Raw genomic sequence first — 72,089 nt, forward strand, 5'->3', positions numbered from 1 at the left:
CATGCACAAGAGGCGAACTTATTGCAAAAGAGGTTTAGATGCTTAAATCTAGAATGGAGTGATGTGTTTGATGGTTCTCGAAAGGAGTCTCTTGAAAAGGAGGTCCTCTGTGTGTTGAAGCCTAATAGTGCTAGTTTGACAATCCTTGAAATAGCGTCATATGGGGGTATAGAATTTCCTAATTGGGTTGGGGATCCATCGTTTCTTCAGTTGACTGTGGTTAATATACGTGGCTGTAAAAACTGTACATCTTTACCACCACTTGGTCAGTTACCATCACTCAAGAAGTTGTTTATTGTAGACATGGATGAGGTGAAAGCTATGGGTTCAGAGTTAGTAGGGACTGGTCTTCCATTCCCTTCACTTGAAGTTCTTAAATTAGAAAATATGAAGAGGTTGGAAGAATGGTCCGGGGTTGTTTCGTTTCCATGCCTTAAAGAGCTTGCTGTAAGAAATTGTCCTAATTTTCTTCAAGTGTCACCTGAAGCTCTACCTTCTTTGAATATGCTAGAAGTATCTGAATGTGATAGTGCTGTGTTGAGAAGCCTGGTTCAAGTAGCTTCAGGACTTGGGAGATTGCAAATAGAAAGTATTTCAGGGCTTGATGATGTGGTGTGGAGAGGTGTTATAGAGTATCTTGAAGCAGTCGAATATTTGATGATAAAAAACTGTAACGAAATAAGATACTTGTGGGAGTCGATGGCTAGTAAGGCTCTTATACGTTTAATGTATTTGGATGTACTGGAATGTCAAAATTTGGTGAGATTAGGAGAGAAAGAGGAAGGGGATAGTTGTGGGAGCAATGTCTTAACAACTCTTAGGACACTAAAGATCGAAAAATGTTTGAGTATGGAGCATTGTAGGTGTCCAAATAACATTGAGGAGTTGGACATCTCAGATTGTCCTTCCATTACATCTGTTTCATTTCTTACAACAGCTGGAGGGCAGAAGCTCAAGTTTCTTTCCATTAAACGTTGTGACAAACTGTTAGAAAAGGAGCTAATATTTGGAGGAGATAACACTAGGGTGCTTGTCAACAACACAAGCATGCCAATGCTTCAAAGTGTATATATATTCAGCTGGCCAAATCTGACAACGATCATTGAATTGAAGCAGTTGATTCACCTTACCTCCCTGGCGATAGAGAGTTGTCCAAATATGGAGTCATTTCCTGACCACGAGCTGCCTTGTCTCACCTCCTTAACAAACCTGGTAATATACAATTGCCCAGGTACAGATGCTTCCTTTCCTCGTGGGTTTTGGCCTCCCAATTTGCAAATCCTTTACATAGGGGGGTTGAAGAAGCCCATCTTAGAGTGGGGACCACAGAATTTCCCAACCTCACTTGTCGACCTGGGGTTAATTATTGGACTAGCAGAAGAAGATGATGTGAGTAGGTGTAGTCAGTTGTCTCATCTTCTTCCTTCATCTCTTACTACTCTTGGGATATATAACTTTAAGAAGTTGAAATCAGTTTCAGTGGGACTCCAACACCTCACCTCCCTCCGGCATCTCATTTTAGCGTATTGCCCGAAGATGAGGCATCTACCAGACATTCTGCTGCCTTCACTTTTGAGTTTAACCATCGATGAATGCCCAAAATTAGAAGGAAGGTGCACTAGAAGAGGCTCCTATTGGTCCCGCATCTCTCATATCCCCTGCATCAAAATAAACAAAGGACCTTCTTTTTTTTGAAATTGTCTGATTGATTATTGTAAGTATTATTTCAACACAAGTTCATTATTACTTCAATAAAGTGCAAAAATTAGTATGAGTGATTTTATCAAGAATGACCCCAGTATATTAAACCCATCACAGCATGTTTAAATACAAATGGGGTTAACTGGACGGGTTTTTTTTTTTTTTTTTTTTTTTTTATTAAACTGGTAGCTTTTGACACCTCTTCATACGATCTTTATTTCTGCAAAATTGTTGTGAGTAGAAGTTTTATTGTCTTTTTATGTTTACATTTGAAAATTTTAGTTTTCTGACAATATTTAATTTGGAGTGATGTCAACAGAATTCCAATGTCTTTTACTTGACTGGAGTTAAATTTATTTTGAATGTCAGTTTGTTAATCCAAACTGACCTGAAATTACTAAATAAATGATCATCATGGTCTGCAGTTTGATATATTCAAATACTAACAACGATTCTTTTTTCTTGTCTGGTCAGTGTTTCAAAGATTCACTCAAATTAAAGATGGGTTGATTATAACTAGACTAAACCGTTTTTTCTCGGAGCTGTAATTCATGAAGCAGGGCATAGAATAAAGCATGTCATGAGAGTCCAAGAAGGAAAACAGGTGACCCTTTTCTTGGTTGAGTTTTTCTTATTTAGTGATTCAAACTATCCCTATAGGTGCCTTAATAAACCCGCTGTTTAGTAGAGGTGACAACGTTGAACCATTTACCTACGAATGAGTCGCTGTATGTTATATTGAATCTCTAACGTGTTAAAGTAAAGAAACATGGGTTGAAAGTCACCCAGAGCGTATTTCTAAGGCACAAAACCTCATAAATAATTTTATACAAAACCATGGTTGTTTATTAGTGAAATAGTAAAGTTTTTTAATCATATCTGACACTAATTATTTAATAAACTTTAAAAATATTGGACAAGCTGTTTTCGGTCAACCTAACTTTATCAACCCGTACCAAAAGGTCGCTTGTTTTAGCTCCCTTAACCAACGCGCCCTTTTTCCACAATACGTGTGTTAATTCACAAGCAAAATGTAAGTTTTAAACATTTCTGGCCTTTCTCTTAATATATCCTTTAGCAATAATATAACAATTCATTTTCATGGTTTATTGTTTATATATTATTAATTCTTTTTGTAGGTTCTTAAAGTTAAGCTCTACTTTGGAACCTGGCCGCCCTGCCACCACTGATAAACTGGCTATACTTGGAGATGGTGTCTGCGTTCTGCATCAGCATAAATATGAATCGCAGGATTTCAAAGAAATGAGTGAGAAACTTTCCAGAAGAAATTAAAACAAAGGTTAGTGCATGTATACACATAATTAATAATAAATGAACTTGCTTAATGTTTTTTTTTTTTAAATATATTTCTAGTGAAATCCTAAAAGAATCTTCTCATTGCTTGCCAAAACCGACAGGCAGAGAAGAACGAGCTTCGTGAATAGAACTTGTTTTAAAGGTGGAAAAAAGCAAAAATGGAGCAGCAGATCAAGTGCATGACCAATGATCTTCCACCATGTGGATCTATGACACCACATCCGGCTGCATTTCAGGCTGGAGCAAACAAGATGCCTGTTTTTCTAGAAAATGGTTACATTCCAATGTGGCAGTATTTACCACAATCTACGTGTGATACGTCTCATGATCATGAGCTCAGGCCACCTGCTGCTTAATAACCTAACCAATGAGAAAATTGTTAGCGCATTGTAGTTTGTAAATAGCTTGAATGGGTTGGATAAGTGGTGAGTTTTAACAGGTCAGTTGACCCAGTCTTCGTCTCGGTTTGACCTGGTAGTGGAAGCGAATGTTGCAAGTTTGTTGCTGATTTTAGGGAGATGTTAACTGAGTTTTTGCATGTGATTATTTCAAATCTTTTCTTATGTTAACATTCTAAAACTTAATTCCGTACAATATTTGTTTTAAATTTAGAATTCAGTTATCTTTTTACCGGAAAGACATAGGATTTTAATCTGTAAAAAAAACTGACTTGAAGTTATCAATTAAATCATCATGGTTTGCAGTTTGATGATATACTCAAATATTAACAACACAATTATTTCTCGTCTAGTCAATCTTTCCACTGATTCACAGGACTATACTTAGACCGCTGGGTGTGGGCGTGACTTTTGGCGTTGATGGCCCTTCAACGCCGGGTGTTCCACCCCGGGTTGGCATTTTGGTGGGCGTTGCCGGCTTGGCGTGGCAATACTGCTTGGCGTGGGGCGCTGGCCTGGGGTGACATGTCTGGCAATGGTTGGCTGGTTGTTGATGACAGTTTGGCTAGCCCCTTCCACAACGCCAGCCTGGGCACGCCGCTTCCACACCCCACTTTTTTGGGTGTGGACTGGTGGAGCCCACATCTGCCACGTGTCGAGCAATGCCCCCAAGCCAAGCCCCTCCACACCCCATAGTCTTAGGATTTGGAAGCCTGAAAGTTGTACTTGTGGACATGTATAATTAATTATCAAACTCATTCTATACTATGTGTATACAGCAAGTAAGATTCTGGGGGCAAGTCCATCACTTGTGAGCCTCTTATTCATCCAGATTCCGAAAGCAAAGTAATGCTGTCTAGCAAATGTGCTTTTATATAACAACTATATATTGTAATATTATCAGTTGGTACTGCATCTTAGGTCGATCTGGTTCGGTGGATACATAAAACTGGTCAATAGTGATCTAGATCGATGGCTGCTAACCATATCAGATGAGAGTTCCGTGACCCGTTTGTTTTGTCTCCATATCAGTCGGTACATATATTACATTATAGAAACAGATGTGGTGATGATTTTATACTGCACTCTGGTGGATATATGATATGTGATATATGAACAAATTAGTGCAGATAATTTACACACTAAATACATAAATAGAGGAAATCAACCAAATTGAGCACATATCAGAACAAACTATTGAAGTAGTGTAGAAAGTATTTTATAAATATAGCTTACCCAGAACACAAATAGAGGAAATCAACCAAATTGGCTAGTCAGATGTTCTTTAGATTTCATATATATAGTTTAAAGTCAAAATTCTTCTAATTGGTTGCGCCTTGACGAAGAACCGATCAATCTTCACGTCTTTAAGAATATCTACGTCATGTACCTCCAACCTAAAGTTTGTAGAACTTGGTTGTACACTCGTACCACTAAACCAAATGCTATCCAAAGGGCTTGTAGCTTAGTGGTACTAAGGAGTGGAGTAAGATTTCCCTCCCCAAGTGGTGAGTGTTCTGGTTCCGGAATTGACAATGATGTGGATTTAGGAACATGTTTAGTGGTGTGTGAGTTACCATTCTAAAAGAGCTAAACAAAATGCTAATAGGTCAACATACCTTGTTGACCAGATATTAATATTAATAAGCATGAGTATGATCAATATATATACTTTTCTTTAACAAATAATAATAAGATTGCAGATTTCTCAAGTATGGTACAATTTAAAGCTTCAAATGATGTAAATGAGAAACGCCGTCAAGGCCCTTAGAGAAGGAATATTGAACGTAGTCATGAACTGTGGTTTCCCTGTACCTCGGTGGGTTCTCATCGGAAAGCAATTCCTTGATAGGTCCGTACACCTTCGTGGATGCCGCTAGGGAGCTGCTAAAGAAACATGCCACTGACACCCTTGGTCCTTTCTCATTCGCCACCACTCTGTGCTCCACACTTTTCAATTTGTCATTCGATATCATCTGAAACTTAACAATATTAGATTCTTGTTTTTAATAGTTTTGATCAATAGGCTTATAAATGAACACGAACAAAGAATGTTCATGTTCGTTTGTTTAACTTTAACCAAACATATGTGCTTGCACGAACATTTAAACGAACGGGGTTTACTTGTTCATGTTAGTTCCTTAAGAAAACAAATGCGGTCGTGTTTATTTAGCTTCTTTCATTAATAGTATAAACGAATGGTTCACGAATGTAAACAAACAAACATAACTGAACATAGATAAATGAACATAACTAAGCTAACACCAATTAAAACTAACTATGAATAACGTTCGTTGTGTTAAAATTATAAAACTAGACTAAATTATAATTGGTGATATTTTAGTTTCATAAAACTAAACTAAATGGTAACCGGCGGAACAAATTTAAACGATAAACCAAAGAAGCGGATTTAAATGAACGAACGTCCATTAACATAATGAACGAACTGAACATGTGTTTGTGTTTGTCATTAAATTAATTAAATGAATAAGAAAGTTTGGTTCATGATCGTTCGTTTGTTAGATAAACCAAGTTCTGCTGAACCGTTCACTAAACGTCCAGTTCGTTTACAAGCCTGATTTCCATAATCAAAATAACATGTAGAACTAGACTTGCTTGTAACAGATCCCCAATATTGATCGCAAGCGCACCAGGAGTTGGCGGAACACCAACCCATTGATTTTGATGAAGTATTTGCAGCCCGCCGATATCATCTTGTAGAAGCACCGTCAAGAAACCATCATCCGTGTGTTTGGTTGCACCCATGGTTAGCTCTGGTTGTGGACAATCAGGGTAATAATTGCCTATGAATGTGAGTGCCTTGTCACACTCCATATCCCCCAAGTGATTTGGTTTCAAACCTAAAGCCTCCGAGATCAACCGAAACAGTAAGCCGCCAAGTTTCAACACATGATTCGAGTACTCGATTTGTATGTCTCTACAAACATCCGGCAATTCTTCCACCTTTGGAGGTGATGGAGCCATAAATGAAAAATATGTGTCTCTCCAGTTCGCGGCTGGCGAAGTACACAGATCGAAATTGCTATTATACACCATGGTCCTCGAAGCATCTCTGGAGTAAAACCTTTTTTTATTCTCCACATCTTGTTCATGGAATCTACGGACGCCTTGAAGTGTCTCGTGCATCACACTCAACGGAATTCCATGATTCACTACTTGAAAAAGCCCGATATTCTCCAAGGCAACACGGATCTTTTCCATCACAGATGCTCTATCGGTGGATCCGAGGTCTATGAGTGGAAGCTCGATAGAGGTGGAAGCTTTTTGAATGGTTTCGGGTTGTTTGATGAAGATGCGAGGGACGTGTCGGATACCCGCTTCGACGAGGCCTTGAACGTCGGTTTTTGTTTGGTCGAAAGCTTTGAGTTCGGTTGCTCGGTCGTATGGTGAGATGGTTGAAGTTGTGGTGGTCATGTTTGTTATGATGATCGTATGCAAAGACTCATTCTAACAAGAAAATCCGCTTACGAACTGAACATGTGATCGTATGCAAAGACTCATTCTAACAATAAAAAAGACTTTAATACCAAGAAAATATTTCAACACACCCAAATCCTTGATTTGAAAATTATCACTTAGAACCTTTTTAGTTCTAACAATATCAACCTCAGAATTACCAATAACAACGATATCATCCACATATACCAAGAGAACAACAAACACATATTTATTAGAAAGTATATACATAGAATGATCACATAGACTCTCCATAAAACCCATTTTAAGCAAAACTTCATTCAGATTTTCATTCCACTTCCTAGGTGCTTGTTTTAACCCATATAACGATTTAACTAATTTACACACTCTAGTCTCATTTTCAGGAAAATATCCAGGTGGTAACTTCATATACACATCCTCTTAGATGGACCCATAAAGGAATGCATTATTAACATCTAAGTGGTATATTTGCCAATTATTTTTCACAGCCAAACTTAAAACACACCTAACAGTGACCATTTTAACATCGGGAGAAAAAGTCTCTCCAAAATCAAGTCCTTCACGTTGACTAAACCCTTTGGCAACTAACCTAGCTTTAAATCTCTCAACCTCACCGTTAGACTTGTATTTAATCTTGTATATCCATTTACAACCTTTGGCTTTCCTATCTTTTGGCAAGTTAACCAAGGTCCAAGTACCATTTTTATACAACGCTTCCATATCCTTATTCATGGCATCAACCCATCTGGGATCTTTAACATCATCATTAAAACACGTTGGTTCAACAGTCTTATTTAAATTTGACACAAAACATATATTATCAAAAGACAGATTTGAATAATTCACAGATTTCTCTATACCATACTTGACTCTACCTTCAACAACAAATTCTTCAAATCGTTTAGGCATAGAAGTATTCCTAGAAGATCGTCTAACATGTTGTGTGCCCTCAGATAGGTTAGCGTCTACATTTGATCCTGAAGTGTCCTCTACCCTACCACTGTTGCCTTGACTACTACTGCTCACCTGTTCTAATTGTTGATCAGGACCAACATCAGAATCAAGGGCTGATGTAGAGGGTGACGGTGGTTGCTGATCATCACTAACATGACCATGAGCACCACTTGTACCTTCTTCATCATTGGGCATGTTAGGAACTTCAGATGTAATGTTATCTAAAAAATTAATATGATTCAGATTTATTTCACGAACATCTTCTTGGTTATTAAATGACTTAAGTTTAAAAGGGTACACATTTTCATAAAACTTTACATCTCTAGGAAAAAAATACTTTTTTACTATCCAAACTCCACAATTTATACCCTTTTTTAACATCAGAATAACCAAGAAGAACACATTTGTCCGCATGATATGCAAACTTATCAGATTCATTTAAAATCGTACTAAAACATAAATACCCAAAGTTCCTTAAATGTGACAAAGAGGGTCTAAATCCAAACATCAATTCATAAGGACTTCTACCATTCAACACATAAGAGGGCAACCTGTTAATTAAATATATTGCAGTTAGAATGCAATCAGACCAAAATCTTAAAGGCACACCATCAAACATCAAAGCCCTAGCTGTGTTTAAAAGATGTCTATGTTTCCTCTCCACCACACCATTTTGTTGTGGTGTATAGGAACACGAAGTTTGATGTAAAATTCCTTTTGACTTACAAATCATATTTATATTATTATTCATAAATTCAGTCCTATTGTCACTTCTAAACACTTTAATTTTCCTTTTAAATTGAGTTAATCATAAAAATCCTTTAGATGTTCAAATACTTCTGTTTTATTTGACAAAAATATCACCATACAGACCTTGAAAAGTCATCAACATTTGTCAAAAAATACTTAAACCCTTCATAACTTGTGACCTTATATGGACCCCACAAGTCCAAATGTACTAAATTACCAACAAATTTGGTTTTATGTTCACTTAAAGGAAATGGGACCCTAATTTGCTTAGCTCTATGACATATTTCACACGGTTCATGATCACTAGTATTTAGACTAAGATGTTGGTTTAACACAGCTAAGACTTGATCTGAAGGGTGTCCTAGCCTACTATGCCAAGTAAAGGTTTTCACAGAACTATTAAAACAAGTATTAACAGAATTACCATTATTTCCTACAACATACAATCCACTATCCTGTCTAGCATTCACCAGGATTTTCCTTGACTTGGAATCCTATAATACACAACTATCCTCATTAAATACAACAGAAACATGATTATCTCTAGCCAACTTGTACACAGACAGCAAATTAACACAATAGTCAGGAACATAAAAGACATCTTGCAAGATTATATCCTCTGTTAATTTTAGATACCAATCTTTAAGACTTTAACATTTGTTCCATTAGGGTGACCCACAGTTGTACCAAACTCAGACATATCAACACCATTTATCAGATTTTTATCAGTTTTAACCATGTGTTGACTAGCACCTGAGTTTATCGAAGTTCTCTATTTAATACTAGTTCCGACAAAGCACACCTTTGTATGAATATTAATATAAAATCTATTGTAAAGAAACAAATACGTCTTCTTTTACTTATTTTTACCTATATAAAATACAAAGAATACATGCCCGTTTAGAACTCGGGAGACTAAAAACAAAAATTAATATTATCTTATTGTTTCTTTGTGTTATTCACGTCTTGATCGATATCATCAAACACAGTCCTAACAAGTTGGTCTAGTGGTTAGTCACTTGGTTTATCTCCTTGAGGCTTCAAGTTCAACTCCCACTAGCATCACTTTGAAGGACGTTAGTGGTAACAATGAAGTTTAAAACTAGGCCTCTCTGGAGGTCGCCAGTTCGAAACCGAGCCGAACCGGGTTTTGCTGCAATGGGCCTTCGGGCGGTGGATTTTCCCCGGAACTGGTGGCTTGGTAGCTCGGGTATGTATCCAACTCTGACCGTTATGGAGGAGGGGATGCATTTGCTCGATTGAGGGCATCATAGGATGCTTATCCCGTGATTTAGTTGGTCGTTCAAAAAAATATCAAACACAAACTGGAAATTGTTTTTAACAAAGAATTTTGATGATCGGTTTTGATTTTAATAGGAACTGTCATGAAATACCCTTTAAGAAAAAAATTATTATAAATTATATAACTGATTATTAAGAGTTTTCTTGGTTTTATAAAAAATGAGAGTTTTTCATATCCATTCCCTTTTATTGTAAACAAACAAATACATCTCAGTTACTCCTTTGTACTACTAGAAAACACACCCGTTTAGAAATCGGGAGACGGGTAGCATTAGTTGTAACTTATTGTCTTGATTTCAAGCTTAGGCAGAGGCGGAACCAGTAGGATACCCCTGAAGGTAATAGAAGAGGATAAAATGAAATGAAGTTTCAGAGAAAATGAAAATTTTCGGTTACATAAAGTTGCAGGTTATAGAGCATACTTTCTTGAAGAAGGAAGAAGATGAACTCATAATAATTAATATTTAATATAATATTATGAGTATTGGGATACTAAATGAAAAGTCAAAAGTCACTTTTCAAAATATCCAATTAATGTTCAACCTTTTATTCAATCCAATATATTTTTTTTGAAAGGAAAACTTCATTCACGCACAAAGCCACAAGCGGTCCTCAAAGCAAGGACCCCCGGGCAAAAAACGACATTACATCACGTCCATAGGATATTTACACCAAACATTCCAATCAATACCTTTCAAACTAGACCTATGACGAATCCACAAAAACGTCGTAGATTTGACAATTTCCACCACCTCGGTCGGTTTACGAGAGTGGCCCTTGAAAATTCTAGCATTACGTTCATTCCATATCGACCACATTGTGGTGTAGATAATGCCTCTAAGAATGTATTTCTCCTTCTTCGTCTTCATTTGAGTACCCGTCATCTTCAAAAGATCTTTCACTTCAAAAGCATAGATGGGACTTAAACGACACCAAGATCCCACTCGCGCCCAAATTTCATCCGAGAACACACAACCTGTGAACAAATGCGTCGTAGTTTCCAAATCCTCATTACATATGGCACACGATCTATCATTAAAAGCAACCCCACGTTTAAGAAGCTCCGACCGTGTTGGGAGCCGATTAATGTCTGCCCTCCACACCAAAATTTTGCACTTCAATGGCGTCCAACACTTCCATTTCATACTTTTGAAGTGAAAGATCGGCACCTGTGTCCTATTTTCAGCAATCATCTTCTTTGCCTTATGCACGGTATACACTCCACTTTTATCTCCCTTTCCAACACCAGCGATCATGTCCCAAGCTCGGTTGATAATCATGGATGTCCGATAATAATTGAAACAACTCATTAACCTCCTCATATATTGAAGGGCTTCTTTTCCATTCCCAGTTCAGATTTTTCGACCCATTTACAAGCTGAATCCGATCGTCGACCATGGCCCATTTCTTCTTTTCCAAATTAAACAACATTGGGTAAGTTAAGCGTAAAGGTTCTTCATGTAGCCAAGTATCTCCCTAGAAGTGAATCGAAGACCCTTCGCCAACTGTACCTACAAAAAAACTACTTAGAGTTTTACCATCACACAACTTCTTTTCCCCTATTTTGACAATTTGTTTCCAGCATCCACTAGCCGATAAAGAACATGGAAGCATGGACCACGGCTGATTTGAACCATGAAAGCCCATCACTACCCTTTTCCACAAACAATTATTCTCTTTTAATTTTTAAATCGCCACGCCCATTTAAGAAGAAGAGCGTCGTTAATATCTTGAAGTTTATTCACACCTAATCCACCCTCATCCTTCGGTCTTGTTATCACATCCCAAGCCACCCAAGGTATCTTTTTTTCTTCGTTAGAACCCGCCCATAAAAAACGTCTCATAATAGCTTCGATACTATCAATAACCGCAACCGGGGCTTTATAGAGAGAAAAATAATAAATCGGTAAGTTTTCAAGAACCGATTTTATAAGAATCAATCGACCCCCTATAGATAAAGTTTTCGCTTTCCATGACACACGTCGAGCCTTAACAACATCAATCACCGTGTTCCAATTATTTATACACATTTTAGCTCCCACTTTAATCCCTAGATAAACAAACGGAAAAGCACCTCGTCTACACCCCAACACCTCCATCATGTTATCAACTTCATTGTCTTGGGTACCAACTCCATACAAGTTAGACTTGTGAAGGTTAATCCTGAGACCCGAGCATAAGTAAAAAACACGAAGAATCCGGGCGGTGCTCTGAAGATTCTCGCGAGACCACTCTCCTAAAATCAGAGTGTCGTCCGCGTAGAAAAGGTGGGTAATGTCGGCTTCATCATCCGTAAAATTAATGCCCTTCAACTCACCAATCGCCTTAGCTTTTTTCAACATCCAAGATAAAGCTTCCATGACAATCAAGAATAAAAAAGGCGAAAGTGGATCTCCTTGATGGAGACCTTTTTCAATTTTAAATTCAAACGTCGGAGAGCCATTCACTAAAACTGCGGCCCGCGAGGATATAAGAATACCTTTAATCCAGTTGCACCACGTCGATGGAAAACCCATTTGCTCCATAATAGATATCAAAAAATTCCAATTGACATTGTCATATGCCTTCTCGAAATCTATTTTTAAGAGAAATGCCTTTCTATTCCATTTTTTCAACCACTCCATTAATTCACTAACCACGAGAGGACTATCAAGATTAAAACGATCTGACAAGAAAGCCGATTGAGACTCGGATATCACGTTCCGTAACACCTTCTTAAGACAGTTAGCAAGGATTTTAGAAATAACCTTACTAATCATCCCAATAAGTGTAATGGGCCAATAATCTTTGAGAGCCAAAGGCGTTTTAACCTTCGGGATCAAAGTAATAAAAGATGAGCCACAACCTGTATTAATAATACCTGTCGCATGGAACTCCACCAAAATTTCGAAAAAAATCATCCTCTAAAAGATTCCAATACCGTTTAACAAAACGGTAGTTGAAACCATCAGGTCCCGGGGCCTTATTCGAACCACAATCAAAAACCGCATCTTCTATCTCTTGTTTAGAAAAAGCCGCGGTTAAAAAATCACAATCCCGATCCATAATACTGTTAATACCCGAGCATAATAAAGCCGGCCGAAAACAACATTCCTCTTTAAAGTGAGCTCTAAAAAATCGTAACACCTCCTTCTTAACCAAAGTCGGTTTAGAAACCCACTCCCCGTTCACTTGGAGGCCCGGAATAGCGTTCCTAGCCTTTCTACCATTCACCGTACTATGGAAGAAACCTGTATTTTCATCCCCAAGAGCCGCCCATTTCACCCGAGATTTTTGACGAATGTCACGAGATCTAAACAGCTCAATCTCTTCAAGACTCTTTTTGCACTCGGACCACACCCATAATTCAGACTCCTCTAAATCTTTCTGTTCCATCAGCCTCTCGATCCCATCTCTTTCTTTACGAAGTCTTTTTTCCTCTTCCGCTTCATTGCATTTACACGCTTTATACCACACTTTTAATCTGTTACGCAACATCTTTAGTTTATTATTAAGATTGAGATCCGAAGGACCCTCCATATTATTTCCAGTTAAAATCGAAGTAATAATCTCAACGCAGCCCGGTCTATCAAGCCAAGAATCAAAACAACGAAACGGCTTTGGTCCAAAATTGGTATCAACGAGTGACAGAATTAGGGGCGAGTGATCAGATAATTCTCTATTTAGAGCGCGAACACAAGCATTTGGCCATTTATTAAAAACATTGCAACAAACGAGCATCCGATCAATTCTACTCATATCTTACACTTGCCTCCTCTATTCGTCATATAAGTATACTTCATACCTTTCAAATTATATTCTCGAAGGCTCGCCTCATCAATAAAATTGTTAAAACCCTTAGCACAAACTGTGTCGAACTTTGAATTTTTTCTTTCTCCCATATTTCGAACTGCATTGAAATCGCCAAAAACCAACCACCAACCTTGACCCGATTGCATAAGTTGCACAATTTTTGCCCATAGATTTCTCTTATCTTGATTGTGTTGAGGAGCATAAACATTAATAATATTAAGACGAATAGAACCATCCGTCAGCAAACCCGAAACATGAAGATAATTATCATCTTTCGCTACCATGTCTTTCACATATGTCTTGGGATCCCACATACAAGCTAAACCACCCGAGTGACCATTAGAATTAACAAACTCATAGTCAAACCCCATACCTCCCCAAAAATTAGCCAACATCCCCGATTGTACATTAGTCGACATAGTTTCTTGCATACCGATAAATGACACACCGAATTCATTTTTTAGTCTTTTAATCCAAGACGCCTTCCCACTAACCCCAATCCCCAGAATATTGATTGATAAACAATTCATACCTTAACAGTTTGTAAACCTTCTTGAACAATCGATTGTCGTATAAGGTTATCGCAATTGGGAAGGACGGCTCCAAGCTTCTCCCCCATGTCTTTCGTAGCTTCAATCTCTAATGAATGATCACAAGGAACATCTTTATCATTCACTAAAGAATCATCAACAGCACTTGTGGACTTTGGATGAACATTCAAATCAAAAACCTCCTGGTTCTCCTCGGTCTCATTAATCTCTTCGCCACTGGCATGCGAATCTTCTTCATCCTCCAATCCCAAGAGACCGTTAAGTTCGAAAGGGTTCGTTTGGGGCGTTTAACAATCTTCAAACTTTCCTGGCTACTAGAGTATGAATTACTTGGGCGCTCCACTTCACTTCCTTTTTTGAACTTTTGCCTCTTGGTAACTTTGTTCTCAACCGACTGGATACTAACACTACCTTCAATAACTTGTTCAAACTGAAATGACACAGCAGGCACAAAGTGTTCAGTGTTTTTAGCCTCGATGGAAACATTTTTGTCATTCAGATCCTCAGTATCACAATGATTATTTTCCACATTAACATTCTCATCATCATTTTCCGAATCATTGTCACTCGAATTGCAATCCTCCTCGGACATCGACCCATCAGATACATACCCCGAGCCATCTTGTTTGTTTTCACAATTATGTGGTGAATTGATTTCCACAAAATCCGGGATCCATTCGCCTAATTCCTCCATAACCCACACGCGAAATTTCCTATCCTTCCAGTTCAAAACAATCTCCTCCGACACCCTTTTCCCATCGCCCAACAAAATTCCAACATATTCATAGGATAAATCAAGGTCCGATTCAGATCTATCAGCATGATGAACCACCTTACAGAATAAACTTCCAACCTCATCAATGACTTCATTCGTTAATAAATGTAACGGAATTCCTTGAACTTTAAGCCATGCTAACCTCTCAAACCCAAAAGCTTGTCCTTCCCATATACTAACAATAGAAAATTTGTCGACCATCAAAACAGCAACATCTCGAAACACAACAGCGTTCTCCGGAATATCGAAAGTTAGCATTACATCTAAACCTCCCAAATATTGAATTTTTTCTAGAAACGGGCAAATCTCACTAACTGTAACCTTAATGTTCTTCAAAGCGTTAACATCAACCATTCTTGCAATTACAGCTCTCCCATGCACCCCATAAAACGCGTTGACATTACTATCAATATTGATCAATTTACCAACAAGCATATCTTTAAAAGAACGTTCACCTGTACCAAACAATGATGCACCACCATTCCTCTTATCTTCAAAGGCCTGGCGATTGTTAGTAATATTAGGAACCTGTTTCTTTTTTACGGGATCTTTATTACTTATCTCTCCGTCTTCCAGAACAAACCGAGCGACACTAAAACACAGTTTATAATCCCCCATGCGAATGTTACGAAGGTTCTTCAATAGATCGTCCTTGTCTTTAACATCAAGCATCGAAATAAAACCAAATCTGTTACCTCCTTTATCCCTCTTTCTTGCAATATAAAGATCGAAAATATGTCCGTGCACACGAACTTCAGCAGCCAAATCAGATCCACTACATCTTTCCGGGAGATTGGTGACGAAGAATTTGAATCCATTTATGTGAACTTCAGCAGTCAAATCCATTTATTCAATCCAATATAAGTTTCATTACTGTAAACTGGTGCTGACTTTAAGACATGATTTATATTAATATACAGTAGTTGATTATGTTAACTAAGAAGCATTGAATCCATTTATGTATTCTTAGGTCTAAATCAACAGTTTACTTGTGTCATTATTTAGCAATGTTGCTTTAACTTTTAACTTTTTTTTCAATATTTCAGTTGCAGCAACAATACAGAGGCCGACACCCCATCTTACACAAATTCAAGGTCAGTGTTTCATGGTTTCTACTGATTTTTTATACGGTAACTGAAAACTTTCTGTTGTGGTGTTTGAAAGTTGAATCTATCAATCGTGTCAGGTTGGCAGGTTGAATTCAACATGAACCGAACCCATATTTTTATTTGTGTCAAAAACATCAACCCTTAACCCACACATACTTAAAATCGTGTAATCTGAACACGACCCGTTTAAACCGTTTATGTAGACGTGTCAAATGGGTTGGCGGCTAATCATCAAGTTATAAACGTGTTAATCGGTTTGGTGGGTTGTAACAATGGGTTAAAAAGGTTAGCGGGTCTACCTGTTTAATTAATCGAGTTAAATAGGTTAACCCGAACACGATCTATCTAATTTGGCAACCTATCGTTTCTCCATCAGTAACAACAACCAATTGCCAGTAAACAAGCGGTACATTTCATGGAAGTTTTGAAAAGGTTTTATTTCTTTCTGTGTCTTTCTTTATAGCAATGAAAAGGTGGACATAAAGGCAGTGATAATTTGCACTAGATTCACGTCAAACAGGCTTCTTTCCTGGAAACAATTTGTGAGTTTTGTTTGGCAGCACTTGGGACTTGAGTAAATAATACTTTAGCATTATAAAAACTAATCCAGATTAACTAAAAAAATATAGTGATTATCAAGTTTAATGACTTCAGGTATGGGATAGCATCCACTGAGATGCAGTCATGGGAACTATCTTCCTTAGTCCACAAGGTCAACCACCTACTAGAGTTTCTCAGGAAACAAACAATCCGAAGAATGTCACCGACTTATAGGTATACTATCAACATTTTATGAAAATATCCTATAAAAATAGAGATGACAATGTTCCTGTTTGATTAATGCAGCAGTGAAGAAGGAGATGGATTTCAGAAAAAAAACATGAATGTTGATTTGTTGTCTAATCTTGGTTAGGAGGTTCTACTAGGTCCAATAGATTGAAAGGTTCCCAAAGTTTAGTTTTAGTGCATAAAGCTTCTTGAAGAATTTTAAAATTTAGATTAGTATTGATATAATATAAATTTGAGTAAACTGCAATTTTACCCCCTGGGGTTTAGGCCAATTGGCACTCTGACCCCCCCCCTAAGGAAGTAATTGCAATTTTACCCCCAATGTTTGGTGTTATGTCGCAAGTTTACCCCCCGGCGTCAAAGTCCTAGTTATCTTTAAACGGTCAAAGGGCAAAAATGTAATTTTACATGAGGATCTTTCTAACCCCTGTACTTCTCTTCCTACTTCATCCTTACCCCCTAAGCTTCACTCCCCCCACTCCACTCCTTCTTCTTCATCCTCACACCTACCGGCGATTAACAACAGGAAACCCACCCCCACCTCCGGCGACCACAGTGCTTCCACCTCCACTCCTTCTTCTTCTTCATCATGAGCGAATCAGAGAACACCATGCTTCCACCTCCACCTCCGGCGACCACAACGGCGACCACACCTCTGGCGCACCTGTCCACAGGCGATGCCCCTGTCAACCAGCGATCCTCCCTTTTCTCTCACTTGTCAGGTATAATCGAACAAGTATAGTAATGTAAGGTTGAACAAGTAAAAAACAGGGGTTATTGAACATCAATCTTTCTGTGTTTGCAGTGGACATGAGGATTCGTGTTTCACTCCGATCGATTGTGGTTTCCTTGGTTGTGAAAATGCGGGGCTGCCCTTTGCTGCACTTCCAGTTTCCCCCTCAGCAGGAAATGATTGTGTAATTGATGTTTAATATATTAGGATCTTTTGGTTTAATATATTAGGCTCTTTTGATGTTTAATATATTAGGATCTTTTGGTTTAATACTGATCTAATTGTATATATATTAGGATCTTTTGATGTTTATAATGTGCCTAGTTATGACCAATGTTTACAGCTACTGTCTTCTTTTGTGCTAATGTGTAAACTGATAGTGGTGATAGTGCAGCAGGTATAGGTGGTTACATGATCATACATGATCAAAATGTGCAGTTGATGACAGTTACATGATCATACATGATCAAAATGTGCAGTTGTGAAGTTTGATGTTTGATTAGGATTACATTTTGTCCATTTGATCAAAATGTGCAGCATGTTAGTTGTTGAATATGTGCAGTTGATGACAGTGGTTAGATGTCCATTTGATCAAAATGTGCAGCAGGTTAGGATCAAAATGTGCAGTTGATGACAGTGGTTAGTCCATTTGATGATCATACACAGGTTAGATCTCCATTTGATGACATTGGTTAGTCCATATATGATCATACAGATGCTAGGGCATAAGTCCTGTTAGTCAGATTGATTAGCAGATCTGTAATTTCTGCATAGTGTCATTTTTGTAATAAGTTTGGTAATCAGTTGTTAGGGCAGTTGTTTGCTGTTATTAGCTGCTGCTAATCAGTATATAAGGAGAGATTTGGCAGTTGTTTGCTGTCAACAACCTGTTTAAACTGATTTTGTTTCATAACCTTTTTCAACTATTTCAACTGATTTTGTTTAAGCATTAACCTGATGTCAGATTTTGTTATACTGATTAGGGGTGTTTAAACTGATTTTGATCATGCGTACGTGTTAAATCAGATTTTGTTAATTACAAAGTCTGAATGTGAGTGTGCTTAATCAGATTTCTTGTTGATGATCATACAGTTACATGATTATACAGTTGATGATCATACAGGTTAGGATCAAAATGTACAGTTGATGACAGTTACATGATCATACAAGTGTTGAACAGGTTTCTGATTTTGGCGGGAAGGGTTTTGGAAGTTGCAGGGGGTAATGTTGTTTCTTAACACAAAGTACAGGGGATAATAACAAAGGACAAATTAGTAATTTACCAGTGGGGGGTAATTGTGCGACATAACAGGAATGTTGGGGGGTAAAATTGAAGGGTAATATAGTCATATGAAGTTATAGTTAACAGATCTGTTAACAACTTTGACGCTGGGGGGTAAACTTGCGACATAACACCAAACGTTGGGGGTGAAATTGCAATTATTTCCTTAGGGGGGGTCAGAGTCCCAATTGGCCTAAACCCCAGGGGGTAAAATTGCAGTTTACTCAGTAATTTATAACATGACTATTTTACTCTTATTTATTCAAACTTTAAAAGTACTTATTTATCTGCAATTTTTACACAGCTTCACTGCAGTTTTTTGCTGTGCTTTTAACTGCCATTTTCTGGCAGTTTTTAACCGCAGTGTTGAGAGGTTAAATTTTGAGCAACAATAGTCAAACATGCCAAAAGAAAGTAGCTAAAATTTCTAGTGAAGTACAAAGAGTGCCTGAAAGTTTCATAGCTTTACAGTACAACAAATGGCAAAACCTTGACCCATTACAGTAGTAACAAAAATAACTGTTTCGATTATCTCCTCGTCCTTTTTCTCTTACAGCGATTGATGTTTGTTTGATACTAACTTGATCTTCCTTTTTTCGCTTATAGCGGTTGACATTGATGTTTGATACCAACTAGAATTTTGAGATGTTGGAGGATATCTGTCCTTTTGGGGCTTATCATGTGGTATAATTTTATTTTTTCTTGATCTTCCAGCTAAACATTGTTGGCCTCCAGAACTCGACACAGCGGAATCATCACAAGAATTGGTGTTCATGATGTCGATAAACAGTTTGAGAATGGATTGAAAGTTGGACAAACGATGATGTGATAAATGTGGACAATTACTAACAGTTATAATTGTCTTGGTACCGAGAGAATTCCCGGCAAAAGACTTAAATACATTGGGAGGAGAAACGGTTGGAGGGACGGTTGAGTTTGGCGGGAATAACCACCATTCGAAACCGACACAATCCATAAGACACACCTCCTCGAATTTACATACATACATATAAGTTTATATATCCTATAAATCGTTACATATAAATACGAAATTATGTTTATAATATTCTAACACTCTCCCCTAAACATAATCGAGTCTACGAGAATGTTGCAGAACACTTTCATTAGCCGCATCCACAGCTGCCTTTGCCCTGTTGAAATCGAAGATTCTCCTGGCTTGTCTTCGTCTCTTGATCTCGTTCCAGCCATCATTTGTGAAAAATGCATAGTGCTTCTTTGGACTTCCTGCACCATCTCGACAGTCATCTTCTTCTATGTCATTCTTGATGTCTTCTCCTTCACTGCGGCTGCTCCGCATATCCATCTTGGATTCCAGCACTTCCTTATCATCTGAATTATCCCTTTCACTGACTCCTGACTGAACGATCTTAAACTTATAGTAGTAGACAAGGACGTCCAGATACATCACATATATGAGACGCATTAAATCACCATCACTGTATTCGAATCCCATATCTTTGGCCACCTTAGGCCACAGATTATTCTCAGTCACACTTCTGTGTCCTCCTTCCTTTTCTATTTCTAGATACAGATCCAGCAAAAACACCTTCCGATTATTCGACGCATAGGCCGGTAATGGTCTGGTGGTTATTCCCAGTTTCTTTATCATAAACCATTCTACCATTTCTTCAAATTTTGTTTGAAGAATATACTTATACTTTCCGATATACTCTTCATCGTCCATCATGTCGAGTAAAGCCTTGCAATCTAAGAAATCTTTAAATTTCAAAGTTTGAAGTATCATCACGTTCCAATCCGGTTCGTTTGATGATATTTCAAGTTTTTCGAAATAACTGTTTAAATAATCGTTCTTGAAAGCCATAAACTCTTCTTCTTTATTCATCACTTTCAACTTTCTGTTTCTCTAAAATCCCCATTTCTTCTTCCTTAGTTAACCCAGCTTTTGCATCTATACCATTTATTAGAGGAACACTAAATGTAGGATAAAGTTTACACTTATCCCCAGAGAATTTAACAGTAAACCCTTGTGTGATTAGTTGATCATAACTTAAGACATTCCTATCTATGTCTTACGAGTAAAACACACTTTGAATCCGAATTCTTTCGATTCCTGAAATTACTTCCGTAACACCGATACCCCTTATGAAGTAAAACTGATTTTCACCCGTGTTTGACTCTACCCCTTTCATACTCTTAATACGTTTGAACATGTTTAAATTTCCAGAGAAATGATTTTTTAGAGATTTACTGACATACCAAATTTCTGACCATAAGCCACCATCTGTTCCGGTCACTATGAATTCTGGTTCCCAACTACTTCTGTGTTCTTCATTCTTCACATCACGTTGTTGTACCCCGGTGTTGATTGCAAGACGTATTAATTGAGTTTCTTCGTCACTTTCTTTCCTCTTACAGTTTGAAACTTGATGGCCCGGATTATTGCAGTAGTAACATCGTTTTACTAGCCACCTTCTTCCCCTTTTTTCGTCTGCACAATGTTGACACGGAATAGTTGTAGATGTTGCCCTAAGATTGGAGTAACCTGTCGCTCTGATACCACTATGTTGGCCTCCAGAACTCGACACAGCGGAATCATCACAAGAATTGGTGTTCATGATGTCGATAAACAGTTTGAGAATGGATTGAAAGTTGGACAAACGATGATGTGATAAATGTGGACAATTACTAACAGTTATAATTGTCTTGGTACCGAGAGAATTTCCGGCAAAAGACTTAAATACATTGGGAGGAGAAACGGTTGGAGGGACGGTTGAGTTTGGCGGGAATAACCACCATTCGAAACCGACACAATCCATAAGACACACCTCCTCGAATTTACATACATACATATAAGTTTATATATCCTATAAATCGTTACATATAAATACGAAATTATGTTTATAATATTCTAACAAACATTTGATGCTATCTATATGCAGTTATGCACCCATTGATCTCTTACATTTATCAGGGCAATACTAGGCTTCAAAATACAATTCTTGGACAATACTAGCATGCAAAAGAATTCCTCCTAAAACTTGAGACTTGATGTATGATTATAAGTTTCTAACAACATCAATATATAAGGCAAGTGCTCGAGTTGTAGTGATTGAATCATGATCTCCAATGTTGGTGTTATGGAACGATTTTCAGTAATGTTTACGCTAGGGGGGCAAGGGCACATAAGGGAAGTACCTTTGCCTCAACCAATCAAATCCCGCCATGTCAAAAATCATAAAAACTACCCTTAAGCCACAAAACACTCCCTTACCCTTGCCATAAACTATTTTTATTCAATTTTGTTAAACATCAAATAATTAAACATAAAACTTAAACATTACTTAATTAAACATAAAACTTACACATTACATAAAAATTAAACAAACATCCTAATAGTTTGCCACGCCAAAACGTGTTCAAAGTACGGCCGTACATATGTTTGTAGTTGACGAGGACCACTTGAATGACGTCATGAGGTCGTTGTCAGGATTTTCCGCGTTGTTGAACATCGAATGAAATCTTGCACTTTTGGCACAGATAATCGTGAAATGTGAATTAAGTTCATCCACGGGTCAGCTGGCCTCTCACCCTGCATGAATGCAAAATTGTTGAAAAACCCGGTTCCAAAACGAAGCCCTTGCATTAGGAGGTGATCGGTCATTAGGGGTTGCGAGCCAAGATGTAGCCAACACAATCTCTTCTTCTTTGGTCCAGGATATCCTTGTCATTTGAGATGAATTTTTTGTAGAGAAATATAAATAGACAAAGTTATTTGATTTTTTGAATGTGATTTAACAAAAAAAACAACTGTCAAAACAAGTGCAAAAGGTCATATTGACCTCGAAAAGCGAATCATTAACACGGGTTATTCTACCCGTTTATTCAACCCGCCCACCTAACCCGTAAGGGTGGCAGCGGTGTTCTAGCGCTGGTTCAAACCTGAGGAGGGCACCCGCATGGGTGCCCCGTCCCTCCTTACTGTTTATTATAAGATTAACATAATGAACAAACAATTAGTTCAAACAACAGTTACTACTACTTTATTTTGTCAGCCTAGTAAACATGACAATCAAATTTGTCGTAGGGTAATCAAATTTAGGTAGTGTTAATGTGAATATTTTAACTTCCGACAAATGATCTACAAACAAATGCACTAATTACTAATCTTTTTATTATACGAAAAAACTATATACGTTTTTTTTTATTGGATATATAAAAGCTTATTTATGTGGCCTTTATAAACAAACTCTTATCTAATATACAAGATCATAAATTATAATTAAACAAGTTTTTAGAATCCCATGCGTTGCAACGGGACTGTCAAACAAACGAAAATAAACGTAAAATTTTTTATTGTATCATGGAAAACAATAACTAAATCGAAACAATGAAATAGTTTTAAGGTAACAAAATTGGATAGAACCTAAGAAAATAATAAGTAATATTAAAAGAAACAAATTTTGCTACGTAATGAAATTAATCGATGGTATTAAATACAGTACTAATTTATTGTTATTATTAATAAATATCGCATTTGATTTATTATATGTCTAAACTCTCAAAATACCATTACCACATTCAATATTTTTTACTTACTATAATAAGACATTCTAACTTGCATACATATAATCCACAATAAAGTTACAATTCAATTAGAGTTTTTAAAGAAAAAAGAAACCAACAATTAATAAATATTATATTTGATTTATTAGCTAAAGGGTGTGGGGGTTATGGTTGGGATATGATTTGCCACCTAGAAACATGAATGGAAAGTTACACCATCCCCTTACTTGATCCACCATGGTTTGTATGGATTAAGACCATGGGGTATGGTAGGGCTTGGGTTGGGGCTTGGGTTGGGCATTTGGTGACACGTGGATCTTGAATATTCCCAACCCAAAGCCAAGTTTTCAAGGGGTATGGTTGGAGCTTGGGTTGGGCGTGCTGGGCGGGTGGCATAGCCACATCAACAATATTTAAAAAAAAATACATAAACATAAAAAAATAACTACATAAAAAATAAACATACATATTTTTAACAAAAAAATACATAAACATACATAATAATTATCAAAATAAAAAACAGTCATTCTTCGTCGTCTTCGTCGGTTTCGAACCCAGGAATCGTTGAAACATGTTCCACCAAATCAGCTCGAAGGTCTTCTGATGTATATCCCTTGACTTTATTAAAAATTCATTTGCCGCTTTATCTTCGTCTGTTAGGTTACCTGGTTGGGGGTCATCGTCATCGTAGTAGGTAACGACCGCTCTACCTTCATCCTCCAAAATCATGTTGTGAAGAATGATACATGTGTACATCACGTGTCCAATCTGATCATTGTCTCATAGTCGACAAGGCATTGCCAATATTCGCCACCTTTTCTTCAAAACACCGAATGCTCGCTCGACGTCTTTACGTGCAGCCATCTGGACCCTGTTAAACTTTAATCTCTTTGGATCTAAGGTACCGTGTCTTGTGAACGATTTTACGAAAACCCCCCACTCTGGGTAAATCCCATCAACTAGGTAGTACCCGTACATGTACTCAATCCCGTTTACAAAGAAAGTTTCTTTGGTTCCTATACCATTTACCCGATCATTGAAAAGAGGCGAGTGGTTTATGATGGTAATATCATTATGTGAACCTGGCATACCGAAGAACGCATGCCATATCCAAAGATCTTGGGACGCAACCGCTTCAAGCATGATGGCTGGCACCCCGTGAAATCCACTAGTGTGAGCGCCTTGCCATTGGGTAGGACAAAGTTCCCAGGGCCATTTCATACAATCTAAACTACCTAGCATCCCGGGTAGCCCATGATAATCAGCGTGATGGTCCAATATTTGTTGCATGTCACTGAAGGAGGGCTTTCTCAAATATCTTTTCGTATAAAGTTCTATAATACACGAACAAAAGTTGTGAAGAGTTTCTCTAGCTACACGTGCAGACATTTTTAAATAGTCATCCATAATGTCCGAACTATTGTCGTACGCTAACTGCCTAAGTGCGGCCGTGACCTTTTGCCACGTACTAAATCCTAATTGCCCGGTTACATCGGGTTTTTGTTGGAAATAATCATATTTCTCCTCAAGATCTCTAGATATTCTTAAAAATAAGTTTCTACTCATACGAAAACGACGCCTAAACATTTTTTCATCATACTTAGGTTCCGCTGAGAAGTAATCGCTTACCAACAAATCGTTAGCGGTGTGCCGTTCATGAGCGATGTACCTCCTCCTCCGTTTAGGTTGTTGAGTCTCTTCCTCATCGTCTTCGTCTTCCACGATAGCTTTCACCACCGCCGCGATCATTTGTAGAAATATTTCCGCACCATCGTCAGATGATGATGACGATTCACTATAACTTGAAGAACTCATGGTAATATTGTGTTTTTTGTGTTTGATATTGTGTGAGAAAAATGTTAAATGTTGTAAGTATATATAAAGGAAAAAAGATTTTTTTTTTAAACTAGCTCCCGACGGCTAGCCCAACGGCTAGCCAACGGCTACTTTGAATGGGCCACTCAGCAACCGTCATGTCACCTTGCTCCCCCGCCCCACGCCCGGCTTGAAACCCAAGCCCCAAGGGCCACGCCCCAAACCCAAGCCCACCCGGGGTGGTGCCTTGGGCGTTTTCCCCCAACCCACGCCCTAACCCCCTCCCCATACCCCACGGCCTAAACCATAGCAACCATGGTCCTCCTTTCCATTTTTCAAAAAATCATTTTTTTTTCTTTAGACAAAGATAAATTAAAATAAATAAGGGGCTAGTGTTTTGGGTCATGACCACACCCTTAGGGTAGCGGTTTTGGATGGTGGATTAGAGGTGGACTATATGGCACTGACGTAGAGAGTAATGATGGTAATGAGGGTCATGACCACATCCTATAGCCTTATATGTCACAACTCTCAAACTACCATTACCACATTCAATATTTAGTTACTATAATAAGAAATTCTTAACATATAATCCATAATAAAGTCTTGGATTAGAAAGGAAAAAACCAAAACAATACAACCTGCAAATGTGCATTTGGATTTGGATGGTTGGCCTAATATCCTAGCATTCTAAAGAGAAAAATAAAAGTATTTGATGTGTTATTGATGAATGGGAGTGGATGACATGCATGATGCACCAATAAAAACCTATTAAAATTGAATAGTATAATTGTGAGTAGAGTAAATTTTACAAATTAATATAGAGGGAAATAAGAGTATAAATGTTTAGATACCATATGAATCTACACTTATTCTATCCATAATGTGATTTGGAGTGTAGCTGAAATGTGTGTATGTGTTTAAATAACTCTTATAACAACTAATTTGTTGTTTCTCACATTTCTTTGTGGTTATCGAAGTCAACTTGTCCGCGTTACTCTCTCATGAATTGTTAGTCTAAACTAACACCATATGAATATTTTATTTCATTTCTATATTCTTTTTGTAAGGCTAAAGCTCATTTATGTATTCTATAGATTAAAAAACCAAATATGTATATATGGTTTCATTCAAATACAGTGACTATGAAATACCCATATAAATTATGAAAAAAAAGGTTAAATGTTTCTGCTTTCAGAAAAGAAAAAAAAGGACAAATTATTACAGTATAAAGGAAGTTAATATAAATAAAAAGTAAATATATTGTATAAAATAGTTTTAATATATACACTAATTAACTTAACATACAAAGGTACACATATGTCATTATCTCGAGGGAGCTTAGGCCGGGCGTTGACTTATTTATTCTAAAACATAAAACAATTATGCTGAATATTAAATAAAAGTCTACTGTTTATTTTTGGCTGAAATAAGGCGCCAAAAGGGTGACACAAACTACCATCCTATTCCAAGCCAGTGAGCCACCCACAAGGCACTGCTTTTACTCTAACAAGCCGCCATAAGTCGCCACTGACCGAGTATTCATCGCCATTGCAGCCATAATAAAATCCCATCAAAACTTGAGTACAAAGTTTCAGTTTTGTTAGGAAATAGTAGAGAAAATGGGAGGGACAACAACGATCTCAGTTGGGTCGGATGGGGTGGCTATCATCACCATCATCAATCCACCTGCTAATTCACTTTCTTTTGATGGTAATCTATATCTTACTTGAGTTTTTTTGTTGTGTATCTAACATGCCATGATCAGTGATCTTGTTGGTTTGTTTGATCTTAAAGTGTCATCATGTTGACGCATGTGAGTAATTGTGAGTAGGGCTGTAAACGAACCGAACGTTCAGCAAACAGTTCATGAACCGTTCGGCGGGAAGTTCGTTTATGTTCGTTCGTTTAATAAACGAACGAACATGAACAAGAAATTTCGTTCGATTAGTTAAATGAACGAACATGAACAGAGGTCTCGTTCGTTCGATTGTGTTCGTGAACGTTCGGTAAGGTATTCGTGAACGTGTTCGTGAACATTCGTTGATTTGCATTCGTTTATATTCGTATGTTTGTGTTTTAATTGAATATCTTTGTATTTTCTTACATTTTATTTGCACTTTTTATATTATTAAACTTTTATTTATTTTATTATCCTAACAATTAAACTAGGAAACCCACTTTCACTTTGTTTATGCATCATTTCCCTTTCATTTCTCATTATTTACATCGGCGGATACGATCGACCTCCGTTCCACAATAAGGGATTCAAGTTCGAGTGCTACTCTCTGGGCCATCTATCTTTATCCTTCGTCGCGTTCGCCAAATTTATTTGTGTTCGTGAACCGTTCGCGAACACGCTCATTTCCTTAATGAACGAACACGAACATAAAATCTCGTTCGGTAAGTGTTCATGAACCGTTCGTGAACACATTTATTTCCTTAACGAACGAACACGAACAAGGCCTTGTTCATGTTCGTTCGGTTCGTTTACAGCCCTAATTGTGAGCTAATCGATGATCATGACATTTTGTTCTAATCAACGTAGAGTTTTAATAAAGTAACAAACCAACAAACAAACGTACCCTGTAAAATCTTAGGAAAAGGCGAAAAGCTCCTCGTAGGGTCTGGGGAGGTTGGGACGAGGGCGAGCATACCTATTAGCTGATATATATATATATATATATATATATATATATATATATATATATATATATATATATATATATATAGTGGAGAGTTCAAGCGAGAAGAATTTTTTTGTAAGAATAAAAAAGAACAAACTTCAACCAATAAGAATGTTTCATTTTACTTCATTTAATTTTTGTATTTAATATGGGTGTAAGGGTATATTAGTAAAATTAGATAGATCATTAATTGTTAGTCTTCCTTTTTAATATCTAACTAAATTAAATTTGTAACTTACTTTCAAAAAAAAATATTTTTTCAAAGAAGAAAAAATTTAATTTAAAGTGTAGGATAAATTATAAGGTGTGTAGGATAAATTACGAGTTGTGTAGGATAAATTTCAGTATGTGTAGGATAAATTTCAAAAACGTGTAGGATAATTTTTGATGTGTTTAGGCAAAAATTTTAGTGTGGAGGATGATAGTCTTTATGACTAATTAATTAGTCAAAAATAATACTAAATGAGATGAAAGATAAACTATTTAATGTTTTACAATTGTACCCTTTGTTCTTTTTCTTCTCGATTTAATTTTCTTCTCAAATGAACCTTCCCCTATATATATATATATATATATATATATATAGTGGAAGGTTCAAATGAGAAGAATTTTTTTGTAAAAAGAAAAAAGAATAAGTTTCAACCAATAAGAATAATTTATTTTACTTCATTTATTATTTGCATTTAATTTTAATATAAGGGTATATTTGTAAAGTTACACAGATCATTAATGTCTAGTCTTCCTTTTTAATATCTAACTACATTAAATTTGTAACTTATTTTCAAAAAATATATGTTATTTCAAAAATTAAAAAAATATAATTTAGAGTGTAGGATAAATTACTAGGCGTGTAGGATAAATTACGAGTTGTGGAGGATAAATTTAAGCATGTGTAGGATAATTTTCGAAATGTGTAGGATAACTTTTTATGTGTGTAGGCAATGAACATTATTGTAGAGAATAATAGTTTTTATGAATAATTAATTACTTAAAGATTATAATAAATGAGATCAAAGAATAACTACTTAATATTTTTACAATTGTAACCTTTGTTCTTTTTCTTCTCAACTAAATTTTGTTCTCAAATGAACCTCCCCTATATATATATATATATATATATATATATATATATATATATATCTGTATTTATTGTATTTATTGTGCACATATCTCTCCTTGATTTACGGAGATGTAGTTTCCTTATTGTGCCTTTGTATTCCTGTATTTAAACCCTTTTGACTACTGAGAATGATCGTCGAATTTCTAAAGATTACATGGTATCAGAGCTTGTGCTCTATACCTAACCGCAGCTTCTTCTTTTTTTTCTGGATTTCGATCCAGTCCCTAGGGTTTCGACCCTAAACTGCAGGCCACCTTATTCCTTTTTTTTCGATCCTGTGTCCTGTTAATTGAACCCTCCACCATGAATGACAACACCAACACCTCCACACAAACTGCTCCCCTACGTCCAGTTTATACCGTTACTGATATCACCAAGAAGGTCTGTGTCTTGGATGGTACTACGGTCACGTACTCCGCGTGGGTGAAGCTCTTTAACCTTCATGCTCACGGATACGAGGTCCTCGACCACATCACCGCTGAACCGCCGTCTAAAGAAGATCCCACCTACGCTCAATGGATGAAGATTGATGCTGTTGTACTTCAGTGGATATACAGCACGCTATCCGCTGACAATCTCCTTCGGGTCCTTGAAGAACCATCTACGACCCTCCAAGCTTGGAATTGGGTCAAGAACATCTTCCATAACAACAAAGGTCCTCGTTGTGCTGCCCTTCAATCTCGATTTGTCAACCTTAAACTCAGTTATGTGTCTTCGTTGGAAGCCTAATGCCAAACCCTTTGGGATTTGGTAGCCCAGTTAGATGATGTGGGCAGCCCGGTTAATGAACAAACTTTAGTTCTGCAACTGGTTCAGGGTCTGCCTCGGGAGTATGACACTATCGGTTCTATCATCAATCGTGAACTTCCCTCCTGGAACGAGGCATGTGAGATGCTTCGTGGTGATATGGAACGACAGGCTGCTCGAGACGGAACTGGTCCCAATTCGGAAGCACATGCAGTCGTCGCCCCAACTCCCAGACGTGATGGTTCCCCTCGTGATACTCAGCCCACTCGAAATCAGAACTATGACTCGAACCGTCCCACCCGGTTCAATCAAAACCGCCGCAGCGGCCCACGCCGGGACAACCCAAACAGCAACCAAAACCCAACTAACGGCCCAATTAATTCTAGCCCAGCCCACTATCGTTCAGGCACTTTCGGGTCTGGGTCCAGTAGCTGTGGCTTATCTAATCGGAACCCGCCAAGGAACTCGTGGAACCAGCAGTACTACCCCATGCCACCACCGTATTGGGCCAACTCGTTCTGGGCCAACCCACCACCCCCGTGCCCTTACCCAACCCAACCGGGCTGGGTCTCACCTTAGACCGCCCCACAGCAGCCACCGTCCTCGGCACCGAACCAGTTTGCCCCTGAAGCCCATATGACTGACGTCAACCCCTTGGAACCTACTGAACTTGCAGAAGCACTATGGCTTTGGAACCCGAAACTCGTAGTTGGTTCATGGATACTAGAGCATCAGACCACCTCACCCGAGACTTAGGTATGATTTCTCACCCGTGTAATCGATCTATTAAAAATGTGTTGGTTAGAAATGGACGTCGGTTACCAGTTGTTGGATCAGGCCACACCAGTCTACCCACCACCTCTAAACCACTTCACCTTAAAAACATACTTCACACACCTAATATCATAAAGAACTTAATTTCTGTTTGAAAATTTACTCGTGATAATTGGGCGTCTGTCGATTTTGATCCTTTTGGTTTTTCTGTGAAGGATTATCCGAGTGGGATTTCTTGAGTCGCCACGACAGTACCAGTAATCTCTACCCGCTCACTGCTATCCAAGTACCTGATGCTTCTGCTTTTGTTTCCACCAGTTCTCAAGGCTCCTAGCACAAATGTCTTGGACATCCTGGTTTACATGTCCTAGATTTTTTGAATTCCAATAAATTTATTTCTTGTGATAAACGCAGTCGTTCAGTTTTTTGTGACTCTTGTCAAATTGCTAAACATAAACGTTTGCCTTTCAATTTATCTACTTCTTGCACTGTTTGTCCATTTGATATTGTTTATTGTGATTTGTGGACATCTCCTATACCTAGCAAACAGGGATATAAATATTATTTGGTTGTGATTGACGATTATACTCATTTTACTTGGGTATTTCCTTTCAAATTTAAGTTCGAAACATACACCAAATTTACCCAATTTTATAAATACATATCCACCTAATTTCATCACCAAATTAAGAGTTTCCAATGTGATATGGGTGGAGAATTTGATAACACCCAATTCAAACAATTCTCCTCTACCCATGGCTTACAATTCTGCTTCTCGTGCCCTCACACCTGCCAACAAAATGGGACGGATGAGCGCATGATTCGTCGTCTTAATGAAATCATGCTCTCTCTCCTCACCCATGCCTCTCTACCACCACACTATTGGGTAGAAGCATTGCACACGTTCGTATACCTTCATAACATTCTTCCTTGCAAACCCATTGGTTTTCGAACACCTACTGCGACCCTCTACCTCAAAAACCCCGACTATCAACACCTTCGGGTGTTTGGTTGTGCCTGTTACCCTAACCAGTCTGACACCCGTCCTCACAAGCTTGCCCCCCGCTCCTCTCCATGTGTCTTTCTAGGCTACCATGTGGATCATCGTGGGTACCGATGCCTGGATTTATCCACTGGCAAAGTTTGTATTTCCCGTCACGTCACCTTCAATGAACTCGAGTTCCCACTATCCAAGAAGTTTACACCTAAACCTATGTCCTACAGTTTTTTGGAGTCGGACCCGTCCCCCTTAATTTTTCAACAACCCATGGCCACCACTCCCTCACCACCGATACAAACAGCTTCCGCATACCCGATACCACCCATCCCACCACCGATTCCTACATCCAGGCCCCCACCTACTTTTACCTATTCACGTAGACCACGGCCCATCGCCCAACCTCATACCTCGGCCGAACCTCCTACATCGGCCAACCTCATACCTCGGCCCAACCGAACACTCACCTGACTCAGCCACCCAATCCACCGACAACGTCCCTCCCCACCGCCCCTACCACTTCGACACACCTAATGATTACTCGGTCTCGTGAGGGGACGTCCAAACCTAAGGCACCTCTTAACCTAAACGTTGAAACCATATCCCCTTTACCCAATTCACATATTGATGCCCAGTCTGATCCACATTGGTCCGATGCTATGAAAACCGAATACACTGCTTTAATAGATAATAACACGTGGGATCTCATGCCTCGGCCTCCCGATACTCATATTATCCGGTGTATGTGGTTGTTTCGCCACACGTTTCACGCAGATGGACGTTTGGAAAGGTATAAGGCCCGTCTTGTGGTAAATGGTAAGTCTCAGCAGGTTGGCATTGATTGTGATGAAACGTTTAGTCCGGTAGTTAAACCAACCACCATTCGCACTGTACTTAGCCTGGCAGTGTCCAGGTCCTGGCCTATACATCAGTTGGACGTTAAAAACGCATTTTTGCATGGGGATCTCAATGAAACTGTGTATATGTTTCAGCCACCAGGATTTGTTGATGCATGTAATCCTAAATATGTATGCAAGTTGAATAAATCATTATACGGGCTCAAACAGGCACCTTGGGCGAGGTATCATAGGTTTGCCTCCTATATCATTTGCTGTGGATTTCAGACATCCACCTCTGATAGCTCCTTGTTCATCTATAAACGCGGCACTGACATGGCTTACCTCCTGTTATATGTGGATGATATCGTACTCACTGCATCAAATGATCGGCTGCTTCATCATTTTATATCAGCTATGTCACGGGAATTTTCTATTACTGATCTTGGCAGGTTACATCATTTCTTGGGCATTGAAGTTACTCATCAATCTGGAGGTCTTTTTCTCTATCAACGTGCCTACATTCATGATATTCTAAGTAGAGCAAAGATGGAAAATTGCAAACCGTGTACCACACCGGCAGATACTCATTCTAAACTCAGTGCTTCGGCTAGCACACCCCTTCCTGACGGGACTTTATACCGCAGCCTTGCGGGTGTGGTATAATACCTTACGTTAACACGACCAGATATTTCATACGCAGTGCAGCAAATATGCCTCTTCATGCATGCCCCGCGGGAGCCTCACTTTGCGTATCTAAAACGCATACTTCGCTATCTAAAGGGCACTGCCGATCATGGTCTCCACATGTCCCCCTCCAGATCCACAAGTCTCACCGCCTACTCGGATGCTGACTGTGGAGGGGGTGTCCCGATACACGTCGCTCGACCTCCGGATATTGTGTTTTTCTTGGAGACAACTTGGTATCATGGTCCTCTAAGCGGCAACCTACAATCTCACGCTCCAGTGCTGAAGCCGAATATAAGGGAGTTTCAAACACCACAGCTGAGTTATCTTGGATTCGCAACTTGTTGCTTGAACTGCATCTTCCAGTTACGCAGGCGTCCGTCATTTATTGTGACAATATTTCTGCCATGTATCTGTCACAAAACCCGGTTCAGTATCAACGCACCAAACATGTCGAAATTGATATTCATTTTGTACGAGAGAAAGTTCGTCTTGGTGTTGTACGCGTTCTACATGTTCCCACTGAATACCAATATGCTGACATCTTCATAAAAGGGCTTCCACGTATCTTGTTCGAACGCTTTAAGTCCAGTCTTTGCATTCGGCCGGCTACTGCTTCGACTGCGGGAGGATATTAGCCGATATATATTACTGTATTTATTGTATTTATTGTGCACATATCTCTCCTTGATTTACGGAGATGTAGTTTCCTTATTGTGCCTTTGTATTCATGTATTTAAACCCTTTTGATTAATGAGAATGATCATCGAATTTCTAAAGATTACAATACCCACGTAGGGGATAGAGTGGTTGCTCCCACTGAGACTGGCGGCTCTAAGAAACCTTTTTGATGTGTAGAGTGCAGAAAACAAGGCTGGTATAATTGATTTAAAATGAAACTATGTTAGTTTGCATTTAAAAGTAGCATATAGGATATGAATGCTAGTATAACCCTTCCCATCTTCCTTAGCCTTTTTTCGTGTTATCAGGGTTGAATCACGGAAAACCTTTGGATTTCTATGATAATGGTTTGAACATGTCACATGTGGGATGCTATGATTTTTTTTTTTTTTTTTTTTTTTTTTTGATTGAAATGGGTAGAAATCAGTGGTGACAAGATCACATGATGGGTGATTTTTTAACCATTAAAAATAACAAGACAGATTATTGTCAAAAATACTCAAAATCACATACACAAGACACTCACTCTAGATTCACACTTTACATAAGTTCAGACCAGGAATTTTTGCCCTGAATATGACCAAAGGATTGTGGATTTGTAGATATGCAAAAAATAAATAATCATAAAAACATTTGTTTTAGACAGACTAATGATTTGTTGACTTGAATCATGGCTGTTTTTCTGTTTTTGCGTCGTTCTTTTCATAATATATTTACTACATAAATTCATGGATCATCTAATTAGATCTATAAATATTAAATTTGAAGCAATGGGCAATTATATTTGCTAATTATATTGAAACTATATGGCCCTTTTTATCCACAGTACTAAATAGCTTAAAAGAAAGTTTTGATCAAGCCTTACAAAGGGACGACGTGAAGGCCATAGTTGTTACAGGTAATTTCAATCCTCAGTTACTTGATTATTTTTTAATCATTAACCGTTGTAACTCATGTAAAGTTCTTACTAAACAAGTAAACATGATTGGAGCAGGTGCAAAAGGCAAATTTTCTGGTGGTTTTGACCTCAATGTATTAGGCGGACTGCGGGAAGGAAAAGGTATGGATATTACATTGCATTGCATTTTGTTTGTGTGTCAATTAGAACTAGAAAAATGGGTGGCTTAACAGGCCAAAAATGGTAGTTTTTGTATGGATCGGGTTGTCCCGGAAGACCAAAACACTTTTTGTTCTATTTTTTAAAGGAGTTATAGTGTCAAATATGTTTACAAAACTTATTAAGCTAGCTTTTGGAATGGATGATTTAAAAGTTTTTTATGTTTTACGCATTAAGATTAGACTTCATGCGACTTTTGACCCATTTAACCAGTTCGACTGGTTTCTCTTATCCAAATTTTGAATTGACTCCCTGATGTAGCATGTGTTACGAAAACCCGTGTAGTTCTTCCCCAACCCCCAAAATTCAACCCAAATGGCACATAATTTGAAATGAAAATGAGTTAATTCAAAATTCAAGTCTGATATTTCAAATTACTAGAGAAACATATAAATAGGAACAGAAATTCGAAATGGGCCTCAAAAAGACAATGGGCCAAACACAAGCTCAAAAACAAAATGCCCAAAACACTTCAAAAAACATAAAAACGTAAATAACTAATAGAAATAAGCGTTTTTTGGCCCGGACGATGACCAAACTGCCGTAGGCGTTTGCAGCAAGATGGAGCTCGTTCTCACGTTCGTTTCGCCTAGTCCCACGCCCAAAACGGACCCCCGTAGCCCAAGTTAGAGTCATTTTAGTGAAGCCCCTTTTGTTACACGATCTTGGGCCTCCAAATACAAGATGACCCGCTCCTCCACACTTGGGCCCGCATCACTCCCTTTCGTTAACCCATTAGTTTTGCTAAAACTTTATTACTTTTTTCATGTTGATTTACTGTTTACAGCAATGACAACGGGACTGGGATCAAAACATGGTTGTGAATCGGTTCATATTCTATCTAATACCATGGAAAGTATGTTTTTCGAATTTTTTATTTTATCTTTTTGATGGTTTTTACCGTTAACTACTCATTAATAGAATTTCTTATAATAAATGTTGGCTTCAGCTGCAAGAAAACCGTCTGTTGCTGCTATTGATGGGGTTGCTTTAGGTGGAGGATTAGAGGTTGCAATGGTATGCACCATTTTTCCATTTTCCATATTCCTTTTTGGAAACTTTTAACATATCTTTATAAAGTTGGTGATAAATCATGCTTATTTTGTTTTCAGGCTTGCAATGCTAGAATATCTACTTCTACGACTCAGTTAGGCTTGCCTGAACTGCAGCTCGGAATTATTCCTGGAGGCGGAGGTATGACCACATATATATTTCTTTTAATTTAAATAGTGGAAATGATATATCAAACACTATACAATCTTTATAGAAAATGTCCAAAAAACAATGTGTAACTTGTGATTTTGCATTATTTCAGGAACTCAACGGCTTCCACGGCTTGTTGGTCTAACAAAAGCCCTTGAAATGATGTTGGTATGTTGTTTATTATCACATATTGTTTGTGTTACGCTAGCATCCATGAAAATTAATGTTTTAATTTTCTAATTTTAGAGAGGTTCAAGTTACAATACATAATATTATATACATTCTTGTTAACTGATCGGCTTCTTCATCTCTCTAACACAAACTAGACGTCAAAGCCGGTCCATGGAGAGGAAGCTCATAATTTAGGACTCGTGGATGCCATTGTACCGAGAGATGAATTACTAGAAAATGCTCGCCAAAAGGCGTTAGATATATACGCCCGTAGAAAACCATGGGTTTCAAGTCTTTACAGAACAGATAAAATCGAGCCACTTGGCGAGGCCCGTGAAATATTGAATTTTGCTAGAGCTCAAGCACGCAAACAAGCACCCAACTTACAACATCCACATGTTTGCATTGATGTTATTGAAGAGGGCATTGTCTCGGGCCCGCATGCTGGAATATTGAAGGTTTGTATTTGTTGTCATAACTCATACGGAGTAATTAAATTCCCTATTTATGATTACCTTACTTGAACCATTTTAATATGATTTTTTTTTTATAATTTGCAGGAATCTGATGCATTTCAAGTTCTTTTAAAGACGGATATTTGCAAGAGCTTGGTTCATCTCTTCTTTGCCCAGTGTGGTACTACAAAGGTACAACTGTTAGACTTGTTGTAATCATAAGTCAAAGCTGACTAGAAAAAAGTCAACATGGTGTCAAATGAGTATGATCAAGTCTTGTTTTTGTGTATTAACAGGTACCCGGGGTCACGGATCTTGGTTTGAAACCAAAACAAATAAGAACGGTTGCTATTGTTGGCGGAGGTCTGATGGGGTCCGGAATAGCAACGGCTTTGATTCTAAATGGGTATCAAGTTTTCTTGAAAGAAGTCAATCAAAAGTTCTTGGATGCAGGATTAGGCAGAGTCAAAGGTTTGAGTTTTTACTCTCTTGAAATATTTCTAAATTGCTTTTGTATTAATGTATATACATATCTATCATCCAGTCAATTTGACAAGCAGTGTTAAGAAAGGTAAGTTGACTAAAGAAAAGTTTGAGAAAACCATCTCTCGTATCACGGGCGTTCTCGACTACGAAAGCTTTAAAGATGTGGATATGGTGATTGAGGTACTTAACATTTTCCAACTTATTTAATAATTCAGAGAAAAAAAATGTAACAAGCAAATGGAATTTAATGATTCTCTATACATGTTTAAACAAACAGGCTGTTGTTGACAATGTCTCGTTGAAACAAGAAATATTTTCGGATTTGGAGAAGTACTGCTCTCCAAATTGCATACTTGTAAGTAACACCTCAACAATTGACTTGAATCTAATTGGTGAGAAGACAAAATCTCATGATAGGATAATTGGTGCACACTTTTTCAGGTATAAGTTTTTAACTTTTTTTGCAGCTTGAATTAGTTACCAAAATAACTTGTAACTTTTTTGCAGCCCGGCTCTCGTTATGCCACTTTTGGAAATCGTCCGGACGACGAAAACATCACCTCAAACAGTGGTTGACTTGTTGGATGTGGCGAAAAAGATTAGAAAAACACCAGTTGTAGTTGGGAACCGCACAGGTTTTGCTGTTAACAGGATGTTTTTCCCATATACTCAAGCGGCTCTTTTGCTAGTAGAACGTGGGGCCGGCGTATACAACATTGATCGAGCGATTACAAAATTTGGAATGCCAATGGGCCCGTTCAGATTGTGTGATCATGTTGGTTTTGTTGTTGCAGTGGCGTCTGGGACACAGTTTGTTTATAGTTTTCCTGAAAGAACATATAAATCTATGCTTATTCCACTCATGCAAGAGGATAAAAGAGCAGGTATCGCGAATCGCGATCTGTTCTAGTTATGAAAGACAAAATGTTTTTAGTTTTTTTTTAAGGATTTTGTTTGTTAAACTTGTGATTCTTGTTTTAGGTGAAACCACTCGCAAAGGTTTTTATCTCTACAATGATAAATGCAAAGCGAGTCCAGATCGTGAAATAAAAAAATACATCAAGAAAGCAAGGGAAATTTCTGGCATCTCAGTTGAACCTGAGGTCTCTCTCGCATATACACACATGTGCGCTCGCTTGCACACTTACACTTCATTGATCTTCAAAGATAAATGTCAGCTCTTCACACGACAGAAAAAGACTTATGTTTAACTAATTTGTTATGGTTTTGTTACAGTTAAGGAAACTATCAGATAATGACATAATAGAGATGGTGTTCTTTCCTGTTGTCAACGAGGCGTGTAGAGTATACGCTGAGGGTATTGCAGTAAAGGCAGCTGATTTGGATATCGCGGGTGTTATGGGAATGGGATTTCCACCTTACAGGTTTCATGTTTTTCCTCAACAATTTTATTTAGAATTATACAATAAAATTATTATTTTACGATTTAACATACGTTTTGTGTACAGGGGAGGGATTATGTTCTGGGGAGATTCGGTTGGATCTAAGTACATATATGAGAGGTTGAATGAGTGGTCAAAGTTGTATGGGGACTTCTTTAAGCCATGTGACTACTTGGCTCAGAGAGCTGCACTCGGGGCTCCTTTGGTTAGATTCTCTTTAATCATTTTCTTTAGATATATCGTCGAATTTAAGAATGTTAAATATACAATATGCTGTTTTGCAGAGTTCGCCATTGGATCAAACAAAATCGCGGTTATGAGATGAATATATGAAATACAATCATCTACCGGTTTTATGGATGTTGAAGTAATTAAAAGTGGAGATAAAAGTTGCTTTATAATTGTGATAATAATAGGTTGAAAAGTAGCAACTTGTTTCTGTTTATGTTTATGATGATCTTCACATCATGTTGTCGGAAAGAAGAAAATAAATAGTATAGGGGGCTAATATGTAACTTGGTGTTCTATATAGCACCATTTCTTTGTAACCCTAAGTGATATACTTCAATACAATTCAATACAATTCAAACCCCAAATCAGTTCATTCTTTATACCAAACAACATGGTATCAGAGCAGTGTTTCTGATTCTGGAACACTTTGCCCATCATCTACATCAACCCCAATCAATCCAACCTCAAACCAGAACAAAACCTGATAATCAAATCACAAAATCAGACTAAAAAAACGAACCTGTCGAATCCGCATCCATCAACAACAGCAGTCGCCGTCACCGTTCCAGCCAGCAAAACTCCGAAACACTAAGATTCCCATAAATCTGTCGCCGCCGCCGCGTTCATCCGTGTCGCAAACCCTAAAACCGCCGGTGATATGTGCAGCCGCAACCTGTTCATTATAAAAGGTCTGACATCAACCGCCGGTGGTCTGTGCCGACATCAGCCACGTTCTCCACAGTAGCTGGGTCTTCTCACCGTTTGGAGCATTTGAAGATTAAAGTTCAAACCTTTGTTTTTTTTGGATTGGATTTATGGTGGTGATGACCGACCTGTAAAGAGGGTGTAGAAAAAGTGAAAAGTGCCAAAGAAACCCTAGGAATTTTTTGATAATTACGCTGCACATCCCAAAAAATTTGTTTCTTAGCGGATTTGTAGTTTGCGGGAACTTTAAATCTTGAACGCGAGTTCAAGTCACCGGTGAATTTAGATAAATTCGCCAGTGAGATAACTTCGCCATTTAGCGGTGGTTTGCGGGCGGACTTAAATCTTGAACGCGAGTTCAAGTCACCGGTGAATTTAGATAAATTCGCCGGTGGGATAACTTCGCCATTTATCGAAGTTGTTTTTGGGTGCCAATTAAATACGCTCGTTTTTTGGTTGTCGTTTAAAAAAAATGGAAATCAATCAGAGTAAGAATAGTGCTTGGATTTTCGATTCTGGTGCCACTGACACCATGACGTTTGAACCATTAGACATACGGTCAATGACCCAACCTCAAAAATCTCAAATACATACAGCAAACAACGGAACGATGCAAATGAAAGGAGGAGGAGTAATTGAAATTTCACCAACTATGAAATTGTCAAATTGCCTCTATGTTCCGTCCTTATCACACAAATTACTGTCAATCAGTCATATTACCAAAGAATTAAATTGCACGGTACTAATGCACCCTACTTTCTGTCTCCTACAGGATATCAGGACGGGTGTGATTATTGGACGTGGTACTGAGCGCCAAGGATTGTACTATGTGGATGAAGTGGCTCACCAGGGTACTGTGATGTTGGCTCATGGAACTGATAACCGGGACGCCTGGCTATGGCATCGACGTTTGGGACATCCATCCCATGGTTATTCGCACCTTTTGTTTCCAAAACTCTTCCCTTCAAATGGGAAAATAGATTGTGAATCTGTCTTCGCGCCAAAAGCCATTGACACCCGTTCAAACCTAGCAATACGAAAGTTGCTTCACCTTTCTCATTAATCCATTCTGATGTGTGGGGTCCTGCTCCTGTGATAGGGGGCAGGGTCTTCGGTACTTTATATTATTCGTGGATGATTGCACTCGCATGACATGGGTATATTTTTTAAAAAATAAAGCCGAAGTTTACGAAAAATTTGTCATGTTTTATGCTATGATTCAAACTCAATTTCAAACTCAAATCCAAATCCTTCGATCCGACAATGGGGGGGGGGAATTTGTCAATACATCTATGAAACAATTCTTTACAACCAAAGGATTAATTCATCAAACCTCTTGTGCCCACACCCCAGAACAAAATGGTGTTTCCGAACGGAAAAACCGTATTATCCTTGAAATGACTCGAGCCCTTTTGATAGAATCTCAAGTCCCTAAATCTTTCTGGCCGGAGGCAGTTGCAACCTCCGTGTATCTGCTGAATCGGCTTCCCACAAAAGCTCTTAAATTCAAGACTCCCCTAGATTGTCTGTCTAAATCTGCCAATATTCCCCATCCTCTTACACTTGAACCTCGAATCTTTGGGTGTACCGCTTTTGTCCATATACCCAAAACCAACCGAAACAAACTTGGCCCATGTGTTGAGAAATGTGTATTTGTTGGCTATGGGATCGATCAAATCGGTTACCGGTGTTATAATCCAACAACTCGTCAAATGTTCACCACAATGAATGTTGACTTTCTTGAAACAAAATACTTTTATAACACCCAACTCAGTGGTCAGGGGGAGAATGACAGTATAGACACTCTGAGCTAGTTAGCCCAAATTCCCTCATCTGAAGAAGTCACAACAGAAAACTATCACAGTACTGCGAGTCCTTCAAACACAGACACACAATCCACGGAGCACAGTACCACTGAAAAAAGTCCATCCAACGTGATGCCTGAGGTAAGAAATACCGAGAACCCTGAATGTTCTACGTCTTATAACTATGAGACAACAGGCCGGGGAACATATAGAACCGACAACAACAGAACATGTTGATCCAGTTGTTGAATAGGTTGAACCAGTTGTTGAACATGTTGAATCAGTTGCAGCGGAGACTACCGGAAGATATTCTCTTCCACCTAGAGCCAATAGAGGAGTTCCTCCAAAACGGTACTCCCCAGAGAGGGAAACCAGAAATTCAAGATATCCTGTAGCTAATATGGTCAACGGGAACTTATCCAACAGTGCAAAAGCATTTGTTGCTTCTCTATACACTGAACAGATACCTAATTCCGTAAAGGAAGCTCAAGGTAAGAAGAACTGGGAAGAAGCAATGGAAGTGGAGATGCGTGCTCTTATGAAAAACAATACATGGGAGAAGTGCATTCTTCCTAAAGGAAAGAAAACTGTTGGATGCCGGTGGGTGTATTCGATTAAATATAAACCAGATGGTTCCATTGGAAGATACAAAGCCCGGCTTGTAGCCAAAGGGTACACTCAGACGTATGGGATCGATTACTGTGAGACATTTTCTCCGGTTGCAAAAATGGATACCATCAGAGTCCTCTTTTCCGTTGCAGCTAATAAGGATTGGGCCCTTCATCAATTTGATGTTACAAATGCATTTCTTCATGGAGACCTAACTGAAGAAGTTTACATGGAAGCACCTCCAGGTTTTTCAGGGGGTTTTAAAGATGGGGAAGTTTGTAGGTTGAAGAAATCTCTATACGGGCTAAAACAGTCTCCTCGGGCATGGTTTGGAAAGTTCACCTTGGCCATGAAAGAATACGGGTACCGCCAAAGTAATGCTGATCATACCTTATTCCTCAAAAGGAGGAACGGCCTCGTAACTTGCTTGATCATATATGTGGACGACATGATTATCACCGGAGATGATGTAGAAGAAATAGCACAACTGAAAAGGAATTTGTTTTCAAAGTTTGAAATGAAAGACCTTGGGAATCTCAAGTGTTTCCTTGGAATTGAAGTTCTCAGATCTAAACGGGGGATTTTCATCTGCCAAAAGAAGTATGTTCTTGATCTTCTGGCAGAAACTGGGTTGATTGATTGTAAACCAGCTAATACGCCAATGGTGGTGAACCACAATCTTCACATGGAACTCGATGGAAAGCTCACAGACAGAGAAAGATACCAAAGGCTAGTGGGCAAGTTAATTTATCTTTCCCATACTCGCCCTGATATAGCTTACGATGTTGGAGTGGTAAGTCAGTTTATGCACCAACCACAAGTTGCACACATGGAAGCTGCTCAGAGAATTCTAAGGTATCTCAAGGGAACCGCAGGCCATGGTGTGCTGTTCAAAACAAATGGGCATTTAACTGTTGAGCTCTACACTGACGCAGACTGGGCAGGAGATAAGGGAAACCGAAGGTCTACATCAGGGTACTTCTCCTTGGTTGGCGGAAACCTAGTGTAACAACTGCCACTAAAATCAATAATTAGGACGATAATTAGTCAATAAGAAAACCCTAATTGAGACACCCAAGTAATTCTGCACTAGCCCTAAAATTTTCAGAACAATCGGAATTAGGATCAGGACCCCTAAAAATCGAGGGGGGCAAACCCTAGTTGATAATTATCAACAGAAAACGAATGTTTAATTCTGATTGGCCAATTCATTTGATTCACCCAAGCTATAACCGAGCCTAGGCAGCCTATGAATTAGACTGCTTAGCTTACGGACCGCAAGGGAAAGGGCTTACGGTCCGTAAGCGAGTCCCAAAAATTAGTATAAATAGCCGACCTTGGGACTTGAACTGAGAAATGAAAATGACGTAAAGTTGCTGTCTGTACGTCGAGTGAGAGCTGTTACACTACAATTAAACACACACGATCACGAGGTGCTGCCGCAATCAGGGTAATAACTCGATCGCTATTACGATTCAACGTCCGATCGATTATAACTATCCAACGATTGTCCGAGTGCTGCTCAAATTGAGCTTGTACTTTGTTATTCATTGTGATTTCGACTTGAATGTTTGAGTGCTGTTCGAATTCAGACTATGCTCTGTCATTCGTTGTGAATCCATTGAATTATTAAGTATTGCACTTGATAATAGTTGTGAGGGTTTAATCTCGTGAATTGACGTAACTGCTGAATTAGTTACTAATCCCATTTGTGTGTGCATTGTTATTTAAATTAGGTTAGAAGGCTAATCAGTAAAGCTTATACTCTGCTCGTAAATCTGCAATGTGAGTCATTCTCTTTTTTTTATCAACTGTTTTACAAAACTCCAAATTATTTTCAAAGTTATAGTTACAGTGATTAAGTCTATGTAATCACCAAGTTACAGCCGGTATGTGGGGTTTTGTATACATTACTTATTTCCCGTCACACTTGGACAACGAGTTAGCCAAGGGGTGATCTGACCACAGTCACAGACACCATTTGGACAACGAGATAGCCAATGGGTAGTCGAGTGACAAGTACTGTGGGTAGTTGGTTTGAAATCAGAAACATTGTAATTCCCCTTAATACTGTAGATTATAACAAACGAGTCGTTTTAGTAAACTGAATGATTCACTCAGTATTTCCCCGCTGACAAAACCTTTTTCAAACATGTTTCAGGTGATCTGGTGTGAGCAAAGGAAAGTGCCACGGAGCACTCCCAGCTTAGAAAAGTGGCTCAATGCAAATAAATAAAATGAACATGTTTTGAAAATAAAGATTTCCCTGGGAAATCATGTTATTGTAAATTATGGGATTCTATCCCTCAGTTATAAAACGAGCAGTTTAAATTATTGAAAGATCCTGTTTTAAAAAGTCTTCCGCTGTCACCTAAATTAAATACCACGGGATTCCTGTCCCGCGGCTCTTGAAACGGGTCAAACCGGGTCGGGGGCCGTGACAGGAAAAGGTGGTATCAGAGCCACTGTTTTAAGCTTACTGATTAAGCTCACTGTTTTAAGTGTTTAGGAAAATTCTAATTGCCATTCTGTGAATATATGCTTATTAACTGACTAATTGTTAAAATTACAGTATGGGTAAACAAAAGATTTCTGCTATCTACCGTAAATTAGATAGTACACCCAAAGAACAGGGAACCTCTTCCTCCAAATCTCATGTCAAGTTAGAGGAAGGAATCTTTGTCCGTAAGGCAAATTATGAAAACCCACTTACACCGGAGAAAAGGAATTTGATTATTAGGAAGAGTCAAGAGAAAAAGAAACCCCAAACCAAGAGAGTGAGGTTTAACCCAGAAATTCAGGAAATTAGCAATAATCCACCAGGGGAAAATAACTTAGAAGAAAAATGGGCAAATCTGTATTTGCTCGCTACTGTGGCGGAAAATGCAATTCTTTGAACTTTAAATCTAGAAATAAGTACTTCCCAGTAAATAAATAAATAAATCTGAGTGTGTTTTGTTTGCTGTTATGTTGTACAAATTGGTGTGCAATAAAAATGTTTATTTGTTAAGCTTTGTTCCAAAGTTTTAACTTAACATTTTGTGCATTTTGCATATATGCCGTACAGCATGAGTGAGCTATCCGAGGCATTTCAGAACCTCAACCTCTATCCTGTGCCAATTGAAGTCTCCCACAACTTCACTGGTTACATTGCTGACATAGAGGAACCTCTGGAATTCCAAGCTCCACCGCTGGAAAAAGCAAAACCTAAAAAGAGGAGAAGATATGTAGGGTGGCGAAAAGTGCGCAGAAGGAAACCTAGGAGACTCCCTAAAATAGAAAATCCTGTGAGTGTAAGCAAGGGAAAAGAAATAGAAACCGGAGAAAGTTCCAAACCAGCTGAAATAGGGATAGACCTAAAGAAAAAGGGAATAGAGATCGGAGAAAGCTCTAAACAGCCTGAGGAAATCACATTCCAGGGCGAAATCGACCGCCTACTGGATAATTGTGATATATTAGAGCCTATCAACGATAATCTCTTTTCTTATCCTGCTACAGCCCAATTCCCAATAAACCTAGGACCAGCTATTCCAGACCCACTAGTTCTGTAACGCCCCAAAATTTGAAAACATATATTTACCCTATGTTTTCACATGATGTAACACGAAATAAAATAACTAGGCCATTTAACCTAGTTAAAATACTTGGTAAAATAAGTATTGAATGAAATGGATGGCATTTGTGATGGTGTCACAAACTAGAGGGGCTAAACTTGAATAAGTGGGAAGTGTTTAAATCAAACACTTAACAAGTTTGAAGGGGGTGATGTGAAAGATTGTAATGAATTAAGGGTTAGTAGTGCCTAAACCCCAAACACACACTCTGTGCGTGTTCTGGGATCGATCAAGGGCAGGAGAAACAAGGGTTTACCCTTGTTCTTGGTAAAACTCATCAATTAGCAAGAGAATTCGATGTTAATCGGCTGCATGTCTTCAATTTTCGATCATCTAAGCATACCAAGCGAAGTGGTAAGTCGAATTTCTTGATTTGGTGAATTGTAGAAAAAGGGTTTCAACCCAATCATGAATCTGTGATATGATATGTCTAATTTGGATGTTAGGGTTACTCCCTAGAGTAGAAATCATGCTTGATTTTAGTTTAATTGAAAGAAAATTTTATAAACCCACTTGTAGTATAGAGATGATGATATGGAAGACTATACTTGTTCAATGCTTGTGTGAGGTTGATGCGTGATGTTGTTGTAAGGAGTAATGGTTTGATAATGGTATGAAAAGTTATATGATTCTAGTTGAAATTGATAATCTATGTTGTGAACTAGGAAGAGTATGCATAAAACACTTGTACTATATGCTTAAATTGCTTGTACAATGTGCTTACAATGTTATATGCACGCCAAGTGTTCGATTAAATGCTTGAATGGGTAATATTATAAATTTAAATGAATTATGAAGTCTTGTGTTGCATGTAGAAAATTATGAAATTGGCCTTTTATATAAAAAGTGTTATGGAGTGCATACTATACGAGAATGCAAGAGTTATGTAAGTGTATGATTAAATGTATACAATGTCGTCCGTATAGTCGATTATGATGTTACGGGCATATGTTGATAAGTCGATAGTTACCTATGGTTAATAGTTGACTTTTGGAAGCCAATAAGCACAAGAAACATGATTTGACTCGTTATTGTAAAAGCAGGATTATAGGAAGTCGTTTGATACATGTTATGTTAATATGTGTTAATTTTGATTACCCGATGAATTACGTGTGTTGGAAAGGATATGAAGTTGATTAGATGTTTTGATACTTGTTAGAAATGACTAAGGAAAGTTAAGTATGAATTATGCGAATGATATGATTGTTACATGTACAAATGAGTATGCTAATAAGAGCGTGGTTTCGATGAAATGAAAGTATAGGGATCACGTCGTGACGGACTCAAGCATGAAAGGATAACGGGTCAAGAAAAGGCAAGAAAACGGATACGAGCACGAATGCATAAGGTAAGTGATTCCGTAATCACTTCTTAGTTGTTTATGTAATGTTATATGCAATTTAATTATATGTGATAATTGAGGTCGAATAGGAATGAATTGTATGATGTCAATGAAGTATTAAACGGATTTTAGTTTTGATCCGAGCAAGATAGGTGTGATTAAGAAATTGTAGCTAAGTAGTGGAATTGGTTACTTATGTAAGGAATTCCTTTGTTATTAAGGATAGAGCATAGTTGACTAAAATGCCCTTGATAGGTATATCGGGCAAACGACCTTAGAAGTCGTTTGGAAACGAGCTATTCGATTAGAGTAATGTCTTGGACAAGTATGAAAGCGAAGTATAGGGTTTGGTATGTCATAGTCCACTTAATGCGCAAATACCCATAACGGGTCAAAAATAAGCTTTTGAGCGAAAATGGGTTAAGAGGATGCAAGACGTCCGAGAATTTAATCTTTTATGATAGGTGCCAATGAAATTATTAAAGTTCTTATGAGATTGAGGTCAAATAAACTGATTATGTTGATAAATGCACGAACGGGTCAAATAGTTAGAAAATGATAATATGTCGAACGCACGTAAGTTAAGAATTTCCTTAAACCGAACGTGGGATTTCAAGTCCATATGATAGAGGATTAAATTACGATCACGTAGGAAAAAGAATCGGGTAAAACGGACAAGAAATGAGAAAGTTATGACCAAAACTGTAAAAATTCGTCATGCTGAAAGTTGCAGGTCTGAACCAGGCGCAAGGTTGCGCCCCCCTGGCACAAGGTTGCGCCCCTGACTGATGTCATCTGTATTGCGCCAGAACTGGCACAAGGTTGCGCCAGATTGGTTCCTTCTTGCGCTAATTGCTGGTTCTTTCATATTTTTCGCATTCTTCAACTCTAAACTTGTGTGAAGGCTATCTAAATACGTTATATGCATTATATAACTATATGTAAGTATGTGAGAATGTACGTGTAGATGTGTTTATGTTTGCATGTATGTTTTCGGGTGTATTTAAATAGATGTATGACTATACATATATGAAAGTATGTACATATGTAGTAAATGGGATTGGATGTACACAAAGGAATAAAGCTTGTATGTATGTATGTATGTATGTAAGTAAGTATGTATGTACATAAGTATGTATGCATGTATGTATGTAGGTATGAAATGAGTATGAACATACGTGTGTAGGTACTTATCCATGAAGTAGGATTTGTTGGTGCATGAAAGAAAGGATCTTGTATATATGCATATATATATGGCTCTAACATATATTAATGGTCATGTTACTAATGGCGTGCCATGGTGAATGAAGTGTAACGCAGGAATAGCAAAGAAGTCTCACCGCGGGTCATATGATCAGATGGAAAGCCGGAATGTAAAGAGTTAACGGAACGAAAAATAAACGTAAATGAATTTTACATGTTTACGATGCGTACTGGTGTTTATGAATTTTATGTGGTGAGCGCAGGTAGTACGAGATACGAAGGATCTTCAAGGGATAGAGATCAAGGACCGAGTCACAAGACAGATTGTACGGGAACGTTGGTGTTGAAATTTAGAAAACCCATGTCATGTATTTAATTGTAAATGAGTCGGTTGATGACTTCATGTGAAAAAGTTGTGTTAAAATGAAATTTTAAATAAGTTAAGGTATTTATAATGAAAGAAATTTTATGGCTTAAACTTCCGCTGCGACTCTTTGTCAAATACGAATTAGGGCGTAACAAGTTGGTATCAGAGCCCTGGTTTGAGAGAATCAAGTAACAAGAGGTAGATACTTGAACTCAAACCGGTGTGCTCTCGTGACCAAGAACCTGTACAATCTAAGACTCGATCGAGGCCTAAATGCAAAAGCGAATGTAAGTATGTATTAGATTATGTATTTGAAGGAAACTAATAGTATGTTATGTGCAAGGTAAGCGTAAGAGTTTGAAGAGGGTGATCCGTGAATGCAGAATAGGATGAACGCCAAGGCGGGCGAAGGTGCAACTAGGCAAATTAACCCCAGGTACACAATACTAAAATGTATGAGTACCGATGTCAAAATAAAAAGGAAGGGGTCTCCTTGGGAGGGTAATTATTAAACGAAAGGCCATGATGTGGTCTTGGGGAAGTTTTGGAAATATACACGAAACTGAAACCCATCTCTCGGGCATAAGGCGATGATTACACGAAGGCACGAAACTAGTGTGTGGATTGCGCACCTGGCCAGTACGCAAGAAGCATATGACGTTCGTGAGACCGTGGCAATTGTTGCAGGTATGCCCGGTAGAACGGGGTAGCAGACGGGCGCTATGTTGTAGCGAATGCGAATTAGCAAACCATTGCGGATTTGGTTATGCTAACGAAGGTTATGATAAGCTATGCGAGCCGACCGGTTCTAGCGAACAAGTTGAATAAGAATACGCTACCATCCGTTTTGAACGGGTGATTTTGAATGCTCTAATGAATGCTAGAAGCTTAATCCGTTATACGGATTGAAAGAAAAAGTTATGATTAAATGCGAAAAACCCAATTATTTGGGTAGTGGAAAATGTGTATGCTTAACTCTCGTTGAGAGTGTTTATGCCAAACCCAATTATTTGGGTAGTGGAATGTGTATGCTTAACTCTCCTTGAGAGTGTTTATGCCCAAACCCAATTATTTGGGTAGTGGAATATGTATGCTTAACTCTCGTTGAGAGTGTTTATGCCAAACCCAATTATTTGGGTAGTGGAATGTGTATGCTAAACTCTCCTTGAGAGTGTTTATGCCGAAACCCAATTATTTGGGTAGTCGAATGTGTATGCTTAACTCTCTTTGAGAGTGTTTATGCCAAACCCAATTACTTGGGTAGTCGAATGTGTAAGAAAGAAGAAAGCTCATATGTGGATGGAACTAAAATGAAGTGATTATGATTCGACAACTGAGATGACTAACTTTAAAATCTTGTTGCCGAAGGTAGGTAAAACTTTAAGTTTTTGTTAGAGCACATGTAAGGAAGAAAAGGTACGAATGATATGTTTGAAGCCGATAGTGTGTAAGTTAAGATTTTTCCTTAAGGCGGATGTGGGATTTTAAGTTCATATGATAGAATGTGAATTTACAAGCGTGTAGGAAGAAACGGGAGGTTAAACGGGTAAACGGTTCAAAAGATACGCGCGTTTTAGTGCGTTCGGACGACGAAACGGATCTGCAGATAAGGGGCTTTTCTAGAGGCCGTCGCCGACGGGTTCCCACCCCGTCGCCGACGGGCTCCCAAAAGTGTGAAAGAGGCCGACGGCCTAACCGACTGGTTACAGGTTAAATTGGACGACGGGCATTTTAAGAGGCCGTCGCCGACGGGTACCCACCCCGTCGCCGACGGGCTGTCTAGCCCACTTCTCCGTTTTGCTTAATTTTGCATTTCCAAATGATCCGTAACGCATTCCGATGATTCGTAAAGTTTCTATTGAGCATATAGGGATGTACATAAGTAGATAAGTATGTAAGTATGTTTATATGTAACTGTATATGTACGTAGAACTTATGCAAGTAGGTATGCGTGAAAGTATGTAAGTTTATAGTGTGGGAACAAGTACTAGTTATGTATGTATAAATGTATATGTATAGATATCGGTTTATGTAGGTACGCAAGTATTTATATAAGAGCACAAGCATCATGTGAATGAATATGAAGATGTGTACGTATGTATGCATGATGATATGTATGAGCGTATGCATGTATGTGAAAAATATAGGAAATGTGTGTACGTATGTAGATGTATAAGTATATGGGTATGTAAGTACATATATGATGTATGAGTAGAATGAAATAAATCGATTTATTTCGATTAGTAAATATATGAATGTAATATGCTTAAATAGGAAATTAGAAACAAGCCGTAGACTTAGGTTTGTATGAATAATAATTGTATACAATTGGAATAGATTCAATGAATGAAACGCTAGTGATGATATGTGTTAGGAGCTAGCATTATAAAGTAAAAGACACTAATAAGAGCTCTGGATCAGACCCTGACCCTTGTGTGATTATGAGAGTAAATTACTAATTTAAGAAGATAAGGGCAATGCGTACGATTATATTTATTCATGAATAAAACTTATGTAAAGATCTCGAATGCAATCATGATATACTAAGCATCGTGAATGGGTAATCGAGAAAGTGAGTGTAGTTCTGGTCTACTGAGAATAAGAAAGGTTTCGGGGACGAAACCTTCTTTAAGGAGGGTAGACTTGTAACGCCCCAAAATTTGAAAACATATATTTACCCTATGTTTTCACATGATGTAACACGAAATAAAATAACTAGGCCATTTAACCTAGTTAAAATACTTGGTAAAATAAGTATTGAATGAAATGGATGGCATTTGTGATGGTGTCACAAACTAGAGGGGCTAAACTTGAATAAGTGGGAAGTGTTTAAATCAAACACTTAACAAGTTTGAAGGGGGTGATGTGAAAGATTGTAATGAATTAAGGGTTAGTAGTGCCTAAACCCCAAACACACACTCTGTGCGTGTTCTGGGATCGATCAAGGGCAGGAGAAACAAGGGTTTACCCTTGTTCTTGGTAAAACTCATCAATTAGCAAGAGAATTCGATGTTAATCGGCTGCATGTCTTCAATTTTCGATCATCTAAGCATACCAAGCGAAGTGGTAAGTCGAATTTCTTGATTTGGTGAATTGTAGAAAAAGGGTTTCAACCCAATCATGAATCTGTGATATGATATGTCTAATTTGGATGTTAGGGTTACTCCCTAGAGTAGAAATCATGCTTGATTTTAGTTTAATTGAAAGAAAATTTTATAAACCCACTTGTAGTATAGAGATGATGATATGGAAGACTATACATGTTCAATGCTTGTGTGAGGTTGATGCGTGATGTTGTTGTAAGGAGTAATGGTTTGATAATGGTATGAAAAGTTATATGATTCTAGTTGAAATTGATAATCTATGTTGTGAACTAGGAAGAGTATGCATAAAACACTTGTACTATATGCTTAAATTGCTTGTACAATGTGCTTACAATGTTATATGCACGCCAAGTGTTCGATTAAATGCTTGAATGGGTAATATTATAAATTTAAATGAATTATGAAGTCTTGTGTTGCATGTAGAAAATTATGAAATTGGCCTTTTATATAAAAAGTGTTATGGAGTGCATACTATACGAGAATGCAAGAGTTATGTAAGTGTATGATTAAATGTATACAATGTCGTCCGTATAGTCGATTATGATGTTACGGGCATATGTTGATAAGTCGATAGTTACCTATGGTTAATAGTTGACTTTTGGAAGCCAATAAGCACAAGAAACATGATTTGACTCGTTATTGTAAAAGCAGGATTATAGGAAGTCGTTTGATACATGTTATGTTAATATGTGTTAATTTTGATTACCCGATGAATTACGTGTGTTGGAAAGGATATGAAGTTGATTAGATGTTTTGATACTTGTTAGAAATGACTAAGGAAAGTTAAGTATGAATTATGCGAATGATATGATTGTTACATGTACAAATGAGTATGCTAATAAGAGCGTGGTTTCGATGAAATGAAAGTATAGGGATCACGTCGTGACGGACTCAAGCATGAAAGGATAACGGGTCAAGAAAAGGCAAGAAAACGGATACGAGCACGAATGCATAAGGTAAGTGATTCCGTAATCACTTCTTAGTTGTTTATGTAATGTTATATGCAATTTAATTATATGTGATAATTGAGGTCGAATAGGAATGAATTGTATGATGTCAATGAAGTATTAAACGGATTTTAGTTTTGATCCGAGCAAGATAGGTGTGATTAAGAAATTGTAGCTAAGTAGTGGAATTGGTTACTTATGTAAGGAATTCCTTTGTTATTAAGGATAGAGCATAGTTGACTAAAATGCCCTTGATAGGTATATCGGGCAAACGACCTTAGAAGTCGTTTGGAAACGAGCTATTTGATTAGAGTAATGTCTTGGACAAGTATGAAAGCGAAGTATAGGGTTTGGTATGTCATAGTCCACTTAATGCGCAAATACCCATAACGGGTCAAAAATAAGCTTTTGAGCGAAAATGGGTTAAGAGGATGCAAGACGTCCGAGAATTTAATCTTTTATGATAGGTGCCAATGAAATTATTAAAGTTCTTATGAGATTGAGGTCAAATAAACTGATTATGTTGATAAATGCACGAACGGGTCAAATAGTTAGAAAATGATAATATGTCGAACGCACGTAAGTTAAGAATTTCCTTAAACCGAACGTGGGATTTCAAGTCCATATGATAGAGGATTAAATTACGATCACGTAGGAAAAAGAATCGGGTAAAACGGACAAGAAATGAGAAAGTTATGACCAAAACTGTAAAAATTCGTCATGCTGAAAGTTGCAGGTCTGAACCAGGCGCAAGGTTGCGCCCCCCTGGCACAAGGTTGCGCCCCTGACTGATGTCATCTGTATTGCGCCAGAACTGGCACAAGGTTGCGCCAGATTGGTTCCTTCTTGCGCTAATTGCTGGTTCTTTCATATTTTTCGCATTCTTCAACTCTAAACTTGTGTGAAGGCTATCTAAATACGTTATATGCATTATATAACTATATGTAAGTATGTGAGAATGTACGTGTAGATGTGTTTATGTTTGCATGTATGTTTTCGGGTGTATTTAAATAGATGTATGACTATACATATATGAAAGTATGTACATATGTAGTAAATGGGATTGGATGTACACAAAGGAATAAAGCTTGTATGTATGTATGTATGTATGTATGTATGTAAGTAAGTATGTATGTACATAAGTATGTATGCATGTATGTATGTAGGTATGAAATGAGTATGAACATACGTGTGTAGGTACTTATCCATGAAGTAGGATTTGTTGGTGCATGAAAGAAAGGATCTTGTATATATGCATATATATATGGCTCTAACATATTTTAATGGTCATGTTACTAATGGCGTGCCATGGTGAATGAAGTGTAACGCAGGAATAGCAAAGAAGTCTCACCGCGGGTCATATGATCAGATGGAAAGCCGGAATGTAAAGAGTTAACGGAACGAAAAATAAACGTAAATGAATTTTACATGTTTACGATGCGTACTGGTGTTTATGAATTTTATGTGGTGAGCGCAGGTAGTACGAGATACGAAGGATCTTCAAGGGATAGAGATCAAGGACCGAGTCACAAGACAGATTGTACGGGAACGTTGGTGTTGAAATTTAGAAAACCCATGTCATGTATTTAATTGTAAATGAGTCGGTTGATGACTTCATGTGAAAAAGTTGTGTTAAAATGAAATTTTAAATAAGTTAAGGTATTTATAATGAAAGAAATTTTATGGCTTAAACTTCCGCTGCGACTCTTTGTCAAATACGAATTAGGGCATAACAAGTTCACACCCGACCATTAGGCCAAATGGAGGAATGGTGGACCAATGACTGGCAATTCCAAAATATAGTCAATAGTCCCTATAGTTTTCTCCCACAGTTTGATCCAGAACCTATCCCTAATCCGCCAATGAGCTACGAAAATTTAGCTGAACTACGTCAGTTTGGTGAAGAACTGATAGGCACCGGGAATAGGATCCGGGAAATGGGGGAGCAGATCTCTTGGAAGTACGACGAGAGGGAGCGTCGTTACTGAAACTGCCAGTGAACCAAAAGATAGGATGGGTTTGGAGAAGTTTGTTTGTATTATAACTAATATAGTAAAACTGACTTTGTAAAATGGGCAATAAAACAATGTAAGATAACCAGTGTGTATTGAAGCAGGTATAATATATAAAACAAAATAGAAGTCAAGGCATCGACAATTTTGGCTATGCTTGCATGTTATACTGATCTATGTGTTTATCTGTGATTTTGGTATCAATAATTAGACACTAATAATTTCCATTAATATTAATTAGCAGATAGAAAACGCTAATAGTGAACCAATTAATGAAGTAAATCAGTCTGAGCAAAATCAGGAAGATCAATATATAACTAGACAAGATATTGAGCAGTTTATTGCTCAAGGGATAGCCAATGCTATTCCAGAAATTGTGGCTGCTGTTCAGAAACCAGCCGAACCACAATTAATTCCTAGTAAACGTACTCCGGAAGATAACGGCAGTAACAACATAAATGGAGGCGGCAATCATAATGATCATGATCCGCAACAGGCCCCACTCCTTAAGAGAATGAAAGCTGCAACACCTGGTTGCACTTACAAAGAATTTCTTGCCTGTAAACCCGAAGAATTTGCAGGTAATGAAGGGGCAACTGCAACACTGCGTTGGTTAGAGAAAACCGAGGCAATAATTGCAATAAGTAAATGTGCTGAAGAAGATCAAGTGATGTATGCTTCAAATCTATTCAAAGAAGGGGCGCTAGAATGGTGGAACACGGTGCTACAAGCAAAAGGAAGAAGGGTGGCCTATGCAATGAATTGGGAAGAATTTAAGAGTCTTGTAGAAAGAAAATTCTGTCCCGAATACGAGAAGGAACAAATGGCAAACAAGTTCCTGAGTCATCGTATGATAGGAGTAGACTGTCGAGGATATACTTCGACATTCTTCGAATATGCGAGAGTGGTACCTTCCCTGGCTTCGCCAGAACCGGTACTCATTTCCCGTTATATTTGGGGATTAATCGGAGAAATCCGTAACATCGTTAAAGCTGCGAGACCACGCACGATTGACGATGCTGTGGAATTAGCTAATACCTTAACCGATGAACTAGTCCGCACCAGAGAAGAAGATCGCAAGAAGGAATTGGCTCAGAAGATTACCCAAGGATTTCGTGTGGGTAATAATAGCAATAAATTCAAGAAAAGAGGAACCGGGCAATACTCGTCACCTCCTTTCTGCAGAAATTGCAAAAAGAAACACTATGGACAGTGCAATATATTTGGCAACTTCTGCAAGGCGAAAGGACATCGGGAAGAAGACTGCAGAAGGAAAACAAGAATCTGTTATAACTGCGGAGAAACAGGGCATATCAAACCTGAATGTCCTAAGTTAGCCCAACCAGCAGACAATAAAGCTAAAACGGCTGATGGAATAACCAAGAAGAATGCTCGCGCCTTCCAGCTAACCACTCAAGAAGCCGAACTTATTCCAGACGTGATAGCGGGTGCGTTCTTAGTGCATAACGTCTATGCAAAAGTATTATTTGACTCTGGTGCAAACCAAAGTTTCATTAATACTGCATTCTGCCAAGCTCTTAACTTACCTCTAACTACCCTTAGGCAGATTTATACAGTCGAAACGGCAGAAGGGAATTCTGTTAACATAGATAAGGTTCTGCAAGAAGGAAAGATAGAATTGTTAGGTCATAAGTTTTCTGCAAACCTGTTACCTATGAATTTAGCCGGATTTGATGTAGTATTAGGAATGGATTGGTTAATTACCAACCATGCTCGAATCCTGTGTGCTAAGAATTCCGTAGAAATCTGTACCCCCACAGGAGAAGTAATATTAATTTCAGGAGATAGACCTCGAAAGCCACTGAAATTCATTTCAGTAATGAAATTGGCTTGTTATTCAAGGAAACAAGAAATGGTGTATATGATTTCTGTAATCATTAACACTAAAAGTAAGGAACTCCAGGACATCCCTATAGTTTCAGAATACCCAGATGTTTTTCCTGAAGAATTACCTGGTTTACCACCTGATAGGGAAGTAGAGTTTAGAATTCATTTAATTCCAGGTACTACACCAATAGCTAAGACACCTTATCGATTAGCAACTACTGAAATGCTAGAATTGAAAAAGCAGTTAGATGAATTACTAAGCAAAGGATTTATACAACCTAGTTCATCCCCTTGGGGTGCACCAGTGTTGTTTGTGAAAAAGAAAGATGGATCAATGAGAATGTGTATCGATTATAGGGAATTGAATAAGGTTACAATTAAGAATCGATACCCACTACCTAGGATTGATGATCTTTTTGATCAATTGCAAGGAGCTAGGTATTTCTCTAAAATAGACTTAAGATCAGGATATCACCAGTTGAAAGTACAAGAGGAGGACATACCTAAAACTGCTTTCAGAACTAGGTATGGTCATTATGAGTTTACAGTCATGCCCTTTGGACTAACAAATGCTCCAGCCGCATTTATGGACATGATGAATAGGATCTGTAAACCATACTTGGATAAATTTGTGATCGTTTTCATTGACGATATACTTATTTATTCTACAAGTCAGGAAGAACATTGTGAGCACCTGCATGCACTCTTAACTTTGTTAAGAAAGGAAAAGCTTTATGCCAAATTCTCGAAATGTGAATTCTGGCTGCAGGAAGTACAATTTTTAGGTCATATGGTGAATCACGAAGGAATTCACGTAGATCCTGCTAAAATAGAAGCAATCACAAATTGGAAAGCTCCACGAACAGTTATGGAAGTTAGAAGTTTTCTAGGATTAGCTGGATACTATAGACGATTTATTAAAGATTTCTCTAAGATAGCTGTACCTTTAACTAAGCTAACCTGTAAAGCCATTAAGTTTGAATGGGGATCTAGACAAGAGGAAGCTTTTAGGATTCTAAAGCACAAATTGACAAATGCTCCAATTTTAGCTTTACCCGAAGGAACAGAAGACTTTGAAGTATACTGTGATGCTTCAAAATTAGGATATGGATGTGTGTTGATGCAACGCAAAAAGGTAATTGCGTAAACCTCTAGACAATTGAAAAAGCACGAAGAGAATTACACAACTCATGACCTAGAGTTAGGAGCCATAATTTTTGCCCTTAAAATTTGGAGACATTATCTGTATGGAAGTAAGTTTACTATCTATACGGACCATAAGAGTTTAAGGTATATATTTGGGCAAAAAGAGTTAAATATGAGACAAAGAAGGTGGATGGAAATCTTAAGTGATTACGACTGTGATATTCAATATCACGAAGGAAAGGCAAACGTAGTCGCAGACGCCTTAAGTCGTAAGTATCATGAAAAACAAAAGCGAGTCCATGCTCTTAGGTTAAATCTACAACTAGATTTAATGGAACAATTGAAGAAAATTCAGGGAACGGCAATTAAGGACGATGCCGAAGGAATGAAAGGTTACCTAAAGGAATTAGAACAAGGAAAAGATGGAATTTGGAGATTCCACAAGAAACGAATTTGGGTACCTAAGCAAGGAGAATTAAGAAATAAGATTTTAGAAGAATCTCATAAATCAAGGTATACTGTACATCCAGGAAATAATAAGATGTACCAAGATTTAAGAAATAATTTTTGGTGGATAGGAATGAAAAAGGATATAGCCGAATACGTATCTAAGTGTTTAACCTGTTCACAAGTTAAAGCCGAACATCAGAAACCTTCAGGACTACTACAACAGTTAGAAATGCCTGTATGGAAACGGGAACTCATAACAATGGATTTTGTTACTAAGTTACCCAAAACCAGAAAAGGTAATGATGCTATTTGGGTAATTGTGGATCGATTAACCAAATCAGCTCATTTTCTACCAATGAAGGAAACCTTTAGCATGGAAAGGTTAGCCAAGTTGTATGTAGATGAGGTAGTATCCTTACATGGAGTCCCACTCTCCATTGTATCGGATAGAGATAGTCGTTTCACTTCCCGTTTCTGGACAAGTTTCCAAGAAGCAATGGGAACTCGACTTAATTTAAGTACCGCATATCATCCTCAAACAGACGGACAAAGTGAAAGGACGATACAAACTGTCACACCCCAATTTTCCACGTGTCACCGGTGGGCCCGGTGGGGAGCATAGTGACGTAGTTGGCGTCATCATAGACAAACAACACAATATATATAAATGCACAGCGGAAGCAAAAGATAAATATATTACATTCCGAATATAAGTAATGTCAAAGTATTACAACGGAAGGTAAAGGATCCACAGGCGGATCAATAAAAGATAACTGTTCAATAGACTTTAGGCATCTAGGACTTGCAAGATTCCCTAGTGACGCCCCGAGCTCCCAGCCAATTACGCATAGTACCTGTCACTTAACCTTTTGGAAAAATACGTCAGTTTACACTGGTAAATACAATTAACTGACTCATTTTGGAAAAAGAGTTTGAAAAGTAATTTGAGTGCAAACGGCACAAAATATCTTGACACATTGATTAAAATGCACAGAGGCAAAATTAATCTTTATACTTGGGACAATTTTATTAATAAAAATCTTGTATCCGATTTACATGGTTGTCCAACATTTAGGGCCGGTGATTATACAATACAAGCCGGACAAGATTAATCGACACACCACAAATATAATCTCACAAGAAGAAAATCTCACGAGTGAGTATACGTTATACATATGCAACAGGAGGTGTTCTGCCTACACCTTGTGCTTACGTCGTGGCCATTCACTTTTTAAAATGAGCCAAGGATATCCAGGACACGGTCATTAACCCCCAATGTTATTTGTTATCAATCAACACAGATTAAAACGGGATTATGCAATTTAATCATCTCCGATTAAACAGTTTCTACACCCGACCAAGCGGTATTTTTATAATACCGTATCCCAAGCCCGTATAAGGGAAAATAAGTTAAAATGTATTTACCTGAGCTAGCTCCTGTCTTAAATAGCAAGAATAATAACTCAGCCGTATTCCTAAGTAAGCGTAGGTACAATTTACCGGGAAGCTCTAGTCTGGACGATGGTATAAATAACCAATTAGAATACTAACGGGTCTTTAATTCAGCCTAAGCTTTGACCGGTTAGTTTTAAGGATCACACGGTTTAAACGCACGATTAAGCGAAAGACCGGATGGAATGTGATTTAGACCCGACAAGCTTGAATACTTGTATAATATGGGTATACTAAATACATTCTGGATTTTGAGATAGAAATGATAACGTTTGACCCGGTTCGGTCAATTTACGCAAACTAGTTACGTAACCCGAATCGAACGCAAAAAGGGCGATACGGGTAGCCAAATGATTCAAATGCAAGTTCCCTGATATAAAGTGCTTAAAATATGATATTATATCAGTAAGTTATGTTCTAAATTGCCCGAGATAATTTTAAACTCAATTTACGCCTTAGGAGGGCGTTTTGGTCCTTTAAACGATAATAAAAGAGTAAAATTAGAAATCTGAGTTTCGGGTCTGGTTCATACAGTAAATATACTTAATATAACATATTATATCAGTAGGGTATAACCCATATATCAAATTTACCATTTAAAAACAAACTATGCACCGTAGGGGTATTTTAGTAAATTCATAAGGGCTAAAACTGCCAAAACTGGAAACCTGGGTTCAAAATATTATACTTACTGTTATTATATGAAAATATGCTAAACACATCAGTAGGTATAAGTTTTATAGGTTTAAAACGAGCATAACGCTTACTATGCGCTTAAAACGCTAAATATGCGATTTAAGGGCGTTTTCGGGTTTTCGCGATAAACCTGAGATTTTTATATTTCCAGAACACTTAAAATAATTTATTTAACATTTAAAATCAGTAGAAAAAGGTTTCGGGTCAAAAGGATATGTAAAACTCATTTTATGGCCTAAACGGTCAAAACCGACATAAGCCGAAATGACTAAGCGATTTAAGATCCGTTCAGCCAAAAATTAAATAAAAATCATCTAAAATCCCAAAATATTATAATACATCAGTTGGTAAAAAGTTTCGCATCAAAACGTGGCCAGAAACGGGTTCTACGCGAAAAGGGCCGTTTATGTAAATTTATAATATAGTTTTACGCTAATGGCCATAACTCACAATCTGGACCACCAACTGATCCGAAATTTTCGGTGCAAGTTTATGTAACAAAAATAAAGATTTCTACTCTTTCACTTTTCCAAAAATCACGTTTTATATCAAAAAGGGCAAGAAAGTCAACTTTATGCATAAATCGGAAACATGCATTCGAATAGGCTAAACATAGACTTCAATAACGAAAATTCCAGAAAGTTTCACCAAAATAAAAATGGTCAAAAATGCTTTTCAATACAGATCTCAAACATGCATGTATGAATCCGAATCGATAGTCTACGAAATAACCGTTTTACAAGACTTTCGGTTCCGATTCGTGTCTATACTATAGATTGTCGAGTGAATGATGATTAGAACACATTCTCATATTTATTACAAGTCATTTTTAATGATCAATCAGGTTGCATGTCATCTATATCATTAATCATGTTATTTTTCACCAAAATCGTTTCTGTTGACTTTTTAGAAATAGGTTTGACTCGACATTTAGCATGCATGTAGTGGGAATCAGTATGTACCCTTTAGAGGGTTTGTTTCCCACATAAATACCAATCCATAACAAGTTTCAATTCGAGAAATGACTGAAAGGAACTCGTTTAATCAGAAAGTCAAAGGTTATGAACACCCAGTTTGACTTTTAGCAATTAACACAACATGAATGGATTAAATAACGAATTGAAGGCTTACAAGAGTCCTATAGATGTTATATGATCACTAGAAGTCGGCCTTGTTGATCAGAATTCCTCCAGAGAAGCTTTGAGAGCTCTTGCAAGTCTTGGTGTTCTTGTTTACTAGGGTAAATGATCACAAATGGATGCAAATTCGGATTTAAAGCAGGGAATTGAGGTTTACTGTTGTAATAGGCTTGCATGAAAGGTTATTGGTGCAAGAGGAGGTGCAAACAACTGTATCCCACTCGAATTCGGACCCAAATCAGCCCCAAATACGTTTTCTGTTCGCTGGGCAACCCACGCGGCCCGCTTGGGCATTCCCAGGCGGGTCGCCTGACCCCTCTGATCAGCCAACAACTTTCCTCAATTGACAGAAATGGTCCCTGTGCTTGTACGTGATGTTTCGGCTACTTTTCTCGACCCGTAAACCCCCAAACTTGGTTTCTAAGAACCTTAGGACTTTTACCAACATGGTAATGCCCTCGGATAACTTTGCGCTCAACCGAAAAGCCCTGAAATTCGACGTTGACGCTTTTAGTCCCTTAATTACGGTTTTGGCCATAACTTTCTCATACGTTGACGAAACTTCATGAAATTTTTACCACATATTCTAGTGAGTATATTTTAGCTATACAAAGCTTCGGGTCTGCCAAAAGTTCACTCAGAGGTATAAATTAAACATGTTGACACTTTTGGCCCCTATAGTTTACAATACATCACTTATGTGCAATTTCCGCGTCGTATGATCCATCAACCATCCGTTAAATGTTATAAACATTATGTGGGGTTATCATAGAGCCTATTTATCCATTGTTGACACTTTGGACCCTTACGTTCCATAGTTTTCACTGTTTGTCACTTTTAGTCCCTCTAAAGTATGTTTTCACATACCGGAACCTTATGACACGTGTCAAGACATTATTGGACGAAATTTTTCGAGGTGTTACATCCTCACCCCCTTAAAAGAAATCTCGTCCCCGAGATTTACTGAAACAATTGGGGATATTTCTCTTTCATCGTGGATTCCACTTCCCACGTATATTCGGGACCTTTACGGGCATCCCATTTGACCTTAACAATAGGCACGTGCTTCCTTCGAAGCTTCTTCACCTGTCGATCCTCAATCGACAAAGGTTTTTCCACAAACTTTAGACTCTCGTCTATGTGTATATCTGTATGCGGTATAACCAGTGATTCGTCAGCGAAACACTTCTTCAAATTACAGATGTGGAACACATTATGAATAGCGCTAAATTCTTCAGGCAAGTCTAACTTGTAAGCAACTGCCCCGACACGTTCGATTATTTTGAAAAGCCTATGTACCTCGGGCTTAGCTTGCCTTTCTTTTCAAATCGCATCACACCTTTCCAAGGTGATACCTTAAGTAACACTTTTTCACCTACTTTGACGTGAAAATCTTTGCGCCTTGGATCCGTATTCGATACGGGTTTATCATTATATCACAAGTCTTCCAACCGTTATGTGATAGTGCTTCTTGACTTATTGGCGAAACATATCCCTTAATCCTTAGGGTGCAATACATCGCGAGTTCCACCAAGCTCCTTAAATAAGCTTTTAGCTCATAAGTTATATGAGCTATGATACATTCGATTCCTTCGAATAATTTTTTTATATATAATCAGAGTTTAACTAGCCTGATACTTATTAATTTGGCACACCCTTCCAGAGTGATGTCTTTGATGAACCTTATTTCTTAACAAGGACTTAGGAGGGTTGCTATTTTCACAACTCTTTGATTTTTCTGTCAAAACCGGCAATCTTACAGATGATCATGGATTTGCCTGATCTTATTCGTTGTTTCCAAGGCAACTATCAGACCGGATGATTGGACTTACCAATCTTCTATTTAGCAATAGATAATTAACATTCCATCTAAGCAAGGTCTCCAAAGGAGTAGCCTTGAGACTTATACATCACTATTATAGAAATGCTTATCTTAATGAGAGATGGTTCTTCCAACCATTACTTAAAACTAGTCTTAAGGGGTAGTTAATTCTCTCAGTTAGTCGAACAATCGACGATCCTGGGCAGCTGATGGAAATTCTTAATTGTTGCTTAATTTGGGTTGTGGTATTCAATGCATCAGCAGAATGAACCTTCTTTCTTAATTAACAATACCGATTTCTTCAGGATATCGAGTTAGGCTATATGAATCCTTTATTTTAAAACTTACTTAATCGGGGTTTCGGTTCTTCCAATGATGGTACTAGCTACCTTGAAGGTTTCATAATAGGATAACCCGAAATGGGATATAGATCTTAACTCTACTTGCCTCTCAAGAGGTGAACATGGTAATTCTTATAAGGAAGCTAATTATGACACATAAAGATGTCAGAGATTTCCGTACTCTCAGGCTTTGGCTCATCTGTCGCTGTCGGTGTCAGATAATGACACATTCCTTTTACCATTGCAAAGATGCCCTAAGTAGAGATACTTATAAGGACATTTTTATATTGGATATCTTCTTTGAATACTACTAGTCGACTTTAGTACTATATGACTATTGGGATATCTTCGGGGATCCCATGCATTAAACCTCCATACTGATCAGGCATGGAAGCAATCTATGGGACACACTAGGATACGCAAATCCTCATATGGTACTCTTATCAAACATAGTTTGGCATTCGCAGACGATAGAAAACAATGAGAAAATAATAAAATAAAATAAATAATATATATATTATCGTACTCTTTCTGGGGAAGAGTACTCCAGAGTCTTATGAAAGGATTTTCTCCGAGGATGGGAGAGAGGTCATTAAAGATTCCATTGGTAATTCATACCTCATATTTAATATATGGAGTCCTTATGAAGAGTTTAAAAAAAAATTTGATATACCTATAGTTCACGAAGGATTTACTGGTATCCGAACCCAAAATAAAACTCTTAGCATTTAAATTACTGATAAAACGACAAGGAATTGTACCTGATGTCATTATTTATGGGCCAGCTTAGGCATCTTAAGCGCTTTCAATTTTTGGCTTTACTTCCTCTGCCGCATTTCCTTTGACATATTTAGGGCACGTAGTCTTGATGTGGCCTTTCTCATTACAGCCAAAACAAACTGCATTCTTCATGTCCTTACAGTCCAATGCTTTATGTCCCTTAGACTTGCAGATCCCACAAACCCTGGGCTGTGATTTGGATCTTAGTTTGAGTCTGCATTTCCCATAATGGCGCTTCTTGCAGGTCTTACATACTGGTTTCTTGTCAGACTTTTGTTTGTTCTTTTTCTTAGAACTCTGGGAGTTATCTACCTCCCTTTTCCTTTTAAGTTCATCCTTTGCATCCGAGGCATGAACGAGTTCCTCCTTAAGAGCAAGGAAATGTGGTCCTAGATAAAACTTGGACCGAGCATCATGGGGCTCCTTTAACTTTTTCACAGCCTTCTTCACAGCTTTTCCAACGGCTGCGTCTATCATATTTTGAAGAACATCTTTGGAAATTCTAAGGTTTACAATTTCAGCATCATTAGCATGTGTCGCGTCATCAATGGCGCGATTGACTGTTATCTTACCCGAGTTTGCCATACTTGATATTGGTTCCTAATACCAATAAAACAATTTCTTAGTTGAAATCCAACAACTGCTATTTTTCACTCTGATGGCCTTAATGTATACTAACCATGGTATCAAACACCTACACAGGCTATTATAGCACTAACATTCTTAATGAACGTTATTTAAAACATATTAACATTACTTAGCCTAGGTCGCAAAAGACCATCAATGGCATTAAAGGTTTGGACCTAGTCCATTACCTTTCTGACAGAGGATCAAAACGTCACATCTGTCTTTATTATTTTAAAGAATTTAGGTAGCTTGAAAGCTTGCCATAGGAATATCAGAAAAGAGTGATTCCTATTTAGATATAAAATATCCATCTAAGGTTTGTTGGAGCATTTTCTAAAGTATCATCGGCCAGTTCCTTCTTCATATAAAATGACCGAAGTCCTACTAAGACGGAGACAACAGTTCTCAACAATGATCGTTCATTATTATTGAATCACATGTGTCAGTATCAATTAAATTTCTGCATAAACTGCTTGATAAGGAAAAGTACCTGCTATATAGTTATCCTTCCTAGCATTCATCCGGAAGACTCATGCATTTGTTTTCCTGGCCTCTCAGGCTTCTTTATAAGCTTTGGGCAGTTGGTTTTGATGTGCCCTTCCTCGTTACAGTTGTAGCATGTGGCGTTCTTTAACCCCTTGCAATCTAAGGTTTTGTGGCCTTTGGTCTTGCAAATTCCACACAATTTAGCGCGTGGGTCTATTGTACATCTTCCAAAATGTTGCTTTTTGCAGTTATTGCATTTGGGTCTGTTATCAGACTGACTCGAGTTCTTCCTAAGCTCGGAATCTTTCCCACGCTCCGAGCTTCCCTTCTTCTTCTTGTTAGTTTGATGAGAGTTTTCCTCCTCTCTTTCTCTTCTTCTCTCGCCAGAAGCCTTAACAGACTTAATTCTGATTGCATCTAAGGTGAGAGATAAGGATAAGTCCACCGCGGACCTATATGTGGTTGGCCTAGATGCTTTAACATTCCCTTTTATTTCTGGTGCTAGGCCCCCAATGAAACGCGCTATGCGTTTAGGTTCAGGGGTGACTAAATAAGGAACTAGGCGGGACATAGTGTTGAAACTTGTCACATATGCCGGACAATTCAAATCTTCCATGACCAAGGTCAAGAAGTCTGATTCTATCTTTTCTACTTCATGCTGAGGGCAATAGTTTTCCTTGACTAAAGCAGCAAATTGATCCCAAGATAAGTTGTAGAGTAGAACTTTCCCCGTGGCTTGGAGCAATGATCTCCACCATGCCAACGCTTCTCCTTTAAATGATTGTGAAACAAATTTCACAACGTCTTGCTCCGCACAACCGCTGATGTCGACAACAGCGTCCATCTCATCGAGCCATGTTATGCAATCGATGGCCCCATTTTCTCCTGTAAAGTCTCTGGGCTTGCAGGAGATAAAATATTTATATGAACAGGTCTTAACTGGTGCCTCTTGATGAAACACAACTTGTCTAGACGGAACACTCCTTTGATTTGACAAGTTATGGTCATCGTCCTTCCTTGACTCATGTGTTTCAGGAGGGGGCTTACTACGAGCCATAGATAGAGTCTTGGAGTGGGTATCATTTGATTCATCATTCTGTCGATCAAGAGCTCGAGTAACAGCGTAATCTATCATTGCCTGCAGTTCTGCTCCAGTTACACTAATTCTGGTAGTATCATTGCTCTCCTTCAAACGACTGTTAACTTCATCTAATCCAGCCATGTAGCTTGATTGCTACATAATTATTAACAATGATTTATTCAGAGATTATTATGGAATCATCATCTTTGACGATTTATCAACCATGGTAATATAAACCATATTGGTTAACTTGTTGGTTATGTTTAATTAGTATTTTCCATTATAATTTATCCTAGTTATAAAACATTAAGGATATTAAAGTGGCGCATAAGGCCTAGTCACAAGGACAGTTCTAAATTTTTGTAAGCCATGATTCCAGAGAATTGAGGCATTTAAGGTTCGAATCACGTTCATTACCTTCTATTGACAGGGAGTTGTAGACTTCAACTGTCTTTTGTCCTTTAGGACAATAGGCATAGCCCGTGGGCGTTCCCCTCTTGAGGGATGGTTATAATATGATCATCTTCTCAGATGCTATTTGTCGAGATCGTATGGATCCTACCGACTATTATGCTTGGACCTGGTCCAACACTTTTAGACAGGAGGTCAAAGACCACCACTGTCGTTGTCTTATCGGACAACAAGTTTAGCCCGGAGGCACTTCATCACTATCGGATGTTTATAATGTGATCATCTTATAGGATGACACAAGCCATGATTTCTAAATCACTAGGCTAGATAAGAAAATTGGAAGAATCCAATATAAGTTTGATTGTTGTGATTTATCGAATCACATTTGTCAGGAGTGCTAACACGTTCTTAGGTGTTAACAAGGATCTGAATCCCTTGGGTAGGTTTCACCATCTTGGCCGCGTAGGCTAGATTTCACCTTTTAGATTCTTTTTAAAAATACCTACTGGCAGGGAAGGAAGGATATTTATTTTATTCAGGATTTTATCATAAATCCTAATTTATAAGTTAATAATAGCACAAATGGCCTAGTCGCGTAGACAAGTTAATTTATAAGCCATGATCGTCTGGGATCGAGGCATTTAGTAATAGCACAAAAGGCTTAGTCACGCGGACAAGTTTAATTTATAAGCCATGGTCGTCTGGGATCAAGGCATTTAGTAATAGCACAAAAGGCTTAGTCACGCGGACAAGTTTAATTTATAAGCCATGATCGTCTGGGATCAAGGCATTTAGTAATAGCACAAAAGGCTTAGTCACGCGGACAAGTTTAATTTATAAGCCATGATCGTCTGGGATCAAGGCATTTAGTAATAGCACAAAAGGCTTAGTCACGCGGACAAGTTTAATTTATAAGCCATGATCGTCTGGGACCAAGGCATTTAGGTGTGAATCAAGTTCATTACCTTTTCTTGACAGGGAGTCATAGACCACCACTGCCTTCTGTCTTATATCACAATTAGTATGGCCCGTAGGCGCTACATCACTATTGGATGTTTAATAAGTTTGGCCCGTAGGCACTACATCACTAATGGATGTTTTAAATAAGTTTGGCCCGTAGGCATTACAAGATAATTATGTCCTTATAAGGACTAATAAGGAAAACGATTTTCAGTAAAAGGAGTTTCTTCTTCATCTCATTTCTGAATGCTTTCTCCTTGTATGTTCGTTCCATTTTAGCCGCGGTACGAGGCTCAGCATCTCGGGTTCCGGTGTGGAGAACTCCTATTACGGCTTCTTCGCTTAACGACGTATCAAAAAAAAAATAGTCGGAAGCAGTAAATTCCAGATTAGAATCGGGAGTATTCCTATGTTAAGTCTAGACTCAAGTATGTGCAATTGTGTCACTGAGATTAAACACATTAGGATAGTGTTTAATTCACTCAGCGTTGGCTCTGATACCAACCTGTCACACCCCAATTTTCCACGTGTCACCGGTGGGCCCGGTGGGGAGCATAGTGACGTAGTTGGCGTCATCATAGACAAACAACACAATATATATAAATGCACAGCGGAAGCAAAAGATAAATATATTACATTCCGAATATAAGTAATGTCAAAGTATTACAACGGAAGGTAAAGGATCCACAGGCGGATCAATAAAAGATAACTGTTCAATAGACTTTAGGCATCTAGGACTTGCAAGATTCCCTAGTGACGCCCCGAGCTCCCAGCCAATTACGCATAGTACCTGTCACTTAACCTTTTGGAAAAATACGTCAGTTTACACTGGTAAATACAATTAACTGACTCATTTTGGAAAAAGAGTTTGAAAAGTAATTTGAGTGCAAACGGCACAAAATATCTTGACACATTGATTAAAATGCACAGAGGCAAAATTAATCTTTATACTTGGGACAATTTTATTAATAAAAATCTTGTATCCGATTTACATGGTTGTCCAACATTTAGGGCCGGTGATTATACAATACAAGCCGGACAAGATTAATCGACACACCACAAATATAATCTCACAAGAAGAAAATCTCACGAGTGAGTATACGTTATACATATGCAACAGGAGGTGTTCTGCCTACACCTTGTGCTTACGTCGTGGCCATTCACTTTTTAAAATGAGCCAAGGATATCCAGGACACGGTCATTAACCCCCAATGTTATTTGTTATCAATCAACACAGATTAAAACGGGATTATGCAATTTAATCATCTCCGATTAAACAGTTTCTACACCCGACCAAGCGGTATTTTTATAATACCGTATCCCAAGCCCGTATAAGGGAAAATAAGTTAAAATGTATTTACCTGAGCTAGCTCCTGTCTTAAATAGCAAGAATAATAACTCAGCCGTATTCCTAAGTAAGCGTAGGTACAATTTACCGGGAAGCTCTAGTCTGGACGATGGTATAAATAACCAATTAGAATACTAACGGGTCTTTAATTCAGCCTAAGCTTTGACCGGTTAGTTTTAAGGATCACACGGTTTAAACGCACGATTAAGCGAAAGACCGGATGGAATGTGATTTAGACCCGACAAGCTTGAATACTTGTATAATATGGGTATACTAAATACATTCTGGATTTTGAGATAGAAATGATAACGTTTGACCCGGTTCGGTCAATTTACGCAAACTAGTTACGTAACCCGAATCGAACGCAAAAAGGGCGATACGGGTAGCCAAATGATTCAAATGCAAGTTCCCTGATATAAAGTGCTTAAAATATGATATTATATCAGTAAGTTATGTTCTAAATTGCCCGAGATAATTTTAAACTCAATTTACGCCTTAGGAGGGCGTTTTGGTCCTTTAAACGATAATAAAAGAGTAAAATTAGAAATCTGAGTTTCGGGTCTGGTTCATACAGTAAATATACTTAATATAACATATTATATCAGTAGGGTATAACCCATATATCAAATTTACCATTTAAAAACAAACTATGCACCGTAGGGGTATTTTAGTAAATTCATAAGGGCTAAAACTGCCAAAACTGGAAACCTGGGTTCAAAATATTATACTTACTGTTATTATATGAAAATATGCTAAACACATCAGTAGGTATAAGTTTTATAGGTTTAAAACGAGCATAACGCTTACTATGCGCTTAAAACGCTAAATATGCGATTTAAGGGCGTTTTCGGGTTTTCGCGATAAACCTGAGATTTTTATATTTCCAGAACACTTAAAATAATTTATTTAACATTTAAAATCAGTAGAAAAAGGTTTCGGGTCAAAAGGATATGTAAAACTCATTTTATGGCCTAAACGGTCAAAACCGACATAAGCCGAAATGACTAAGCGATTTAAGATCCGTTCAGCCAAAAATTAAATAAAAATCATCTAAAATCCCAAAATATTATAATACATCAGTTGGTAAAAAGTTTCGCATCAAAACGTGGCCAGAAACGGGTTCTACGCGAAAAGGGCCGTTTATGTAAATTTATAATATAGTTTTACGCTAATGGCCATAACTCACAATCTGGACCACCAACTGATCCGAAATTTTCGGTGCAAGTTTATGTAACAAAAATAAAGATTTCTACTCTTTCACTTTTCCAAAAATCACGTTTTATATCAAAAAGGGCAAGAAAGTCAACTTTATGCATAAATCGGAAACATGCATTCGAATAGGCTAAACATAGACTTCAATAACGAAAATTCCAGAAAGTTTCACCAAAATAAAAATGGTCAAAAATGCTTTTCAATACAGATCTCAAACATGCATGTATGAATCCGAATCGATAGTCTACGAAATAACCGTTTTACAAGACTTTCGGTTCCGATTCGTGTCTATACTATAGATTGTCGAGTGAATGATGATTAGAACACATTCTCATATTTATTACAAGTCATTTTTAATGATCAATCAGGTTGCATGTCATCTATATCATTAATCATGTTATTTTTCACCAAAATCGTTTCTGTTGACTTTTTAGAAATAGGTTTGACTCGACATTTAGCATGCATGTAGTGGGAATCAGTATGTACCCTTTAGAGGGTTTGTTTCCCACATAAATACCAATCCATAACAAGTTTCAATTCGAGAAATGACTGAAAGGAACTCGTTTAATCAGAAAGTCAAAGGTTATGAACACCCAGTTTGACTTTTAGCAATTAACACAACATGAATGGATTAAATAACGAATTGAAGGCTTACAAGAGTCCTATAGATGTTATATGATCACTAGAAGTCGGCCTTGTTGATCAGAATTCCTCCAGAGAAGCTTTGAGAGCTCTTGCAAGTCTTGGTGTTCTTGTTTACTAGGGTAAATGATCACAAATGGATGCAAATTCGGATTTAAAGCAGGGAATTGAGGTTTACTGTTGTAATAGGCTTGCATGAAAGGTTATTGGTGCAAGAGGAGGTGCAAACAACTGTATCCCACTCGAATTCGGACCCAAATCAGCCCAAAATACGTTTTCTGTTCGCTGGGCAACCCACGCGGCCCGCTTGGGCATTCCCAGGCGGGTCGCCTGACCCCTCTGATCAGCCAACAACTTTCCTCAATTGACAGAAATGGTCCCTGTGCTTGTACGTGATGTTTCGGCTACTTTTCTCGACCCGTAAACCCCCAAACTTGGTTTCTAAGAACCTTAGGACTTTTACCAACATGGTAATGCCCTCGGATAACTTTGCGCTCAACCGAAAAGCCCTGAAATTCGACGTTGACGCTTTTAGTCCCTTAATTACGGTTTTGGCCATAACTTTCTCATACGTTGACGAAACTTCATGAAATTTTTACCACATATTCTAGTGAGTATATTTTAGCTATACAAAGCTTCGGGTCTGCCAAAAGTTCACTCAGAGGTATAAATTAAACATGTTGACACTTTTGGCCCCTATAGTTTACAATACATCACTTATGTGCAATTTCCGCGTCGTATGATCCATCAACCATCCGTTAAATGTTATAAACATTATGTGGGGTTATCATAGAGCCTATTTATCCATTGTTGACACTTTGGACCCTTACGTTCCATAGTTTTCACTGTTTGTCACTTTTAGTCCCTCTAAAGTATGTTTTCACATACCGGAACCTTATGACACGTGTCAAGACATTATTGGACGAAATTTTTCGAGGTGTTACACAAACCCTGGAAGACATGCTCCGAGCATGTGTAATTGACTTTGGTGGTAATTGGGATAGCCATTTGCCATTAATTGAATTCTCCTATAACAATAGTTATCATTCGAGCATTGAAGCTGCTCCATTCGA

At 38.0% G+C, this 72,089-nt stretch overlaps 4 protein-coding genes and 2 long non-coding RNA genes across 6 annotated transcripts in view; 4 read left to right on the plus strand and 2 right to left on the minus strand.

The window, feature by feature from the left end:
• LOC110899787 (putative disease resistance protein At3g14460) overlaps nucleotides 1-3,710 on the plus strand; it is a 5,917-nt gene extending 2,207 nt beyond the window's left edge. Inside the window, exons 1-4 of the mRNA XM_022146676.2 lie at nucleotides 1-1,714; nucleotides 2,176-2,305; nucleotides 2,841-3,001; nucleotides 3,120-3,710. The exon at nucleotides 1-1,714 is cut by the window's left edge and continues 2,207 nt beyond it. Coding sequence (XP_022002368.1) covers nucleotides 1-1,695 — 1,695 coding nt within the window. The 3' untranslated portion in view covers nucleotides 1,696-1,714; nucleotides 2,176-2,305; nucleotides 2,841-3,001; nucleotides 3,120-3,710. The remainder of the gene's footprint in view (nucleotides 1,715-2,175; nucleotides 2,306-2,840; nucleotides 3,002-3,119) is intronic.
• Nucleotides 3,711-5,140: 1,430 nt separating this feature from the next.
• Nucleotides 5,141-6,851, minus strand: LOC110899788 (1-aminocyclopropane-1-carboxylate oxidase homolog 1). The gene is made up of 2 exons (XM_022146678.2): nucleotides 6,033-6,851; nucleotides 5,141-5,392 (listed from the first exon to the last, which is right to left on the minus strand). Exons 1-2 carry the CDS (start codon nucleotides 6,849-6,851, stop codon nucleotides 5,141-5,143), a joined length of 1,071 nt encoding a protein of 356 aa, XP_022002370.1.
• A 6,764-nt stretch (nucleotides 6,852-13,615) lies between these two features.
• LOC110901986 lies at nucleotides 13,616-14,203 on the minus strand. Its single transcript, XM_022148733.1, has one exon. It carries the CDS (start codon nucleotides 14,201-14,203, stop codon nucleotides 13,616-13,618), a length of 588 nt encoding a protein of 195 aa, XP_022004425.1.
• Nucleotides 14,204-26,836: 12,633 nt separating this feature from the next.
• LOC110899789 (glyoxysomal fatty acid beta-oxidation multifunctional protein MFP-a) lies at nucleotides 26,837-39,490 on the plus strand. Its single transcript, XM_022146679.2, has 17 exons — nucleotides 26,837-26,985; nucleotides 34,628-34,699; nucleotides 34,796-34,864; nucleotides 35,724-35,774; nucleotides 35,868-35,935; nucleotides 36,031-36,112; nucleotides 36,234-36,289; nucleotides 36,448-36,750; nucleotides 36,853-36,939; nucleotides 37,044-37,218; nucleotides 37,292-37,413; nucleotides 37,511-37,674; nucleotides 37,741-38,117; nucleotides 38,215-38,336; nucleotides 38,470-38,618; nucleotides 38,703-38,841; nucleotides 38,921-39,490. The coding sequence occupies exons 1-17, from the start codon at nucleotides 26,895-26,897 to the stop codon at nucleotides 38,954-38,956; spliced, it is 2,163 nt and encodes a 720-aa protein (XP_022002371.1). The 5' UTR covers nucleotides 26,837-26,894; the 3' UTR covers nucleotides 38,957-39,490.
• Nucleotides 39,491-48,245: 8,755 nt separating this feature from the next.
• On the plus strand, nucleotides 48,246-48,584 carry LOC110903404. Its single transcript, XR_002571911.1, has 2 exons — nucleotides 48,246-48,315; nucleotides 48,409-48,584. It is a non-coding gene; the product is annotated as an uncharacterized LOC110903404 (long non-coding RNA).
• Nucleotides 48,585-53,877: 5,293 nt separating this feature from the next.
• On the plus strand, nucleotides 53,878-54,216 carry LOC110903405. Its single transcript, XR_002571912.2, has 2 exons — nucleotides 53,878-53,947; nucleotides 54,041-54,216. It is a non-coding gene; the product is annotated as an uncharacterized LOC110903405 (long non-coding RNA).
• The last annotated feature ends 17,873 nt before the right edge of the window (nucleotides 54,217-72,089 follow it).

This window comes from Helianthus annuus, chromosome 13 (genome assembly GCF_002127325.2).
Source record: "Helianthus annuus cultivar XRQ/B chromosome 13, HanXRQr2.0-SUNRISE, whole genome shotgun sequence".
Classification (NCBI taxonomy): Eukaryota; Viridiplantae; Streptophyta; class Magnoliopsida; order Asterales; family Asteraceae; genus Helianthus; species Helianthus annuus.

Coding starts and splice junctions, on each gene's coding strand:
- LOC110899788 (XM_022146678.2), bottom strand. CDS start 6,851: ATGACCACCACAACTTCAACCATCTCACCATACGACCGAGCAACCGAA. Junction 5,393..6,032: donor ATATTGGGGATCTGTTACAA/GCAAGTCTAGTT, acceptor GTTAAGTTTCAG/ATGATATCGAATGACAAATT.
- LOC110901986 (XM_022148733.1), bottom strand. CDS start 14,203: ATGAATTGTTTATCAATCAATATTCTGGGGATTGGGGTTAGTGGGAAG.
- LOC110899789 (XM_022146679.2), top strand. CDS start 26,895: ATGGGAGGGACAACAACGATCTCAGTTGGGTCGGATGGGGTGGCTATC. Junction 36,940..37,043: donor CCCAGTGTGGTACTACAAAG/GTACAACTGTTA, acceptor GTGTATTAACAG/GTACCCGGGGTCACGGATCT. Junction 38,619..38,702: donor ATGGGATTTCCACCTTACAG/GTTTCATGTTTT, acceptor TTTTGTGTACAG/GGGAGGGATTATGTTCTGGG.